The sequence below is a fragment of the Podarcis raffonei genome, chromosome Z (assembly GCF_027172205.1).
Source record: "Podarcis raffonei isolate rPodRaf1 chromosome Z, rPodRaf1.pri, whole genome shotgun sequence".
NCBI classification, from domain to species: Eukaryota; Metazoa; Chordata; class Lepidosauria; order Squamata; family Lacertidae; genus Podarcis; species Podarcis raffonei.
The window spans coordinates 47,436,644-47,497,591 of NC_070621.1; the positions used below are offsets into that span (position 1 = coordinate 47,436,644).

A 60,948-nucleotide genomic window follows, 5' to 3' on the forward strand; every position below is an offset into this window, starting at 1 on the left:
AGAACCAGAGCCAGAGATAAGCAAAGCCAGCTCATCCAAGTTTCGTCCTCACCCTCCTGCTCTCTGCTGAGTTCTGACAGGGCACCACTGAGACTAAGGAGGCGGCGGCTGGCTGAGAGCAGTCTGAAGCTGGTAGTACAGTGCCACCCTCTGCCCTAAATAGGCCAGCTTCCACTGGGTGAAGCTGAGCAGGTCTTGGTGCCTGGATAGGGGACCACCTGGGAGCATCCCCACCTAACCCGTTGTATGCTGCCTTGAGCTGCGTGGGAGAAATGTAGGATATAAATGTAACAGTTGTTTGATTTTTCCTTCCGAAAACATGACAAGTCTCTAATTTCATCTGACAATGCTGGAGGCTTTGCTACAGCAATAGCAGCAGCAGCAGCAGGAAGATGCACCACACAATCCAGGAAGATGCCCCATGTTTGTCCTCTTTTCTGGAAAGAAGTGTTGCAGAGCAGGTTCTTTGTCTCATTCTGATGAAGACAGATGCCTCACCCATACTTCTGCATGCTTTCTAGGCATGGATCCAAGTGGTTTTCCATTTGCCCCACCGTCTTCCCCAGGAAAACCCACTCTTTACTGTTGAATCAGAGTAAACACAAATCCGCAGCAAACCCAACTGATGTTTGCTGTGATTCAACAATAAGGAGCCGGTTTCTCCAGGAGGAAGTACCTGGAGAAGAGGAAGCATGGGTGAGCCCAGACACTGCTATAAGCTTTAGACTGGATCCTTAACAACACCCACCATTATTGGTTACGGCAGCAGAGAGGAAGAACAATGTAAAAGAAGCTAAATTCAGGAAGGCCACACATTAACCATTTAGAGTCTATTCTCTCTCAGTACTAATTAATTAATTAAAAACTGTTGCTTATTCAAGCAAGGTGTGAGCTTACTCTCTCCATGACTTGGACAACTGGGCTATTATTATTATTATTATTGTTATTATTTTGTGGCATGGGTGGTTGTGTAACACAGATTTGAGGCCAAGACCAACATCCCGGGTCTACTTAACCTTAAGCCAATTTCTGCAGTGCCAGATCAGAGAAAATGATTGTTATCTCAAGGTATTTGTTGTCCCTCACATTCTTGGCCATGGGTGGCACTGTGGGTTAAACCACAGAGCCTAGGGCTTGCCGATCAGAAGGTCGGCAGTTCGAATCCCTGTGACGGGGTGAGCTCCCGTTGCTCGGTCCCAGCTCCTGCCAACCTAGCAGTTGGAAAGCACGTCAAAGTGCAAGTAGATAAATAGGTACTGCTCCGGCGGGAAGGTAAACGGTGTTTCCGTGCGCTGCTCTGGTTCGCCAGAAGCGGCTTAGTCATGCCGGCCACATGACCCGGAAGCTGTACACTGGCTCCCTTGGCCAATAAAGCAAGATGAGTGCCGCAACCCCAGAGTCGTCCGCGACTGGACCTAATGGTCAGGGGTCCCTTTACCTTTACATTTTTGGCAGAGGTTAAGTTCCAACAGATATCAGGGTAGTTGAAGTCTCCCATGATGATGATGACTACTATATCTCTCATTTTGGAATGTTTGGTAATCTGTTCTAGGAAGGTATCATCCATGACTTCAGTTTGGCTTAGAGGTCTATAGTAGACCCCACTGAAGTCATTGTTGTTTCCCCCTCCTAAAAATTTTACCCCAGTACTTTCAACATGCCTTCCAAGCTGAAACCCCTCACAGGTGTACACATTCTTTACATTTAATACTATTCCTCCTCCCATCGAGTTTGGTCTTCTTCTTTTTTTGAATAAATTATACCCCTCAATTACTGCATTCCAGTCATCAGTTGCATCTCACCAGGTTTCAGTAATGCCCATTATGCCTTATTTGCCAACCTGTGTTAAGAGCTCAAGTTCATCTTTATTTCCTATGCTCTGTGCGTTAGTACAAAGAAAAGTGAAACGACGAGTCATTCCCCCTCATTACTTTATGCCCCCCCATCCTTTTGCAGGTTCTTGTGCCACAGTCTCTTGTACATCAATGAAGTGATTAACTCCAGTACTTGGTGCCTGCACCACAGCCTCAGGGTTTAGTTTAAAGCTTTCCTTATTAGTTTAAAGCTTTCCTTATCAGGTTTGCAAGTCTCCTAGCAAATATATTCTTACCAACCACTGAGAGGTACAAGAGCTCCCACACCCGCACACAATTAGAATGTGGGGAGAAACATAGTCTTCAGATGCTCCTGAGTTGAACTCTCCACTCCAAGCATCCTGGATCATCTATGCCACTAGCTCATGGGCTCTGCCCTATAACCCAGATGGTTGTTTAGCTGGATCATGACAGCAGCAATGCCCAGAGTCTGGCAGCATATGCCACTCTAGAGCCCCAGCCTGTCTATTACGGAGAGTAGCAACTGGGATAAACAGGCACCCAGAAGGGCAAGGAGACAGCTCTGACAGTGGCATGCAAGCAGACTGCTCATCCCCGCTGGCTCTGGCACAAGTAGTGTTTAGCAGCAACTTGGAGAAGATGGGAGTCAAGAGAAAAGAGGCTGGGATCTGTCAGTCCAGCTTAACATAGAAGCTGGCTGGTGCTAACGGACAGGGTACCAGCCCACCCTGACAGCTAAGCTGCCAGAGGCCTGGCCTTGGTGTGTCTGTCAGGACAGAGGGCCATGGCCCCTGCACGAGTCAGGAAAGCCTTGGCCCAACATCAGGCCCCCAAGCTGGGACAAGGGGAAATGTTTTTGTAGTTGGAGTGCAAGTGGGTATAGCAGCTCTGCAATCTCAGAAAGAAAGGACATTTGGCTACCACATATGATGTTGCAGGCGTGGTCTGCTATAAAGCAAGTAGGCTTCCAGCAAGGCTGATGGTGCATTGGCAGGGGGAAGTGGGTATCCACAGCAGGGGAGAGAGGAGGCTTGCTTGAGCAACTGGAAATAGCATAGCTTCCTTCTGCACTGAGTGTTTTGCCTTGTACTCAGATCTTGACTTGTCTTGGCATAGGTACTCATCCTTTACCCTATGTTTGCCACGTCACAACAAACTGGGATCTGGATATATAAAAAGCAATATGCAGTGGGATAGTTTAAGAATTCGGCACACATACTGAATATGCGCTCCCTAGTTGAGCACTGGGGCTGATGTCAGTCTTCATCTGCCCCTCCCCGCAAAGAGTTCCTGGTGCCCCTGTCTTTGGCCCACATCCTAAGAAGCCCCATGTCCAAACAAAGGCCTGCCTTTAACATAAGAACAACCTGCTGGATCAGGTCACAGGCCCATCCAGCTTAGTCTGTTCTCACAGTGGCCAACCAGAAGACTGTGGGAAGCTTGCAAGCAAGATCTGAAACCAACAGTCCTCTAAGCACCTCCAACACTAGAGAAGCGTAGCCATCAGCATGGTGCTGCTAACACCAAGTCTGCAGGTTCAATCCCCTTATGGGACAGCTGCCTATTCCTGCATTGCAGGGGGTTGGACTAGATGGTCCTCAGGGTCCCTTCCAACTCTACAATTCTATGATTCATTGTGGCTAGTAACCACTGATACTTTTATGCTCCATGGATTTCTCTAACCCTCCTTTAAAGCTGCCCTTGTTGGTGGCCATCAGGAATAACTTGGTGAACTGCGTAGTTTAACTACGTGCTGAGCAAATAAACATACAGTCATACCTCGGGTTACAGATGCGTTGGGTTGCGCAATTTCGGGTTGCACATCATGCCGAACCTGGAAGTACCAGAATGGTTACTTCTGGGTTTCGGCACTTGCACATGCACAGAAACGCTAAATCATGCTTTGCGCATGCGCAAAAGTGCCAAATCGCAACCTGCGCATGCACAGACACGTGGGTCACAGGTTGCGAATGCTACGGGTTGCGAACATGCCTCCCGCATGGATCACGTTCACAACCTGAGCGTCCACTGTACTTCCTTTTGTCCATCCTGAATCTTCAGCTTCATTGGATAGATTCATACAGTTCTAGTATTGTGTGGCATAGTGGTTAGTGTGTGGGCCTGAGACCTGGGACACCAGGGTTGCTCACTGGGAGATCTTGGGCCAGTCACCGTCTCTCAGCTTAACCTACCACATGAGGAAGGGAGAACCATACACCCCACCTTGAAGGAAAAGCACTATATAAATGTAGTAAATAAACATAAATAAACTTCCACCCACTTTTCTCTACACTTTGCATAATCTTATGTGCCATTTCAGCTTTGCATAGGAGACAGGTTGTAACTGAGCATGCAATTACAGTGGCAAAGAACATGTAGTCTGCAACTCAGATACCCTCTTTTATGTGGCTGGGATCACTTGATTAAAGACATCCAAACTGTTTCCCCGAATTGTATATTGGTGGAGGTCAGGAATGGGGAATCTGTGGTCCCCTATACGTTCCTGGACTATAACTCCCATCATCGCTGCCCACTGGGTCATGCTGGCTGGGGCCTATGGGATATGGAATCCAACAACACCTGGAGGGCACAGGTTCCCCATCCCTGGTGAAGACGTGTCTTAATGTAGGCAGACCTGAGCTCCTCCAGAAGCTATTTCCATGGCCCTTGGCCCTCATGAATTGCAATGAAAGGGAGTGCACTTGAACATGTGCAGTGCTTCCCCTCACCCACTTCAGTAAATGGGAAAAATTCCATCACACATGTGGAATTAAGAGGCAGGACTTCCAACGCCAAGAGCCTGACCTCTCACTGTCTTTCTGGGATGTCACTGGGGCATAGATGGCAGAAGAACCCTGAGTGAAAGACAGGGAAGTGAAGATTTCTCAGAGTAAGAGACTGGGAGAGAAGCAGAGAGCTCCCAAGTGAGAGCTGGGAAGTTCTTACATTTTCTGCAGGGGTGGAGATTAAGACCTTTGGATAGATAGAAGGTTCTATAGTTGTGCATTTTTTTGTATTTTAGATGCTCACTCTCCTTTCTAATTTTAACACTATTGCTGTTACACATATATTTCTTATCATGTATTTCTTACTATGATTGTGTTTGCATTATGATCTATAGATATTGCATTGTTGACTTTTGTGTTCTGTGCTGTAATAATAATAATAATAATAATAATAATAATAATAATAATAATAATAATAATTTATTTGTACTCCGCCCATCTGGCTTGGTTTCCCCAGCCACTCTGGGCGGCTTCCAACAAAGATTAAAAATACATTAAAATGCACACATTAAAAACTTCCCTAAACAGGGCTGCCTTCAGATGTCTTCTAAATGTCAGGTAGTTGTTTATCTCTTTGACATCTGATGGGAGTGCGTTTCACAGGGTGTGCGCCACTACTGAGAAGGCCCTCTGCCTGGTTCCCTGTAGCTTTCCTTCTCGCAGTGAGGGAACCGCCAGAAGGCCCTCTGAGCTGGACCTCAGTGTCCGGGTAGAACGATGAGGGTGGAGACACTCCTTCAGGTATACTGGGCCAAGGCCATTTAGGGCTTTAAAGGTCAGCACCAACACTTTGAATTGTGCTCAGAATGTACTGGGAGTCAATATAGGTCTTTCAGGACCGCTGTTATATGGTCTTGGTGGCTGTTCCCAGTCACCAGTCTAGCTGCCGCATTCTGGATTAGTTGTATTTTCCGGGTCACCTTCAAAGGTGCACCACATAGAGTACATGGCAGTAGTCCAAGCGGGAGATAACTAGAGCATGCACCACTCTGGCGAGACAGTCCGTGGGCAGGTAGGGTCTCAGCCTGCGTGCCAGATGGAACTGGTAGACAGCTGCCCTGGATACAGAATTGACCTGCGCCTCCATGGACAGCTGTGAGTCCAGAATGACTCCCAGGCTGCGCACCTGGCCCCTCAGGGGCATAGTTACCCCATTCAGGACCAGGGAGTCCTCCATACCTGCCCGCCTCCTGTACCCCCAAAACAGTACTTCTGTCTTGTCAGGATTCAACCTTAATCTGTTAGCCACCCTCCAACCGCCTCCAGGCACTCACACAGGACCTTCACCGCCTTCACTGGTTCCGATTTAAAAGAGAGGTAGAGCTGAGTATCATCCGCATATTGATGGGACACCCAATCCAAACCCCCTGATCTCTCCCAGCGGCTTCACATAGATGTTAAAAAGCAGTGGGGAGAGGACAGAACCCTGAGGCACCCCACAAGTGAGGGCCCAGGGGTCTGAACACTCATCCCCCAACACTACTTTCTGGACACGGCCCAGGATGAAGGAGCAGAACCACTGTATAACAGTGCCCCCAGCTACCAGCTCCTCTAGATGGTCCAGAAGGATATTATGATCAATTGTATCGAAAACCGCTGATAGATCCAGCAGAACTAAGAAACAGCTTTCACCTTTGTCCCTAGCCTACTGGAGATCATTGACCACTGCGACCAAGGCAGTTTCAGTCCCATGGTGAGGCCTGAATCCTGATTGGAAGGAATCCAAATGGTCCACATCCTCCAGGCGTGCCTGGAGTTGTTCAGCAATCACCCGCTCAATCACCTTGCCCAAGAATGGAAGATTTGAGACTAGGCGATAGTTGGCCATATTGGCCAGGTCGAAAGATTTTTTTTAAGAAGCGGTTTAATGACCGCCTCTTTCAGCAGATCTGGGAAGGCTCCATCACAGAGGGAAGCATTCACCACCCCGTAGAGCCCATTGCCCAGCCCTTCCCAGCTTGCTTTTATTAGCCAGGATGGGCAAGGATCAAGGAAAGTGGTTGGTTTCACACATCCAAGCAGCCTGTCCACATTCTCAGGAGTAACAGATTGAAATTGATTCTATGCAATAGCACTCTCCCGCCCTGGTCCTGCTCCCACGGTGGTGTCTGCCTCCTTCCGAATCTGAGTGACTTTATCTGCAAAAAAACTTTGCAAAATCGTTGCAGGAGATCTTGGGGTCTTTACAAATCCCCAATGGTTAAATTGTAAACCACCTGAAAGAGTCTCCTGCTACTATTTTCTGCAGATGCAGTAGAGACAGTGAAGAAAGTCTTCTTCGCCGTCGCTATCGTCACTTGGTAGGCTCGATGTTGAGCTCTAACCAATTCAGAATGAGTTTTCTGCTACCGGCACTCTAGCCATCTCAGCGATTGTTTCATTGCCCTCAGATCCACGGAAAACCATGGGATTGTCTGGGCTCCATGCAATTGGAGAGGGTGCTTCGGAGCCAGACAGTTGATAGCCCTGGTTAACTCCACATTCCAGCAGGCCACCAGGGAATCAGCTGAAAGGCCATCAACGTGGGATAAAGCATTCCCTACGACTCTCTGGAAACCATTTGGATCCATTAAGTGGCAGGGGCGGACCATCCAAATTGGTCCCACCTCCCTGCAGAGGGGAACGGTCACGGAGAAGTCCAGTTGCACCAGGAAGTGATCTGACCATGGCACTTCTTTTGTTTCACTTTTACTTACTGTCAGATTGCCCACGTCACTAGAGGTGAACACTAGGTCTAAGGCATGTCCGCGACTATGAGTTGGGACAAACTTATTCAAGGACAGCCCCATGGAGGCCATGCTCTCCACAAAGTCCCGAGCGGCTCCTTTGTAAGGTTGTGTCGAAATGGGTGTTAAGGTCCCCTAGGACAACCAAACTAGGTGTCTCCAGGATAACATCTGCCATGACCTGAAGCGGCTCAGGCAGGGAATCCTTGGTGCAGCAGGGAGGTTGGTACACCAAAAGGAATCCTGCACTGCCCCTATTGCCCAACTTCCAGAACATACACTCAGGGAACTGGGTCTTCCCAATAGGATGCCTGATGCAAGCTAGTGACTTTCTAATAATCACTGCAACCCCCCTCCCCGCCCACATGACCTGGGTTGCTGTGCGTAAGAGAAACCTGGTGGACAAGCAGCAGCTAGGACAGGCCCACCTGCTTCATCCAACCAAGTCTCTGTTACACATGCCAGGTCAAGTCCTCCATCCATGCTGTGGTCTTTTGATGAAGGGTACTATATCAATTTTAATAATAATAATAATAATAATAATAATAATAATAATAATATAGCATCAAGCAACAGCACCAAATTAGGCCCTGGGTTGGGAAGCTCAGCCTGGCACTGCCCTCCAGCTGTTTTGGAAAGCGACTCCCATTTGTGCTGGCTGAAGCTGATGGGATTTGTAGTCCAGAGCAGCTGGTGAAAGCTGGGAGAGGACACCCAGCTCCTGGAAACCTCAGCTCAGCAAAGCCCTTGTGAAGGATCTGCACAAACTCAAAAAAAGCCAGACGCCGATGGCAGATTTTTTGGCAGCTGTTGCTGGACCGGCCAAAGAGCTGTTAGCTGATCTAGATTAGCTGGCCTGGGATCATTAGCCTAGATTAGCTCTGGTGGGTTGTAGCTGAATCCTGATTAGTTCATCTGTGTTGCTGAAATCCAGATTAGCGTCTCTGGCTTTGTTAGCCCCGATTAAAGCTTTATAGTGGGGCGGGGGTGGGGGCGGGTTTGATACACTCCAGTTACAGATGAAAGCAGGGACCAAAGTGCTGCAAGGAAAGGCAGGCAGACCATGGGCTCTCTCTGTGTGTATCTGCCTCCAAACAGAAGTTTGCTTGGATCGGTGTGGGTCACATGGAACTCAGCCTGCCATCCAACAGGTGAAGTTGCCCTGCAGGTGCGCCAAGACTCTGGTTGTTCTGATTGATCTGTTAAGAGTCCGATAATGATGGCAGAAGAAACACAGACATTGGGGTGGGTGGGGCTTGCCTTGGCTTTTTCCATGCCCTTGCAAAGCCCACTCAACCTGAACATTAGTACATTTGCAAGACCTGTTGCCCAGCCTCAGGACCAGATTTGGAGCCTTTCCCTTTTGACTGAGGAGTGCCCCTTTCCAGGCACCTCCTGAATGCTTTGGCCCTTGGCTCTGCTCTGCTTAAAACATCTCGTGTCACAAAGGCAGGAGGTCACTAACCCCAGTGGAATAGGGTACTTGCCATCCACTGCTAGACTCCATGATCCCTGCCAGCTTCAGGGCTGTTCAGCAACAAATATACCTTGTGAATGGGAGCTCTAAACACCAAGTTTTAGATGTGGCCGGATAGCCAAAGACAGGGTGGAGGTTTCTTTGGAAGCAGGCCAGCCTGATTGTGTGCTTGCTTCTGTGTCCTTTCAAAGTCTGCTCAACCGGTATGCTTACACATAAAAGTATTACGAAGGCACTGCTACAGTCTCCAGAAGCTTTCCTCCAAAGGGAGCTTCATAAAAGGGCCTCTGGATTTCAATTACTCCAAGGTGAGCAGCACAAAACACTGTTTTCTTCCAAAAAAAATGTTGTATGGGCATACTTGCCCTGTTTTCTTGAAATTGTAGTGATTATTTATAAATTTGCTTTTCTCTCCAAATATAAGTAGTAGCATATGCAGACCCATGTCCTCTCTTGGGGCCATGCACAAGTGGCCACACTCGGCCCCATTACGAAAGGGTGCAGGGGGCTCATCTAGCCCAGAGAAGGCTCTGGGGGAAGAGGCTGGTGTGCTGCAGCCCAGCAGAGGTGACTGCTCCCAGACCTGGAAGCTGATTGAACAGGACAGGTTGGGAAGTGCACAGGAAGCAGCTCTGCCCAGAGCTGTCCCCCCTCATTAGCAGAGAAGTCTGTCTCTTTCAGCTCTGATCAGGTTTTGTGGGCCCAGCCAGCTCACACGTGGTTTGCACGGAGGGCAGCTCTGCAACCCAAAGCTGCACAATACTTGGAGTTTGGGTGGGGGGGAGAGCATTGCAAGTAGGGGGCAACTGAACCCTCCTGGAAACATTTTGACCTGGAGTTAACACAGCCTCCCCACCCCAGTGCTGCATGTAGACTGATATACCCAGGCACCAGTGATTTCAAAGCCATTAGATCAAGAAGCCCTGCAAACCTTCCTCTCACTCAAGCAATAGCTGTGGGCTGTGGCAAGTGCCAGGGAGTGAACAAGCACCTTGTTTAAAGAATTTCTACCTTGATCTTCAGTCAAAAAGTTTCCATGCACAGCGGGGGTTCCCAGTGTTTCCCCATCCGCAGGAGCCTCTAAGTTCCCCCTTCCCTTGGGCAAGAGATGGGTACCTTTTTCTCCCTTGGAAAGTACATAGAGCTAAAGAATGAAACTGCAAGAAAGGCACTCCTTCCCACCTCTTCTTCCAGCTCCTGTTCAGAGGGAACAGGGGAGAGAGAAGACGCCCAGCCCTCATTCAAAAATCCAAAAGCCCTGAGGTCTAAAAAGCATGGTGCCCCCTGACCTGTGGGTAACATTACATACTCCCTCCACTGCAAATGCACCTACAAGTCTGCTACCAGGAAGTGGGCCAGAAGCCTTACAGAAAGGAGAGATTTGAGTTTACCCCGTTCCCCTTGCTCAGTTAACTCATGTGCCCAAGCAGTCAGTGTGTCTCACAAGTCATTCTGTATTTTCAGTTACTAGCAACAGAACGTGGGCCCAGGAGCTGAAGCACAGGGCAGCCAATGCTCTGGCGTTGCCTTATAAATCAAGAGTATGGCCACAGCTCACCCATTCCCTTCCCCACTTTGGCAGATATGTGTTTTGCTGAGGGAACAGCTAGGGAGGTCTCTAATATACAATAAGAGAGAGCCAGAGGTGGTGTAGTGGTTAGAGCATCAACCTGGGACCTGGGGGGCCAGGGCTCAAATCCCCACTTGGCCACAAAGATTTCATTGAGTGACCTTGGGCCATTCTCTATCCCACCCTACCAGGTTGGGGTGGGGATTAAACAAGAGGGGTAGCACCATGCGTGCCACCTTGAGCTCCTTAGAGGAAAAGGTGGGAAAATTTGTAGAATATCTGAAAAGTATATGTGACAAACAAATAATGCTAGTGGGATTTAAAGAGGCTTTGTGAAGTGAGAGGAGTATTGTTAAACAGAAACAGGAGAGTAAGGGTAACCTAAAAATGCAATATTAAATTTAGAAAATGTGTAAAAATGGGAAAATATGGATGATTGGCAGAGAAGCTGAGGGAAGTCCAAAAAGTTGAAATTTGTGAAAATTGTTTGATATGGCAAATTTGTATAATGGAAAATTCAATAAAAGAGAAAAAGGTGGGATATACAAACAAACAAACAAACAAACTGCTTTAAACAAAACAAATGATGACATTTGCTACCCACGTCCGACTGCCTCAAAAAGAATGTCAGAAGTTCCCTTTAAGCGCAAAGTTAAATTCTCAAACCTGCATCAAGTTATGCAAATGTGTAAGCATGCCTTTCGTTTGTGTAATTAAAAGTTGCGGCAGGCTGCCTCTGCGTGTCTGGAGCAGATTGAGGACGGGGGAGGGCGTGTAACACCAAAATGCCGCTTCAGCCCCCGCTGAGGCATGGTGGCGCCAGCCGCCTTTTCGGTTTGCTGGCGGATATCCAGGCGCTGAGGAAAGGCAGGAGGGAGATGCCTCAGAGCCTTGCCCCCCCACTACGGACACACGACACGCATCGCCTTCTGGAAAGTACGCTCTCTGTATTTGTTTCAGAACATCTGTGATACAGGGTTTCATCCGGTATAAATAAAGTAGAAAATCTTACAATTCATTTTTGTCATTATTTTAACAAAAATACCAAAAAACTTATTAAACCTGAAATTAAAGGCGGGGAGACTCTAGCAATCACACGGGATTCCAAATCACTGGTAGAAAGGGGAGATCAAAAACACTCGTCCGGCATTATTAACCTTCTCTCTGCCCCGGGTAGCAGGGTGCTGCCGCTGCTGCACAGCAGGCACCCCAGAGGGCGGTGGGGTGGGGGGCAAGCCGTTGGTGGCCCCAAGCAGACAGAGCCCCCCTCAAGTCCACTGCAAGGCCTCTCTCTTTGCTGGGCCTCAGTACCGTACAAAGGGGTTGCTGTTCTGCTGGGTCTGCGTATCTGTTTGGACCAAAACACAAGAGTTAGAATCTACGGATGAGCTTGCAGGCAAGAGAGATGGGTGGGCAAGAACAGGAGAAACAGGAGGTTTGGCCCTGGTGCTGTGCTCCACATTGCTTGGCTTTCTTTGGAGCAGAAGCGTGGCTGGACTTGAGGGAAGTGGGAGCCACCTAAGCAAGTCTCAGCATCAAGGAAACTCCTGAAAGAAGCATTCCAAACACCATTGCTGGGTTACATCTGCTGGGCATCTCTGGCAAAACCAAACAGGTGAGGCTTTTAAGGAATCGCCAGTTCCTCTGAGGCATGAGTGATCACTTTGCTCCACATCCTCCTTCTCCCAGGGGGGTGTGTGTGTGTGTGTGTGTGTGAGAGTGTGTAATGCACCCTCACCCACAGCTCTCAATGCTCCAGTCAAGCTGAAGCAGCAGCACTCACCTCCCTCCCTGCAATGCATGGCTCTTCCCTGGCACATGGGCATGCGCGAAAGTGTGAAACCATTCCACAGCTCACAATACGGAGCGCTCAAGAAAGGAATCTTGGGCTGCCCTCCTCTCTGCCACCCTACCCCCCACCTCGCCCTGCAGAAACTTCTTTTTGCAAAAGTCATATGTATTCAGTAGGTCAGATCACAGCTGCTTAGCACGCTTCCCTTGCTCAACCCTCACAAGCTAGGGGAAGGTCTCTTTCACACAGGGAAACAAGGGCAGCTCCCTCCTGGGAGCCTGGACTGAAACCAGCCTTGCAAAAAGCTGCAAGCTAGATGAGGGACAGGGCAAGGGGTGAGAAAAACAACCCTCCACCAAGAGACTCTTTCCAAGCTGGGGCTTGACACTCTTGGGACTCTTAGCTCCCTGCTGCGCTCAAAGCCTATCTTGTTCTCATGCGCCAGGGCGCCATGCATGGCTGCTGCTGCTCACTTGGGGAAGAGAAGCAAAGCAGGGGTGGCTGACTAGGGACAGGGTCCTGCCTCCTATCACAAAGGGAGAAGAGGGGCCTTGCTGGAGGGTATTTGTGTAAGAGATCACATTTCCTATGATCCTTGAAGAGAGGGCTTTCTCCTGCACTTTCTTCTCTACAGAGCATCTTGAGCGCCACTTCGCTGTTGGCCAGGAGGACCCTGCTGTACTCTCATGCCTCATTCGCCTCCCTGCATTCTCCACTAGTGTGGAGGAGGGGGCTGTGCCCAGGGGACTGGGGGAGAAGGGACCTGGGCCTTACTGGAAAGCTGTTGCTGGAGCTGCCGAACCAAAGCTGCCGTCTGCTGCTGCTGCTGAGTCTGCTGGAGGCCTTGTCGCTGGAACTGCACAGAAAGGAGACAGGGAGAGGGGGAGTGAGAGAAAGAAGAGATGTTAGAGGCTGGGTGGGAAAGAGGGAGAGGCAGCTGCCCTGGGGAGCTGAAGGGGCAGGGCATACTCACCAGAGGCTGCTGAGGAGGGATCCCCAGACCGGGAGGCTGCCCTTGGGCCTGGGCCTGGGGGACGGTGGGGACCTGGGGCTGCTGCTGGGACTGCTGAGGTGGGGGCTGCGGTTGCTGCTGCTGTGGCTGCTGCTGCTGTTGCTGCAGGGGAGGAGGAAGAAAGGGAAAGAAGTACAGCCTGTTAACAAGGCTGGAAACATCATATTGGCTGTGTTCCTTCTTCCACAGGGGCAGTGGCTGCCTCTGAATACCAGCTGCCAGAAGAGGCTGGATGCTGCACCCAGGTCCTGCTTTTGGGTCTTCCCATGGTAATCTGTTTGGCCCTGTGAGAACAGGATGCTGGGCTAGGTGGGCCTCTGCCCTGATCCAGAAGAGCTTTTTTTCATGGTCCAATGTTTTGCACAGCAAGGTAGGAGATGTGTTTCGTTCTCATAATCTGGGGGAACCTATTACCTTCCAGCCCCAAACAGCAAGGCCAGTAGCCCTCGATGAGGGGAACTTTTGTTCCCATACCATCTGTGAAGGCTACAGATTCTCCACCCCTGTTCTAATGCGTGGACACAGAATGTTCTCAGCTAGGCTGGGAGCAGTGAAGGGACCAGCACAGGTGTCTACAACGAGGCTTAGCCAAAAGTCATCCATCCTTCCACTAGTGGTGATGTCCGCTAGCATAGGTGTCTTTGAAGAGAAATTTTAAAAAACCCACACGGATGTTTGGCTCATCCACAGTTGCTTGCCACAGAAGCTTAATGGAGCCTCCAGATGCAAAAGCATTGTACCAGAGGTGCAGGACAAACAGCAGAGGATGGCTCTTCCACTGCCATCTGGTTGGCTGGTCATGGATGATCTGCCAAGGCTGTTCTCAGGTTTTACTGAAGACCTATTACTTCCCAACCCGCCCATCCTCTCACCTTGTCTGCAACACAACCCTTGGGGAGCTCCGAGGAAGATGTCTGGGAGGAAGGAAGGTAAGGCGAGTTGAGTTGCCCACGCATCATATATTTACTGCACATTTAAAGCACATGCACACCAAGAATCCTTGGAACTGTAGTTTGCCCTTCACAGAGATATAATGCCCAGCACTCTTAACGAACTACAGCTCCCATGATTCTTCTTTTTCGGGGGGGGGTGCTTTAAATGTATGGTGTGTACCCAACCATTGTGAGGAGTTAATGGGGCAACCACATCCAGACCCTATTGTGCAAAACACCAGCTTGTGTTGTGAAAAAAGCCACCTCAAGGTTTCCACTCAGCTTGAAAACTTTCTTCTGACACCAACCAGGCCCCGTTACTTCACAAGGTCTTGAAGATAAGACAAGAACGAGGACAGTGAGGTGCTTGTTTTTTTAAAAGAATGTGAAGAAAGGAAAGAACACGAAGAAAGCAGTTGGGGTCACATGACACACCGAGGGATGATCCCCACTTTGGCAGTTTCTTTGTGAGCACAATCCTAAGCAGTCTTTACTCCTCCTTCAGGAATACAAAAATAAAACAAGATGAAATATCAAACACATGCAAAATAAAATGAAATCAAGATGCAATTTCTCGAGTAACAATAGGGAGAAAAGCAAGGAAAAAGATCATGGGTGGGTGTTTCTCTATACAACAACAGAGCAGTCCAGTCACGATTTAAATTCAGAATCATTCTTATAGTGAACAGGAATCAAGTTTTCGACAGATGAACATTATTAGGTATAATTTTGGTGGAAAATGCCATTTGTTTTCAATAAGGGACCCAGCTCCCCAGGATTTCAGGAGCGGGGGTATCTCTCCATCTGGAGATGTCACTGGGGAAAGAACTTGGGACCCTCCACATGCAAAACAGATCATTGTTTAAAATTCCCATTGTTCTAGGCGCATTTTGCAACAGGGAATTTCATTAGGGTGAGCTGCTTCTGAGCTCTGGGTGCAGTACTGTGCCCAGTGCTTTTTTCCTTAAAAAATGTTTAGGGGTACTCTCATTCCATCTGAGAATCAGGAAACACCATGACAGGAAATGAGGCCACCACTGGGGGTAGTAATTCACCGTGCTACAGAAAAAAACTAAAAAATTTTAAAACTTTAGTTTCTTCTCTCATTAGATTCACAAAATGTTTAGCGGTATGCATAGCCCTGTGTTCCCCCAGGAAAAAAAGCAATGACTGTGCCCATGATTTCAGATTAAAACTGCAGAGTGGAAGGAAAGGAGGACCTTTTTCTGCCTCCCCACTTCCAGCCACTCTCTGAAGACTGGAGAAGAGACCCTCTTAAGAATATTAGGGGGGTGGGCAGGGGAAGGACTAGACCATGTGAAAAATGAACATGATATTTTAGCTGCAGTTCATTAATTTTCAGCTTTGTAGTTTTGTTATAAAAAAGTGTGCCTAAATATTCCATTCAGACATCTGAAGGCAGCCCTGTTTAGGGAAGTTTTTAATGTTTTAATTTGAAGTTTTATTCTCTTTTTAATGTTCTGTTGAAAGCTGCCCAGAGTGGTTGGGGAAACCCAGCCAGATGGGCGGGGTAGAAATGATAAATTATTGTTGTTGTTGTGCCCATAACTTAGGTTTAAGGTGCCATTTAGTTCCTAGCTTTCATATCTCAGTTTCTAACACTGAGCTACAAATTTACTAATTTATAGTAAACAAATCAAAATATTAAAATGGCACGCCCAATGGCTGGTGGGGCATCTGAAAGGAAGAACTGAGCAGAAAAAAGAGAGGGAGCCAATTTGGGCAAGAGGAACATGCAACGCAGGTTGGTGGCAGCTCTGTCCTAATGCTTACCCTCAGCATCTGCTGCTGCTGCTGCTGCTGCTGCTGCTGCCGCAGGTACTGCTGCTGCTGGTCTGGCAGGAGCTGGCTGGGTCGGATCCCTGATGGGACGCCCTGAGCACTCATGTGGTTTAACCCGCTTATCATGGCAGCTTGCTGCATTGACTGATGAGAAAACCTGCAACCAGAAAAAGGGAAGGAGAACGTGGCAGTGTGCCTTGTAGCAACCAAAAGGAAAGGATGCCCCAGTTGGTTTGGAAAGAACTCCCTGTGGCTCTTGGTGGTTAGCGGCGCTATAAGTTCTTCTTCAGGAAATCTCCGTGTTATTCCATGCCAACAGAAATCTCTCCCGGAGGGCAGGCCAGATCCTCACTTCCTCCACCTCCTTCTCCTGCTAGGCCAGGTGTGGGGAACCTCAGGCTCTCTGACATTGCTCATTGACTGCTCCCACTACCTCTGGCCACTTGGCCATGCTTGCTTTTGGGAGTTGCAGCTGCAGAACATCTGGAGGGCCAAAGGTTCCCCACATCTGCCCTAGCCCATTTTGGCAGGCAGGTGGAGCCTGACCTCATCACACACACACATCATTTTATTTGTACACCACCTTTCCATGGTTGAAACTAGGGCTGGGCGATATCTGGCTTTCAACATCATGATATATCACCAGCTAAGCATTGTGATATGCTGATAGATCACCAATGTCTGAAATAAGGATGGAGCTATGTAGAGGCATGGGCTGGCTTCACGGTTTTTCTTGCATCGTGATTTCTGCATAGCACATGCGTGCGCACACACACACACACACATCATGATTTGCAATATAATGCCAGGTCAAAAATTATGAAACCGATATCATGATATGGACTTCAAACTGGTTTTGGAGGATATATCAATATATTGCCCAGCCCTAGTTGAAACCAAGCCCAAGGCGGCTCATATAATTGTGAATGTAACAAAAATAGTCAGAAACAATAAATAAAACGCATCAAAAAAGTGCTGTGACACCAGGTGGCAGCTTCAAAGGGGCTTGCTTTCAGCAAGGATCAGCTGATCTCAGCAGGGCTCACTGTCGGCAAGCCCTGCTTGGAAAGGAATAGCCCGGAGCTCACGTTAACCTCCCCACTTTTTGGCTGTTCTTCCCAAGTGTCCTTACCTACCATTGCACATGGCATCAGGTATGGCCGGAGGAAGAAACAGCCTCGTTTGCCAAGCTGGGACCCCGTGCCAGCTCTAATTAGACCAACAAGTTGGGGGTTCCCCACCCATGCTTCATTGCCTTTGGTGAATGGTTCAAAATTCAGCCAAGCAGTCCCTCACCCACCACCCCTGCTTGCAGACCTGGTGCCTGGTCCCAGGAAGTACCTCTGGGCCGCGTTCAGAGCATGTCCGTAGCCAGGTGCCTGCTGGTGGACATAGCCGCTGGGTCTCTGCATCGGCCTGACAGGGTCGACAAAGGCAGGGTTGGAGCCAGGGTGCGTGTTTTGATAGGTCTGGCTGGAGTAGGTGGGGGGCACCATGGCGCTCGACTGAGAGGGGTGAGGCTGGAGGCCAACATGGGAGACGTAGGGGGTGTAGCCCTGCAAGGAACAAAGTTGCACGCTTTGTTAAAATCAGAGGGGCTGGGCTCCTTCATGAGGAAGGACAGGACCTAAACTAAACTAATAAACAAGACGGGTGACGGAAACAAGAGACAAGAAAGATTTGCTTGCCAGCTATTATGATATAAAGTCCTCAACCCCCGTTAGAGTCAGTTTACTTGAAAGGTCACCTTCACTCACAAATGCCCACTCAACTGTTTTGATCAGCAGAACTGTCAACTCTACAAGTGCCACATAATGTTTGTTCTGCACTTGTAAAAAAACTAGTCTTTTAGTGTGGGAGCTCTTACACTCTGGAACTCCTTGCCCATTGACACCATACAGGCCCCTTCGCTGTGTTCCTTTCTGTGCCTGCTAGAAATTTGTTGCTTAGGGAAACTTACCCAGACCTGTAAAGCTGACCTGTATTTTAATCTGCAGCTTTAGCTTGCAATGTAAACTTATAACAGCAATTTTGGTTTTTTAGCAGACAATCTCAATGTACACTTTATACCCTTTGCAAAGCACTTGGACGTTTTGTTTACAGTTTAAGTGGTACACAGATTTTGTTGAATAACAACAGAGTAATATCTAAAAAGGTGTGGTGTCGTGTTTGAAATCTGCCGGATAAGGGGCTGTGGGGTTTGCCCACTATGTCAGCAGAGCGCTGCAGATGCTGACCTCCTGACAGATACCCTGGCAGAGCATACCATCAGGAGGACTGTTCTGCCATCAAAGACATGAGGGCAAAATAGGGGTGGGATGTGAGAGGCACAGAGGTGAGCATGGTGAACTTACTATTTCCATTTCCTATCCCCTTGCCTCCCCCAACCTGATCCCTCCTTTGTCTCCCTTTCCTTTCCATGAATCTGAAGTAATCCCATTCCTACTCCCCCTTTGATACAGATGATCAAAGTGCATCAAGCAAAGGTTCCGGGCGAGAGTCCCAGTGGGAACTGTGGTGCAGACCCCATGCACAGGCCCTGTACCTGCCCAGCCCCATCTTACCTGTGATGGCTGCACAGATCCATAGGCCGGGGCAGGAGCCATCTGGCGCACGGGTGGTTGCCCCAACATTCCTTGGCTCTGCTGGAAAAGCAGCAGAGAGGTGTGGCTAGCAAAGGTGGCCCCAGGGAACCTCCCGCAAGGCAGGGAAGGAAAAGCCCGTAGCCTGCTTTGGGTGGAGGCTGTGGGGTGCGGCAGGGTGCCAGAATTTGGGGGAAAGCGGGTCTGAGACTCTGTCAAAGGCCTCTGCCAGCTGCACTCAAACAACCAGGCTTGAATCAAGTTGTGTATTTGAGATAAAGACAGCCTGAGAGATGGCAGAGATGGCCACAAATTCGGCCAGCTTCGGAAATAAGTTAAGAATAATTCATGGAGGTTAAGGCTATCGGTGGCCAACTACTAACCATTTCAGCTGTGTACTTCCACCAGTATCAGAGGCTGTATACCTGCAAACGGCACTCCTTCCTGGATGCAAGGACCCACCCCACACCCAACCTGGACTGCAGGATCACCAAGGCACCAACACTTAAGCCCTGATCCTTTGGTCTAAATGGCAGAGCTAGCTGAAAGGAAGGGGACAGTGTTCTTGATCCCTCTCCCCGTCACTCTAGTTCATGGGCTGGGGTGGGGTGGGGTAGGGTGGCTGAGGGCAGGATCCTTACCAGCTTGGCTTGCAGCTGCTGCCGAAGGAGCTGCCCCTGAGGACCAGGTGGCTGCTGCTGTCTGTAGATGGACGACTTGTAGGAAGGGTCGATTCCCATCATGCCCCCCATGCTCGTGGGCAAGACCCCAGTGTAGGGAGGGCGGCTTGGAACCCGCGTTCCCATTGGCATGCGCATCGGCCGGTAAGAGGTATCTAACCGTGGTCCACCTGAAGCGAGGGAGGAAGATGGGTAACGTTACGGACATGACCACCCCCCCTCCTGGACCTGGGTTCTCATAAGGCATAGAGGAAGACGTCGATGAGGTTCAGGGTGCCACCCGCCAAGGGAGGATGCTTCCTTTTTGCCGTTTGAGCTAGAGCATGCAGCCTTAGCCCCCACACCCAGATCTTGGAAGGAAAAGCCACACGGCCTTCTCCTCAACTCTGCAGATGAAGAATGCCATGATGACCAAGATGATCAAGGGTATGGAAACCAAGCCTTATGAGGAATGGTTGAGGTAGTTGGGAAGTTTTAGCCTGGGAAAGAAGAGACTGAGAGGTCATCTGCAAATACTTAAATGACTGACCCACGTGACAGAGGGAGCAAGCTTGTTTTCTTCTGTTCTGAAGGGTAAGACCTGAACTAATGGCCCTTAGATGTTTTTAAGCAGAGGGTAAGATTGCCGGAAGAAATATCAACAACTCAGATATGCAGATGACACAACCTTGATGGCAGAAGGTGAGGAGGAATTAAATAACCTTTTAAAGAGGGTGAAAGAGGAGAGCACAAAATATGGTCTGAAGCTCAACATCAAAAAAACGAAGATCATGGCCACTGGTCCCATCACCTCCTGGCAAATAGAAGGGGAAGAAATGGAGGCAGTGAGAGATTTTACTTTCTTGGGCTCCATGATCACTGCAGATGGTGACAGCAGCCATGAAATTAAAAGACGCCTGCTTCTTGGGAGAAAAGCAATGACAGGCCTAGACAGCATCTTAAAAAGCAGAGACATCACCTTGCCAACAAAAGTCTGTATAGTTAAAGCTATGGTTTTCCCGGTAGTGATGTATGGAAGTGAGAGCTGGACCATAAAGAAGGCTGATCGCTGAAGAATGGATGCTTTTGAATTATGGTGTTGGAGGAGACTCTTGAGAGTCCCATGGACTGCAAGAAGATCAAACCTATCCATTCTGAAAGAAATCAGCCCTGAGTGCTCACTGGAAGGACAGATCCTGAAGCTGAGGCTCCAATATTTGGCCACCTCATGAGAAGAGAAGACTCCCTGGAAAAGACCCAGATGTTGGGAAAGATGGAGGGCACAAGGAGAAGGGGACGACAGAGGACGAGATGGTTGGACAGTTTTCTTGAAGCTACGAACATGAGTTTGACCAAACTGCAGGAGGTAGTGCCTGGTGTGCTCTGGTCCATGGGGTCACGAAGAGTTGGACACAACTAAACGACTAAACAACAACAACAGATGGCTATCTAGCTAGGGATGCTTTCGTTGTGATTCCTGCACTGTAGGAGGTTGGACTAGATGCTCCACGGGGTCCCTTCCAACTCTACAGTTCTAATGTGTACATCCCACAATTCCCAGAAGGTGGGGCTGACTGTGGAAGAAGACTCACTTGCCCTTATAAGCTGGCAGGTGTCTCCTACCTCTTGCTGTGGCAGCATCTCTCTGTGCTGCCTATTTAAGAAAGCCCAGACAGGCCAGACTCACTGGGAGCTCTCCAAGGTGCTGATCTGGTTTACCTGAATCTGTAGGGCTCTCTTGATGCAGCTGCACCTACTGAAACACTGTGGCAGGTGTTGCTTTCAGCCAAGGGCCGCATTCCCTTCTGGGCAACTTTCCAAGGACTGCATGGGATTGGTGGGTGGGGTCAGAGGCAAAAGTGGATGGAGCACAGTTAGGCCAGTTCCACTTTCCCTTTCTATCCTCTATCCTGGCAAGCAAGAACAAAGTTCAAGGTTGTTTGAGCCCTCTCAGGGACTGCTGTGGGCATGATTCCTGAATTGCAGGGGGTGGACTAGAGGACCCTTGGCTTTCCTTCCAACTCCACAGTTCTTTGATTCTACGATTCTGTGACTCAGCTCAGGCAGGCAAAAACACTTGTGGTGCAAAGGTGCACCAGTAATGAATGCTACTTGGGGAGATTTCAGAGGAGATGATAAAGAGACATTTAGGGCTGCATTCAACTCCTGAGCTGTGTCCCCTGAAGAAACAATCCTGGATCCTTGCAAAGGTTTATCTCTCACACACAGCTTAGCTAGATGCCAAAATGCAGAGTCTTAGAATCTGGCACAGATTTTAATCTCATTATTCCACAAAACTTTTCTGCTAACCCTCAAAGTGTGTACTCGGAAGGCAGCAGGCAAACCACCTCCACCACTTCCCCAATTCTGCCCTGACCTTGTGGTTTGGATTGTCTGAAAACTTTTTTAAGCTCTGCAGGATTCGGAATAATGCCTGCTTGGGAGGAGAGGTTGGAGCTCTGGGTTTGTAGGCAAGGACTTGGGTCCAATCTGCTGCTCAGCCACCATTAAATTTGCTGGTTGGCCCTTTGGGACAAGCCACTCTGTCTCGGCTTCATGCGGCTTCTAAAGTGATCACCCCCTCCCCCGAAAAAGACCCAAATCCAACAGCAATAGAATTACTGAAAATGCTAGTGAAATAATAAGCAGCAATTAAAAGGGTTGTGAATAGCACAGCAGGCAGCAGGAGTGAAAAAACCAGACCAGCACTCTGGGGACTAGAAGCCACAATATATACATTTATATGGGTGTGTCAGTGTATGCATGCCTGTCTGCACTTTACACATTGTGGGTGGTATTCAACAATGCTCCACTTTGAAACATACCCATTGAAATTAATGAACCAAAGTTAGACTTCAGTGTGTCTGCCCTGTGTTGGAGTAGCATTAAATGCCACCCAAGGAGCATGCACATTCCTGCAAGGCTACATCGCCCAAACTGAGTGTGAACGTATCAAGTATTCCCAAAGGAACCAGGGTTTGGAACACAAAAGTCACAACTGCAGCATGTACAATATGGGTCCAGACTTAAAACCCAACAGTTCTACGTATCCTGGGCTCCCCATCAGGCTCTGTGCCACCAAAGAACAGGTGCAGAATATCTCCCCTTCCAAGGCAGGATCTGGAATGGGCTGAAGCCCCCCACCCCACTCACAAGTCTTGGCTCACCTGCTGGCAGAGGCTGGTTCTGGGCATAGAGGCCCATTGGAGACTGCCCGTAGGCCAGCCGTGACATGGGGTTCCCCGTCTGATGGTGTAGGAGGTCGGTGGGCATGCCACTTCCATAGGAGACCCCTCGGCCTGTGCTCATCATGTAGTCCTGCAGGGGAAAAGGCTGTGAAAAAGCAACACACACAGCAGGGCAAGCCAAGATTGGCAACAACAAAGAAAAGAGCAAGAGAGAGTATAGCACGCTGCTGGGGAACGCTTCTTTTGCCCCACTGGGCGGTGGGAGTGGGGGGAACTCTGAGAAACTGGGAGCTTGCTTTCCTAAGATACCACCCCATCCAATAACAGCAATGGCAGCAGTAGCAACAACAACGTTATTAGTAGCATTCGTAATTAGTAAGAATACTAATATTAGCAATTAATAGTAGTAGCAATAGCAGTAGCAGGAGTGGTACTAATGACCCACCCTTCACCAGTAGGTCCCCGGGTAGCCTACAAAAAATTGTAATTATTATTAGCAGTAGCAGTAGCAGTAGTTATCTGCCTTTCACCAGCAAGTCCCAGAACAACACACACAAATGTACTACTCAGCATTGAAACCTGTTTAAAAACATCACAGTTGCAGGAATAGGTTGACTGCACATATCAGGTGCATGTATACTGCATAAACTATATAACAACCTGGGTGGCCACTGTCAGAACAGGATGCTGTTGGGCCCCCTGTGGCCTGATCCAGCAGCCAAGCTCATATTGAGTTCTTAAGTGGCTGGGAACTGCTTGGCACCCCAGGAAAAACTGCAACGCCCTCTTACCTCGTTCTTGTTGGCGGGTGGGGGCCTCTTCTTTGTCTTGGTCTTCTTTTTGGGCTCAGTGGCAGAGTTGGTAGGATTCGCACTGGTCTTCTCCACCTTGGTCGGCTCAACAGCCTTCTTCTCCGGCTCTAGGGCGACTGGCGTGGGGGGCTCCTCCTCTTCGGGAGGCAGTGGCAGGGGCTCCAGGTAGTAGCTCCGGGGCTTCGGCTTTAAGTGCGTGTGGTACAGCAGCAGCCTCTGCTGCTCCTCGAAGCGGGACACCTTGCGGTCCACCCGCACCGTCCCGAACCAGCCCCAGGAGAGCGGGGCAGAGTGCTTCACGCCTTCAAAGAGGTCCCAGGGGGAGATTTTCTGCTTGGTGGACACCTGCAGGCCCTGGGGAGGGAGGGAAAGGAAGAAAATGGAAAGCCAGCCAACAGCAGCAGGGACTTAGCCTCCTTGGTCCAGGTTCACAGGGCCAGAGGAGAGATGCTACCTTCTCCTTGCTCTCACAAAGTGTTGGAAAGTGACTCCATTACCTGTGCATACAATCATCAGCACAGATACCTGGGACACCCTCTTGCAGCTGCTGTCCATTTCATCTTTTTTAAATATATATATATATTTAAACTCCTTATCAGTAACAGGATCCCCAGGTGGGGTACAAAATAAAACACATTAGACCAAACACAGTACAACAATTTCAGAGAGGAATTGGATGGTGGTGGGAAACAACACAGAGGTTGCCCAAGAAAGAAATTATAATACCTGAATATGCAAGTTTGTATTGACTAGGCACCAAAACGAAAACAGCGTGCTGTGCTTGCAAGGGGAGGGCACTCCACCAATGAAGCTGTGGGTGGGGCTACGCACTCATCCACACACCCCTTTCCCACACCACCCTACATACTGAGAAGATGCAACTACACCAGGGCTGGTGGTCAGGGAAGCTACTTGCCTCCTTCTTGAAAATGGAGTCAAAGCCAGCGATCTTGTTGCCTTTGGTGTCAATGAGGGAGCCCTGAGGCTCGCAGGTGATCACGTCCCGAGTCTGCTTGGGCAGGGGCAGCAGCTGCCGCACCTTCTCCAGGCTGTCAGACTGGCGGTCACCCAGCTCCTTCTGCAGAGAAAGGAAGCCACAGAGAGGGCTGTTGAGAGGCCTGGCCTGCAGGAGCTCCTCCTGGAGCCCCTTTGCACTTCGGTCATCCCTGCTACACGTCAAAATCATCACATCCCACTACACTATGGCTTGGGCCAAAATGCTACTTACTCTGTAAGATGGGACTGTCTGCCTGCCTTTCCGAGGAAAGTGGTGGGGTGCATGGCTTAGCCGAAACTACTTAGCCGAAACTAAGCTGTGCAAAAATAAGCATGCAAGCTTGCTCTGCATCATGTCATTGAGAAAATTCCCTTGCTTTACATCATACAAACAAAGGATGAGGAACTTTTTCTCCCCTCCTGGAGAACATGCTAGTGGCAGGCAGGGTCAGAGGTGGAACAATGAGGTAAACATGAAAGTAAAGGACCCCTGGACAGTTAAGTCCAGTCAAAGGCAACTATGGGTTTGTGGCGCTCATCTCGCTTTCAGGTCAAGGGAGTCAGTGTTTGTCTACAGGCAGTTTTCCAGGTCATGTAGCCAGCAGGACTAAACTGCTTCTGGTGCAACAGGACACCATGACGGAAATCAGAGCGCACGGAAATGCTGTTTGCCTTCCTGCCGCAGCGGTACCTATTTATCTACTTGCACTGGTGTGTTAGGTTGGCAGGAGCTGGGACAGAGCAACAGCTCACCTGTTCACCTTCTGATCAGCAAGCCAAAGAGGCTCAGTGGTTTAGACCACAGTGCCACCCAATGAGTTCAGTTTCTACATTTGTACACTCGGCCAGGTCCTAGGAATAAATATCCCTCTCTCTGCAAGAGGTATTATCATAGTTCAAGCACATCTTCCAGCCAGGCAAAAGCACCCAATGGGTGTGTGAAGCAGGCCAGTAGGGGTTGTGGCAGGGTAGAGCCCCAAGAGCCGGAGGGAAGGGGCACAGAATTCCAAGGTGGGCTCCTACTTACTCGGAGTTTCTTGACCAGGTTCATGTAGGCCCGCTTATTTTCCTCCATGCTGCCCTGTGAGATGCTGGACATATCTGCCGCTAGTGTACCATTGATAAGCACACTCAGCATGTCCAGCACTGTGGTGAAGAGCTCGCTGCCGGGTTAGAGCAAGAGAAAGGGGAGAAGGTCACAGGAGGAAATGGAACGGCAGCTGCTGTTGTCCCAGTCCCAACCTGCATTTCTAAACAGCAGGGAATGCTGCTGTGGTCACCCATGCCAAAACAACCACCACCTTGAGTGCCCTCCTGACGTTAAGATCCAAGGGCAAGGATGCCTCCAAGGGCCGGGAGCCTGCATTCCTTAGGCGCATCCCTTCTTCTCAGGCCCTGCTGAAATGACGGGATGATTTGGCACACACACCTCAGCTCCTCCACTGTCATCCAGTGGCATCAGGGATGAACTCAACAAGGCTCAGGCTGAGTCTGCTGCCTTTCCTGACTCAGCACAATTGATGGAGGAAGTGTGTGTGCGTGCGCACCAAAGCACTCACTTGTTAGACTGCATGTCAACAGTGCCACTGCTGATGATATCCAAGAGGAGCACAGCCCATTCTGTGGTCTGCTGGGTGCTGCGCTGCACCGTGTCAAACATGCCCCCCACCTAAGAACGAGAAGAAGAGGCTGCGTTGGCCCGAAGGAAACACACTTGAAGGATGGCACAATGAGCACAACACCTATAGGGAACCCTGATGGAGAGGGAAGGAGAGGACAAGCACCAAGTGTCCCCACCACGCTGGCACAGTCAAGCCACATTAACTAGAACAGACCCTCCCTAGTTTGTGCAAGGCAGAGGAACAAAGGTGAGTCAGGAGAAAAAGGTTGGGTCCAATCCTCAGGCTTATGGTCCTGCCAGCTGGAGACATTCCTTCTTCTTTTTTTCTGGCAGCACTTTGGAAGCCAGAGGAACTTGTGCCCCACCTCCCCTGGCACTTACCAGATTGAGCCTCAGCTTCAGCGCCTCGTGCATCAGCTGCTTCGCTTTGCAGTCATCCTGGTACTGATCTTCTCGCCAGTTGGTCACAATCTAGGTGGGCAGAGAGGAGACTTGCATCTGGCTAAAGGCCAAGCATGGAGTGTCCAGCCCCACAGCCCCAGAAGATCAGAGCAATGCCACCCTTAACATGCTCCTGTGACTCAATGCATGAAGAACAAAACAGGTGCTCAGGCCTTCTTATGAGCAAGAAAATGACTTCAGGGATGACCGAAGTACCTTCCCTCTTTTTCTTCCTCCCTCCCACAACCACAGCCATTGAACATGCCCTGGGGATTTTGCAGGAAAGGCTTTGGGGCAGTAAGTTCCAGGTTCAATCCCTGGCATCTCTAGGTAGAGCAGGCAATGTCCCCTGCTTGAAACGTTCAAGAGTCACTGCCAATCAGTGTTGATTGACCAATGGTATAACTTGGTAGAAGGCAGCTTCCTATGTCCCTGGAAACCTGGAGAAATGCCACCAGTCAGTGCGGACAACACTAAGTTAGACATGTTCTCTGGAGCCCCTTAGCTTTAACACTCAAGCCACCACCTGTGCTCTTCCCAAGAATCATAGTGGGAGTTGCGGAAAGGGTCCCTTTGCACTTCTGATGTGGCCACAGCAAAGATCTTACCTGCTGAACCTGGCTGTACAAGGAAGTGAGGAGGCCCTCGCGCTGCTCATCCTGGCCTTTCAGGCAGGTCAAGACCAGGGACAGAAAAGGCTGCTGGCTCAGCAGGGACATGCTACAGGTGCACCATGGTGCGAAGAAAGAAAGAAAGAAAGAAAGAAAGAAAGAAAGAGAGAAGGGTTGAGTGATGGCTCCTAAGACAGCCTTCCCAAACCCAGCCTCCTTCTCCTTTGGGCCCCCTCACCTCTTCTGTTTCTGGCGGTCCCGTTCCTTGCGGGATGAGGAGCCCAAATGCTGCCCTTTCTCCAGCTCGTCTCCTGCAGCCTTCAACACGTAGCCTTGCACAGAAGTTGGGAGCTTGGCAATGAGAGGGGCCACCAGCCACACACCTGATCTCTCCAAGGAGCTGGGGAAGGCAGGCAAGAAGAGTTGTGGTAAGCCTCTCCCTATTATTTCCTGCAAGCTTCCTCATATCCTGCAGATTTCTTTTTTTCCTTACAAACTTCCTTGTTTTTTTGCAGGAATCCCTTCCCACCACTGCCCTGTTCTCCTGTGCCTTTTTGCAGACGCTCACCTGAGGATGGGCTTGGCTTTGGTGCTTGCTGGCACAAAGCTTGTGGAGCTGCAAAGGCTGACGATGCCGTTGCTGGCCGAGTTGGTCTCAGCTGACTGCTGGAACACTTCGATGGTGGCCTTGGCAATGTTCTCCAGGAGGGAGTTCATTTCCTGCTGCAGAGAGGTGAAGCGGAGCTTTTGAGCAGCCAACTTCCTCATTTGCTCCAAAGAAGTCCCCATGCCAAAAAGTCTGTTGCCAGTTGTTCACTCTCCAACTCCCTGCCCCAGGCACTTGCCCCTTCTGAGCTCCCTTTGCAATCACATCTGATGCTGGGGAAGAGCCATAGCTCCGTGGGAGAGCATCTGCTTTGCATGCAGAAAGTCCCAAGTTTGATTCCAAGCATCTTCAGACAGGACTGGGACTCCCTGCCTGAAACCCTGGAGAGTTGCTGCCAGTCAATATAGATAATTACAGCACTAGAAGGACCAAGGGTCTGGATTCAGTATAAGGCAGCTTTCTGTGTTACTATGTTGCTGCAGACAAACATGAGGAGAGTGGCCCTTGAATACCCCCATCATTCCTATGCTATCCCCAAATGTGGCACTGGATGCTTACGTTGTTTGCCGTCTGCTTGATCATGAGCTGCAGCTCAAGCAATGACTGTCGCATTGTCCACTGGTCCAGGTTCTGGAACAAAAACAGACAAGCTGCCCATCACCCACCTGCTTGCTGTGGCAGTAAAACTCACTTACACCTCTACCCCTCCTCTACTTTACCAGTGCAAGACTGAATTTTTTGGCACCCTTTGCTGTTCCAGAATGAATGAATGAATTATACCCCGTCCATCTGGCTTGGTTTTCCCAGCCACTCTGGGCGGCTTCCAATCGAATATTAAAAACACAATACAGCATTAAACATTAAAAACTTCCCTAAACAGGGCTGCCTTCAGATGTCTTTTAAAATTAGGATAGTTGCTTATTTCCTTGACATCTGATGGAAGGGCATTCCACAGGGCAGGTGCCACTACCAAGAAGGCTCCCTGCCTAGTTCCCTGTAACCTCACTTCTCACAGTGAGGGAACCACCAGAAGGCCCTTAGAGGTGGATCTCAGTGTCTGGGCTGATCAATGGGGGTGGAGACGCTCCTTCAGGTATACAGGACCAAGGCTGTGTAGGGCTTTCAAGGTCAGTACCTACACTTTGAATTGTGCTCGAAAACGTACTGGGAGTCAATGCAGGTCTCTCAGGACCGGAGTTATATGGTCCCAGCAACCACTCCCAGTCACGGGTCTAACTGCCGCATTCTGGATTAATTGCAGTTTCTGAGTCACCTTCAAATGTAGCCCCATGTTTATTTATTCTTCCAGCTGTCCCATATCCTTCTTTTACACACCCCAAAATGCATCTTCCTTACAAAGCTATGAACAGGGCCATGTTTAAAGGAAGAGGGGCTGGGAGAAATTAATTCTGTGCTGATGCAGGCTGATTGTTAAGTGGCCAACCTCAATTATAGAAGCTAAGCAAAAGTGAATCTATCTAATTATTTTGCACCTTGCTTGCACTAGATTTTTAGGAAGAAGAAGAAAAAATGAAGTCTCATTTCCCAACCACTGAATATCCTCTTGCTAGCATTTCCCATGTATGCAATTAAACATTCCTGCACCCTAAGGGTCTAGAAAGATTTAACAAAAAATAAAGTGAGAGTCTGCTGAACTTAGCAGTGAATTGTAAAGAGCAAGGCTCTCACTGGAGCTCACACTGCCACGACCTTCAATCACAATGCAGGCTTGCCCTGCAGCCCACTGGGAAGTCCATGTTTAGCAATGCCCCAAGGAAACTGTAGCTGCTTGCACCTGTAAGATGCGCTTGATCCTCTGCCGCTGGGGATTCTCGCCCTCCTCGTTGTCGAGCAGCCGGTGTGGGTAACAGATCAGTTGCATCAGCCTTTGGGCCTGGGTGCTGCTCAGGACAGGATCCTGCAGGTCATTGCTGTCTTCACACAAGGATTTCAAGCACCGCTCACCCACCCACTCCTGCAGGTGGAAGACAGCATACAGGGGTGACAGTGCCCAACTCAGCCTGGGAGGCCTTGCCTCTGGGACCCACCATCTGAAAAGGCTGGTGCCTCTTCACCAGACCACTTTTGCTGGTCTGCACTGGCTGCTGCTCCATGCACACAACCCTGGCATCTGGACACACAAGCTTCTTGGAGGAGTTTGTTTCAAGGAGGTGGCCATGCTTTGCCGGTCACACTTTACAGTTCTTGCAGCAACCTGCCCTGCCAATCATGTTACCAAAGTCACATGGCACAAGGCAACGAGCAGCCTCTGGCCAGCTGAGTCACAGCTGGACTGCTGTAGAGTGAGCCAAGGCTCCCACGCTGGGCCCTTTCTCTTGCACTGTAGAGGGAGACACTCCCTAGAAGAGGTGCTTACTAAAGTCTAAAACTACAGGGCAGGGAAGGAGAAAGGACAGTCTAAGTCTGTGGGAGCTTGAAGTTCACAATACAGTGGTACCTCTGGTTACGAACTTAATTTGTTCTGGAGGTCCGTTCTTAAGCTGAAACCATTGTTATCCTGAGGCGCACTTTTGCTAATGGGGCCTCCCGCTGCATGCACGCCTCTGGTGCATGATTTCTGTTCACATCCTGGGGCAAAGTTCGCAGCCAAGAGCAGCTACTTCTGAGTTAAGAGGAGCTCATAACCTGAAGCGTTCATAACCAGAAGCGTTCGTAATCAGAGGTACCACTGTAGCGTAATGAAAAGAACAGGACCTTGGATAGCTCCAAGGGCACCTGCTAAGAGAAGCTATTGTAAACATTGTCTCTGCAGGGGGCTGATGTCTAAGGGTCGGCTGACCAGACCTGGAGTGTCTCCCAAGAGCTGCTGACTGCTTGGTTAAAATCATCATCCTCATCGTCGTTAGAGGGCCTTCACCTTATTTTGCAGCCTCTGGCTTCTGTGGAAATCCTCTGAATTTGAGGACAGTGGTAGGCCTCTGTCCATGAGGGCCACAAAGGAAGTGCCAGGGGCAATTCCTAACCCACTGGATGTAGACTGAATATTCCCTCATCTGATTTCTCCTCCAAGGTCTCCAGGTTGTGGGTCTCAATAAGAACAGTCCCCTGGTCCATTCATATTCTGGAACTCAACCATGTCCCCAGAGTTTTCTAAGGCAGGTCAATGAACCCATGGAGACCTCACACAACAAGTCAGAACTCTGACTGAAACCTGTCCACCATCCATGTCTCCATGGAACGGGAGGCAGGAGCAATAGAAGGGCAAACGAAGCTCACTGTGCTCACCTGCTGACAGATGCTCCTCAGGACGTACTTGGCATAAACGTCCAGGCTGGCTGTCTCTATGGAGACCATCCGGCTTGCAGGCTTCTTGTCATCTTCCACAAGATCATCCACCCCGGCCGGATGGGAAAAGCCAGAGCCCTTCAGTTCGGCATCCCCTGCAACCAGGAGCAAGGGTCACCCAGGGCAGAGACCCACATGTAATGGCCACATGTTGCTGTGCCTCTCAGATGAGGCAGGACTGTGCCCATCTCCTCACGTTCCTGGAGACAGGAACCTACATTCCCCAGGCACATACCCAGTACAAAGACAGCCTTCAACACAGCAAACACGGCTCCGTCCACAATGCGGTTCTGGGAAGCAGCCAGCAGGTGTCGATCGCAGGAAGAGCGGATGCCCACTGACGGCTTGCCTGTAGCAAGGTGACAAGGGAAGGGAAAAGCTCTTGCCGTGAACAGACTATGAATACTCCAGATCAAGCTGGGAGACAAAAAAGCACCCAAAGGCAATGCAGTAGCTGGTGAACACAGAGCAGCCAGGATGGTGTCATTGTACAGAACATTTAGCCATTGCTTATTGTTAAAGCCTTGGTGCTTGGGAAAGCTACAGTGATAAAAATTCTGGTCAAGAATGGAGCCTTCAGGACATTGTGAGAAGTGTTTGCTGGCCTCCTCCCTGGGACATTGGGCAGACCTTGGTTTCTTTGTGATCTTTTTGGAAACAGTTACGATAGCCCTATAAATAAGCCTACAAAGTTACTCTCCTGCTTTTTTAATTTTTTTGTAAACTGCTTTTGGGTTTTTTCTTGACAAAGCAGTGAATGGAATGGAATGGTGGCCAGACCCAACCACAGTGCTCAAGACACCTGCTGGCTCTCAACCTAAGAGGAGCCCCAAGAGGGGTTCCTATCATGCTTAGCCAGCATGACCAATGGCTAGAGATTATGGAAGCTGGAGTCTGATAACTCTTGGGACTGTCACAGGGTCTGCATCCCAGCAATAAATGGAGACTTCCATTTAGCCATCCCAGCTAGTAGCTACTGTGTAGATATTTAGGGCCATCCAGTGCATTACTGTGGCCACAGGGAGTCACCATAAGGCACCAGAGGCCTGACTGGCCACCAGGGCAAAGGCTGGCTCAGTCAATGTGGGAAGGTGGTTTTGACCAGCCATGAGAAAGAAGGGCAGATGTCACCAGCTGGCCAAGTCAAGAGACACAGCAAGCGAGGAAGCAAGGAAGAGGTGGTAAAAGAGTGTCTGTTTAGGATCAGTTAATGGAGTTAAGGGAAGAACTTGCAGACACCACCCCATGGGGCATGCTCTGCCCCATAGGCTGAAGAGACAACTGTCAGCAGCAACAGGTTGACCATGAAACTGCACAGCAGGAAAGAGGGTTTGGGGAGAGCAGCATCCTCCATCAGGGCAAGAAGAGACACAGAAGAGGAAAAGCCCCAAAGGAGCGATCACTTACTGCTGTCCTGCTGGCAGGGGTTCAGCTGCGGGGTCTTGAAGAGGTGGAGCAAAATCCGGCAGGTCAGGCGGGCTCCGGGTTCCGAGTCCTGCTCGCTGCAAGCTGCAGAAAGGTAAAACCACCAGTGGCAATTGATCTGAGCTGATCCTCTACTTTTCAAGGAGGGTGGGCAGGCCTCCATTTGCAAGGCCCCTTCCTAGGCAGCAGGGTCCCAGCCATTGCAAGCAGGCACTCACCAGCATTGAGCAACGAAGGGATGGCAGCACAGCGGATCAGGTCCTCGAGGAGGAGGCACTGGCGAGCAATGAGGATGGCCACGAACGTGGCAAGGGAGTCATGGAAAGACAAGTCACTCACCTAAGGGGAGGAGAAGGCCACAGCTGGAATCACTCAAGAGCAATCCACACACAAGACCTCGTCACGCCATAGCCTCAGGCTGGGGAGTATTTATCTTTCTCTTTGTTTCTTTCCCTTTCTTTCTTTTAAATAAAGTTTTATTAAGACTTTTCATAATATAATTAAGAAACAAACTGAGCTAAACAAAAAAGAAACAAAAAAAGAAGGCAAGAGATAAAAGAGAAAGGATTAAAAATTACAAAAAGTCCTTTCTCACCTTAACTTTTGTCCCATAAGAAAAGGTAGCATCCTCCAAGCTCTCACTGGGGAGCATCCCTTTCTTCCCCCAGCCTCTGACCCTGGGATCTCACCTTCCCTGCCTCTCACACAGGGTCCTTTACCAACTGTCTGTCACTTTCACCTGCATGCAGTTCTTACCAAAATATAGTACGAGAGAATGTTAAAGGGAATAATAACAGAATAGAGAGAGAGTGAAAAGGTAAAGAAATGAAAAAAGAAATGTCTTGTGACAGAGATTAAAATTCCTCAGGGTAAAGCCCTTCAAGCAAATGCAGCACTCCACAGTATATATTTAGCTAGCAGCAGACATAGGAACACAGGAAGCTGCTTCGAACTGAGCCAGACCATTGGTCTATCTCGCTCAGCATTGTTTACACTGGCCAGCAGCTGCTCTCCAGGGTTTCAGGCAGATTCCCTACCAGGAGATGCCAGGATTGAGCCTGTGACCTTCTGCGTGTAAAACAGGTGCCTTTCCTCTTTCTAGCATCCTGTGTATTCCCTTGAGTTGCTCCTCAAGGATTTCACACCCTGACACTTCTCCAGGTACCCTCAGCAGCCTCCACGCACACTCTATCCAGCACAACTCCAATGTCCCCACCCCCATCACAGCCCAGGCCCTGCCCTTACGTCCACATTGCAGAGGAGGTCATTGAAGCCACAAGTCCCGTTGTTGGAGGAGCAGCACAAAGCCTTCAGCACACCCAGCCACTCGGCACTGAGTGACTTGCAGTAGCCCGTCAGTTCAGCGCACAGGATCGCGATGTCGTTGACCCTGCGCAAGGAAAGGCATTGGTAGTATGAAAAGCATCACAATTTAAATTTTTTTTAAAAAAAATGCTATATGCTTCTAGGAGGGAGGCAAAAATGTAGGCAAGGCCTATTGGCTTCATAATTTTCTTCTGAAGTGCCTGTTGGCCCCTGTAGGAGAAGGGCTGGTGGGCCGGACGGCTCTGCTCTAGTCTAGCCCATCCAGAGCTCTTACATCCTGAAAAAGTGTCACTAAGAGGAGAGGTAGCCCAGCCCAGAGGCCCAACCAGCCTAGTCCAGCTCTCACCGATCAGGGTCGTGGTGCCCCACACAAACGTGCATGAGGGCGTTGCACACAAAGCTGTAGCGGTTGGCCGGGTTGTCGGTGAGGCTCTTGCCCAGGTTGGTGTAGGTGAAGTTGTGGGCCGACGGATTCTCGATGGTGTCGATCATGAACAAGGGCTCCCACAGCATGTTTGAGTCGGATGGCTCCACGTTGCAGTAGATGGTGTTCTTCACCTTGGAGCAGAAGTCGCTGGTGGGGAGAAGGAAGGAAGGTGGATGAGGACCTTTTAGGTAGGAGAAACAAAACGCACTTCCCTGCGTCACCTCCCTAGATAGCCAGATGGCGCTCACCTGAACAGCTCTCCAAATTTACTCTTCAGGTGGCTGCAGGAAGTGTAGAGGTCATAGAGGTACGCTAGGATGCAGCGTTCCGCAGAAGATCCGTCAGAGCGGTTCATGCCATGCTTCACCACCCCACACAACCTGAAGGGGCAGAAGAAAGCAGGGTGAAGGAGTGGTGAGAGGGTTGGATTAAGTCAGGGAGGGTTCCAATCCTCCACTTGGTCACCTTGGGGCAAGCCACAGTCTCTCAGCCTAGCCTTCTGTCATCAGCGCACCCCCTCCCCATCACCAGTCTGGCGTATAGGCAGCTATTCCCAGGTCTGTGCTCTATGGAGCACTTGCAGCAACAGAGGGCCACACACCCTCCACCAGTTTATGTATCTCCCCCTGAAGGCCTGTGTGCACACAGCCGGAGACTACGCCTGTGTGGAGGCTGCTGCTGCTCTTCCCTCTTCAATCCCCTCCTGGTTCTGGGAGACAATGGTGCAAGAAAGGGCAGCGAAACTCCTAGCCCTTCACTTGCCCAACCTGCCTCTTCCTCCTCTTTTCCTGACCAATCCTGTGTCCTGCCTCCCATCTCCGAAGCTTTCCCTGCCTCTGACTCTTGCCTACTGACTAGTACAGGTCCCCACAAACCACTGCCCCCTTCTCATGACTCCAGCCCCCTTTCCCCTGAGGCACACTCATCAGCATCCTGCCAGTCCCTGACACGATTGTTGTGAGGATTAAAAGTGGAAGGGAGGGGGAGAAACATGTATGCCACCTTGAGCTCCTTGGAAAAAATGGTGGGATATAAATGTAGCAAGAGGTTTACAAATAAAGTGAGAGAAACTGTGATGGAAGGCAGGGTTGTGAGGGGAAACTCAACATGCAGGGGGCAATGCAGGGCATTTCCGGGCATTAAGGATGGGGAGCTGCAAGAAGCTCTTACGCAATGCAAGGCCCCTGACACCCTTAGAGCAGCAGCTGAGAAGCACTGGATTCCTACCCTTCGAATACTTGAGCCATCTGGTCCTGATTCAGGATAAGGCAGGAATGATAGTGCCGCAACACGGCCACGATGCACAGGCACAGGCTGGTGGTGTAGCTGCCCACCAGGTTAGAGGACTTCAGCAGCAGCTCTGCCTCCACCACACTCAGCTCATTCAGCAGCTGGATTCAACACAAGAAAATGTAATGATTAAAGGAGGCATGTGTGAGTGACACAGCACACTAGCTCACAGACCACCATTCCCAGCCCCTTACAAAAGATGTTTCTGTTTCTGTTGACAGAAATAGGTCAGGAGCTGAAGTTTTCCAAAAGAATACTGAGGGGCTTGGAGATGTAGGTCTGTGGCCCCCTCACCCATGAACTCTCTAAGTAGCCAGTGGCTAGTTCCCCATGGGGCTTTGTGCTCACACAGTCCCTCCTCTCTCCCACATGCTTAAATGAATTACTTTCCCTTTGGGGCAAAGCCACAATTTCTTGTAACACCTGACCCAGGAAGCTGTGACTTGCACAAAGCCTCCAAACAAGGATCACCAACCAGCTGCAAACAACAGCTTGGAATCTTGGGTCTGGAGAACACAATCAAACCAGAGTTTGCAGGCCAGGCATCACAGTGGCAGGTGATGGGCCTTTTAAAGTGAAAACGTATCCAAGTTTTGCTTTTTGTTTTGGTAAATGAAGCCGCGAGATTTATCTCGAGGCAGCTCAGCTTCAAGGTTTGCTGGACTACAACTAGCTAGCAGAGCCAGTGGTCAGGGATGATGTGAACTAAAATCCAAAAACAGGTGGAGACTCAGGTTTGAGAAACATTGTACTAAAGTATCTCCAGTATCAGAGACAGCATGCTCCAGAATAAGTTGCTGGGGAGCACAAGTGAAAAGAGCACTATTGTACTCCTGTCCTGCTTGCAGCATTCTCAAGCGAACCTGGTTCACCACTGTACAATAACATGGTTCTGGGCCCTTGGCCTGACCCAGCAGGGCTCTTCTGGTGTTCCTATGGAACAGAGGGAGAAGCAGACTGGAGAAAGGCAAGAAGCAGACTTCTCTTTTATGAAACACAAAAGGCAGAACATGAGAGGAAAGAACAGAGAAGATGCTCTGATCCTGGTTGGTGGGTGGAGACAGCTCACTTGGACGCCTCTCTCCAACTGGACTAACAACAGTAAGGTGCAAACAGTTTGTGTACAGTCATATCTCGGGTTAAATATGCTTCAGGTTGAGCGTTTTCAAGTTACGCTCTGCGGCAACCCAGAAGTAACGGAGCACGTTACTTCCGGGTTTCACCGCTCGTGCAGACGCTCAAAATGACATAACACGCATGCGCGGAAGCGGCGAAACACAACCCGAGCACATGCATGTTATGTTCTACTCAGGATGCGAACGGGGCTCTGGAATGGATCCTGTTCGCATCCAGAGGTACCACTGTATTACATGCACTTCCATTTGGTGCGTACAATTTTGTTCTGTCTGTTCATTCTCACTGCTATCCTTTCACTATTGTATTTGGTAACATAAGAAGAGCTCTGCTGCATCACCTGACCATTGGAGATGATGGGAACTGTGAGTCCAACCATGTTTGAAAGACGATTGCTTTCTGCATCCCTGACTTAACCAAGCACAAGGTTTCTGGAAGGGGTGGGGTCAACGCATACAGCAGTAGGACCCAACCAAGTGCCATCCACGTGCCTTGGACCACTATTCACAACAGCCCAAGCCAGCTGTGCTGATGGGTGCAGGTGGAGTTGTAGTCTGAAACATCTAAAGGGTATCAGGCTGGAAAGGCTGCTATAAGGAAGATGGGAGGGAGAGAAATGAAGAGGGGACCGAAGTGGCTTCTATCATCAGCCCCCAGCTTCGAGATGCCCACCTGGATGGCGAAGTCGATGAGCCCACTGATGTTGAGCGAGTACTCCATCAGGTCGAAGATGAACTGGACGTGCTGCACCAGGGGCAGGTGGTAGGACATCCCTAAGGCAAAGCTGGTGATCTGCTCTAAGACGTTGCGCGATACCTGGAGTTGGGGAGCAGGGGGTCAACAGCCACCAATTACGAAGCCGCTGCCTTGCATCAAGGCAGCCCATTGGTCCACATCGCCTGGGGTGGGTGGGTGTCAGCCCTGGGGGGGTCCAGATGCAGCCCTCCAGGCCTCTCTGTCTGTCCCGGGCCATGCCCCCTCCCCAGGCCACACCCCTCACTGGCCCTGTTCTGTCCCCTCCTCTAGGGACTTTACCTGGGTGGAATGTGTCCTTGCACTGTGATGGGATCTCTTGCTTGCCTGGATGAAGGATGGAGAGCGGGGTGTGTAGGTGTGTCTGGCCATGCCTACTTTGGCCACACCCACCACTGGCATCCCCCCCCAAAAAACTTGCACACAATGGAATATGGCCCATGGCCTGAAGAAGGATCTGCATGCCTGATGTAGCCCAATACTGTCTTCACTGACCGGCAGCAGTTTTCTTTCTTTTTCTCAACATCTGCTGCATGAAACTATAGACCAGAGATGCCAGGGATTGAACCTGGGACCTTCTATGTACATAGCACATGCTCTGCCCCTGAGACACATGTGCCTTTCAGTAATCAGCTGAAAGGCACATGACCAAAGGAGATCCCTGTCCTCACGCACAAGGCACACACCTGAGAGGTGACAAGGTGCTGGTCAAAATGAGAAAGGTGTTGGAACTTAGCAAAGATGTCCTCGGCTGTCGGGAAGGCCTCTGGCTTGTTCCGTTTCCTTTTCTGCCCCTCCTCTCCCCCTATACAGAAGGAAGGAGGAAAAACAAAACAAAACCACACGGCTGCTGCTTAGCTTTTGCTTAGAAATGTAAGCCCCACATTTTCCATTTGCATAAACACAGAGAGCAGCTTCAGGAAAACCATAAGCGATACAATGTCAGTAGAAAATCAATGTGAAAATGGCAATGAGTTTTGCAATTACTCGGTAAGTACAAAAAGCAGCAGTTTACAGTATGGTAGTTGGGAATTAGAAGCACTGTATATTATTGTGCCCCAAAGAACCTCAGCAAACAGAGTGGTTTTTAACCTGGTGCCCGAAACGTATCTCAGAGAGGGCCCCTGAATATCCTGGAAGATAGCATTCCATAGGCTAGGTGCCTCAAAATAAAAAGCCTCCTCTCCAGGTGTGGCTCACCTAACTTTGCAGGAGGCCTTCAGAGGATGACCTTAGCAGGCTGGCAGATCATCAGTTCATTACCAGGATCAAATGAAGGTGGTCAAATTAGTGTTCAAAGCCCTAAATAATTAGGCCCCAGATATTGGAAAGGCTGCTTCCTTCCCTGGAGACCCTCTCATATGTTAAGATCCTCTTGGTAGCTCCACCACCCTCAGAAGTTTAGGGCATGAAAGCAGCCCAGGAGAGTGTTCACTATCAGTGGCAGCACTTAAGCTATGGAATTCACTCCCCACAGAGGCACATGTAGCATCTTCACAGGACAGCTTCCGTCCCATGCTGAACACGCACCTCTTTATTCTGGCATTCTACGCCTGAGGTGTGTGTTTCTAGGAGCCGCCCTATTCTTTTGACTGTAAATTGCTTTAACTGACTTTAATATCATGTTTTTACACTGCTGTAATGTGGCCCTGGGACCTTACGTGAAGAAACATAACGCAGGTAAGAAATGTAATAATGGTAACAATAAGATGATAGTGATATTGGAGATGACCATTCAGGTAACCTGGTCACAGGCCACTTGGGTCAAAAGCAGCACTCTGAAGTAGGCCAGGAAGCCAACACAATTATTTCAATACTGACCAAATGTGATCTCACCCACAAGCACTGCCATATTTTGAACACATTGTCCTTTCCAGTGTTCAAAAGAAGCCCCATGTAAAGTGCACGATCCCATAACACAGGGTTTCCCAACTTTGGGACTCCAACTGTTTTTGGACTACAATTTCCATCATCCCTGTCCACTGGTCTTGCTAGGTAGGGATGATGGGAGTTGTAGTCCAACAACAACGGCTGGAGACCCAGGTTTGGGAAAGCCTGCTCTTTGGACACACAAGTGCCCCACAGACCTGTCTCTGCTGTGCTCTTCCTGTTTAACACCTTCAGGATATCTTTGGTTATCTTCTTGATGGCATGCCGTGCCTCATCACGCTGCTTCCCAACACCAAAAAGGACCACCAGCCGCTGGTTGCATTCGTGGCTGCTTGACTCCTCCTGAGATGTAAGAGGTTGGAAGGGATGGGTGTCAGTTGCTGATGCCAGGCGGGGAGGTTTTCCAGCTAACAGTGTTAAGAGGCCCTTGCCTACCTCACAAACCCAGTGAAGCAGGGTGTGGGGGACCTCAAAGACATTTCCCCTAAACCATGCTCACCTACCCCACACCTGATGTCAGGTGCAGTGGGCAGGTACTGGAGTGGCTGCAAAGGGACAACTAGGCAGGAGCAAGGTGCATCTCTACCAGCACTGAAACTGCTGCCAAAATAGAGGGAGAAAACCTCAGCTCTAATGGTCATTTCAATGCAAACAGCTTGGTGCTGCAGCAACAGCAAAGCCCCTTGCAAGGCAGTTCCCAAGCGCCTAACCACCAACTGGCTTCCAGGCGCTTGGGAAGTGCTGCACAATGGACTTCAACAGGGGGTTGCCCAGAGAAAGGTCTGGCCTGCTGAACCAAAAACAGTACTCTTTAGTGCAGGGTTGGTGAACCAAGGCAGAGAACATAAAGAATTTTCATAACGTAGCAGGCAGTGGGAAATGCTTTTGAGAAAAACGCAAGAGTTGCTCATAGGAAGGTGCCATGTTGTAAATCAGAACTTTTGTCCACCCAGCCCATGATGGGCCTACTTTGTCCCTCAGCACCTATCTATCTAAAGCCTTTGGCTGAAAATGCCAGCAGTCAGACCTGGGAAGTTCTGCATGCAAAGCACACACTCTGCCACTGAGCTGTGCCCTCTCTCCTAAATCTACATGCATAAAGTAGCTGGCAGAGAAAAGTTTATATGGCACATTGGCCATCTTTGCCACACTGCACTATGCACTAGATCAAGGGTGGGAAAGTTGTGGCCCAGCGGATGATGCTGGACTTCGATCATCCCTTGCCAGTGGCCATGCTGGCTGCTGGGGCTGCTGGGAGTTGGAGCCCAGCAACATCTGGAGGGCCACAGCCCCCACCCCGCTCCAGATCACAGTCTAAGAAGCTGCCTCCAAGTTTCTACTTTGCAAGTTGTTTCCAAGTCACTCTGAGTTCATGTTTCTGAAAAAAGCAGCTAATAAATATTAATCATAATAAGATGGGTGATAGGTCGCTTTGTTTTGTGTCAGTAGCCGAACCCTGCAAGTTACCATACTACCTTTTTTAAATGGGGGGACAGCCACATTAATGTTTTTATAAATCAGGCAGGGGGCGGGGAGAGGAAGCATGCACAAATTCATGTTCTAACTCAGGGCTTTCACATTTCCTAGAGTCCTCCCACCTTCTTCCAAAAGGTGGGAAAGCACTAACTAGCACACTGTAAGAGCCCTCAAACCTCCTTCCCAAAGTGCCATGCTTACTCGGCTTTGGGAAGGCAGCGCAAGCATGGGGGGGGCATGTCAAATGTTGAGGGCTGACAAAAGAGGCCTTGAAGGCTGCATGTTGGACCACCCTGTTCTAACCCAGAAAGGTAGCAAAACCCAAATGATGCAGGTCATGGGCAGAGAAGTTTGCAGAGAAGTTTGACAAGCACACAGAAGCAACTTCTGCAAATGATATCTCCCTCATGTTCTTGAGGATGTAATGAGGGGAAAGTGACAGCATCTCAACTACATGGAAGGCAGTGGTGAGGAGGGAATTAAGTGGTGTCAGGTGGAATATGCAGCTTGTCAAACCCCAGATGGATTTCTGCAGTGCTAAAAGTTGGAGAAGAACTGCTGCAGGCAGAAGCCACCTCAAACACCATACTAAGTGGCCTGTTCCCATCTAGCAATATAAATTTATACACAACAGGTGTCTTCCGCCACCTATTCTTCTTGTTTACATATGAAAAACACACACAACAAAGAATCTACTTAGAGAGCCTTAAGAGGAAAAGTGCCAAACAAGATTTCCTTCACTGTAAATACAATGGTGCACATGACATCAAAACACAACAAGACCTACAAATTCTTGGCAGGATTATCTAAAACAACCATTAAAGGACATTATGAATATGATTTTAAATATTGGCGAGCTGCCAAAATCATGGAAGAATGCTTATATAATTTTGATTCCTAAAAAAAGCATTTGATAATGTCTCCTGCGATTTTATGTTTAAAGTTTTAGAATATATGGGTTGTGGAGACACTTATATAAAAGGAGTTAAGGTAATATATACTGACCAGTCAGCTAAGCAGATGGTATATAGCGTTCTGACTGAGAAGTGTAAAATAACTAAAGGAACAATACAAGGCTGTCTGTTGTCACCTTTATTGTTTATAATAGTTTTAAAGTTTTGGCGCAAAGAATAAGATGTAATCAAGATTAAAGACGTAAGAGTGGAACAGAGACAATATAAATTAAAAGCATGTGCAGATGATGTGGTGATATCTGTAGAAGAACCAATAGAGTCAATCCTCAAAGTATTATAAGAAATTTTAAAAAATTGACGAAGTAGCAGATTAATAAAGGTAAAACCAAACTCTTGCTTAAAAATATAAAGAAGGAGAATAAGAACAAATTACAAGATGTATCCAGTTTAAAGATTGAAAGAAAGGTTAAATATTTAGGTGCATGGGTAACAGCAAATAATATAAATTTATATAGAGATGATTATTTAAAAAGGTGGTAAGATATTAAAAGAAATTTGCAAATTTAGAACAGAATGAATCTTTCATTATTAGGTAGACTGTAGACCATAAAGATAAATGTGTTGCCCAGAATGTTATTTTTGTTTCAATTGATTTCGGTGATTGGCAGGACAGATTGTTTCAATGTATGGCGAAAAGATATCTCCAAATATATTTGGCAAGGGAAAAAACTGAGAATAAAATATAAAATATTGATAGATGCAAAAGAAAGAGGAGGTTTTTCCCTGCTGGATATGAGATTTTATTATGAGGCATGCTGTCTTTGTTGGTTGAAGGAATGGATGTTAGGAAATTCACATATTTTAGACTTAGAAGGTCATGATAATATTTTTGGCTGGCACGCTTATTTATGGTACAAAAGGTGAGAGTTCATAAAAGATTTACAAATCATATAATTAGGAAAAACTTGTATAGAGTATGGGATAAATACAATAATTTATTAGAGGTAATAAATTAATTTTAAAAATTAAATCAAAAATTTTTTTTAAATGGCTCTCACCGCTGGAAGCTATAGTGGTAAAGAAAAATAATATGATAGAAGGGTGGGCAACTTATAGAAAACTATTAAAACAAGAGGGAGGAGAATATAAATTAAAAGAATTTAAGGAATTATCAGGGAAATTAACAACATGGTTACAATATCATCATTTGAATGAAGTATTTAAGAAAGATAAGATACGAGGGTTTGGGGAACAAATATCACAACTGGAGTAAGACCTGTTGGAATATAATGTATAAGGTGTCTAAAATGTATAAAATATTATTGGAATGGGAGACAAAGAATGTGTGTGTAAAATCCGCAATGATACATTGGGTAATAGGTATTGGTCATAATATAGACATGGAAGCATGGGAACAATTGTGGAATATGAATACAGTGGTACTTTGGGTTAAGAACTTAATTCGTTCTGGAGGTCCGTTCTTAACCTGAAACCGTTCTTAACCCGAGGTACCACTTTAGCTAATGGGGCCTCCTGCTGCCACTGCCAAACAATTTCTGTTCTCATCCTGAAGCAAAGTTCTTAACCCGAGGTACTATTTCTGGGTTAGCGGAGTCTGTAACCTGAAGCACCTGTAACCTGAAGTGTCTGTAACCCGCGATACCACTGTATAAAATTTACAGCATGTTATGGTTTAAGAGAAAATTATATGAAAATGATATATCGTTGGTATCTAACATCGAGTAAACTGGCAAAAATGTATAAATCTAAATCAATGAAGTGTTGGAAATGCAAAGCGAAAGAAGGTTTTTTTTTATCGTATGCGGTGGTCTTGTTGTAAGGTTAAAGCTTACTGGGAAATTATAATGAATTGAAAAGGATGTTTAAAATAACGTTTGTAAAAAAAACACCCAGAAGCTTTTCTTTTGGGAATTATAGGAACAGAACTACCCAGACTGTACAGAAATTTATTCATGTATGCGACTACAGTGGCAAGAATGTCACTCGCCCCAAAATTGAAAGAAGTCCCAGGAAAGGAAGAATGGATACAAAAACTTATGGAATATGCAGAAATGGCAAAACTTACCGGAAGAATAATAAATCAAGATAACAAACTTTTTATAAATGAATGGAAACGGTTTATTGAATATATACAGTTAAACTGTAAAAAGATTTTAAAATTGGCAGGATTATTGTAATAACCTGCAGTTTCATAAGAGTATACATTTAGAGTAGATAATTAAATGAGTTTGGATATGCAGAAGATATTAAAAAATAAATTTAAGGAACTGCAGAAAGAGGGGGAAGGAAGTCAAACCTTGAAATGTTAAAATGATCGTAAAATTAATGAAATGTATAAATGTGAAAAGTATAAATAATTTTTTTAAAAAGAAAAGACCTACAAATTCTAATGGAGATTACATTTTTCAAAGTGACACAGGAGAAATTTGAATCCATACTACCTGCATGTTGTATTAGTCACTATATCGGTCAAAGATCTTGTTTATAGAATGTAAGCTGATGTTATCATTAAGTGTATTAAACATTACCGGCTCTCTTTATTCAGACAAGGGGAAGACAAATAGAGAATTACCGTATTTTTCGCTCTATAACATGCATCTGACCATAACACGCACGTAGTTTTTAGAGGAGGAAAACAAGGAAAAAATATTCTAAACGAAACAGTGGATGTATGATTTTTATGGTTCATGCTGTGGCCACAGACATGTGATCTGACGGTGAGTTTGGGGTAGCCCAATGCAAAAATCCTGAGGATCCATGTGGATCCATGCTTTGTAACCACGTTTTTGCGCCATTGCGGCCCCATGAAACAGTGGGTGCGTGTGTGTTTTTTGGTGCAGGCTGTAGCCATGGACATGCTATGTGATCTGATGGTGAACTTGGGGTGACCCAGTGCAAAAATCCTGAGGATCCATGTGGATCCGTGCTTTGTAACCACGTTTTAAGTGGGGAGGGAAGGAAAAGAACTCAAGGGACAAGGAGCACGCGTGGGGTGTGTGTGGAGAAGGAGCTTTGTTTTTGCTTGACTGACGGCAGCCATGGCTCCGGTCCGTGCATTCGCTCCATAACACGCACAGGCATTTTCCCTTACTTTCAAGGAGCAAAAAAGTGCATGTTTTGGAGCGAAAATTACGGTACGTTTAATTTTATTTATTTATTGAACTTATATAGCGCCCTATACCCAGAGGTCATTGGGCGGTTCATAGAACAAAATCAAAATATAAAACCACAAAATATATAATCAGAATAAAAACAACCACCCAATAACCCCCCCAAAAAACCCACATTTTGAAAGGGCATAGCATGTCAATCAAATCAACCAACGGCCTGGTTAAAAAGGAACGTTTTTGCCTGGCGCCTAAAGGTGTATAATGAAGGCGCCAGGCGAATTCCCCTGGGGAAAGCATTCCAGATGGGGAGTAAATGCAGAGAAGGCCTGTCTTCATGTTGCCACCCTCCAGATCTCTCAAGGAGGAGGCACATGAAGGAGGGCCTCAGAAGACGATCTCATAGGTTCATATGTAAAAAGGCGGCCCTTGAGGTATTGCAACCCTGAGCCATTTAAGGCTTTATAGGTCAAAACTAGCCCTTTGAATTGGGCCTGGAAACTAATTGGTAGCCAGTGCAGTCACACCAGGATCAGTGTAATATGCTCAAACCATTTTGCTACGGTGAGCAACCTGGCTGCTGAATTCTGCACTAGCTGAAGTTTCAGCTAGCTGAACAGCAGTAGGCAGTTCATCACCTGCCTATTGCAGCATAACTTATCATCAAAAATAAAAAGTAAAATAGTGGAAATATAACACAGGCAGACTCAGTTTGCAACGTAAGCCGTTTAAAAGCAATTTGACAAGTAAATTTTCTGAAACCAGGGTTATTTTCTAAAAGGGAGGGTTAGTCTTATTATTTTTTTTAGTGCCAGACAAAAAACTTTCCTCTATAACCAGGTCTTCGGCCTAGAACTATCAGCAGCCTTGTAGAAGTAGGTGGAATGTTTTCAATGTAGGTGTTGTTGTTTTTCACCCCATGGTTTTAATGTATCTAGTGAGCTTTAATTGTCTGCCTGGTTGGTTGGTTGGAAGCGCTCTGAGTTGTCCTGGGCAAGATAAAGCAACTAACAAATTTAATTAATTAATTTAACTAATTGGCCTGGTTGTGTTGAATATTTGTTTGGAACTCGAGTGGCAAGTTTCTTTTGATTTATGAAAGGTTTTGATTGCAAACTGACATGATGGTATGCAAAAATGAATGTGCTTTATAGGAAATTTTCATATGGATACCAAACAAGAGGCAAGCTTTCCAGCCTAGCTACAACTTAATTGGAGTTCAGAAGAAATAGCTAACTTCTAGTTCCTTGGGAGTGTGTGTAGTGGAAACTGACCTTCACTTGTATTCCACTGTTTAGTAAACATGGTATGCATTTATCTGTAATGTGTTGTTATTCACTGCAGCGTGTGCTGTGGGTTTCCCACAACTGATAGCATAATACAGTCATTTTATTTAGAGGAGATTAGGTCTCATGCATCTGATTTCTACTCCTGTTCTCTCCATCCAGAGCAAGCCTTGAGCTGCTTCCTCTCCTACCTGTGGAATAGGGAAGTGCATGGAGTACTGGATATGCCGAGGCTGCTCATAGAGGGACGCCAGCATTCCATCTGCAACTCTGTCCTTCAGGAGAGGCTTGATGTCCTTCTCAAGATCCAGTTTCTCCGGAGAAGGGCTGGCTTTGGACTCGCAGTGCATGGGAGGGGAAAACATCTGGTGGGGGGAGAAGAGAGATGCACACGCAGAAGGCAAGGTGAGGTCACTGAACTAGTTGGAAAGGGGAAGGAAAAAGGCTACCTTCAAAAAAAGCAGTCTCGGAAGGACACCAAAGCAAGGTTGCTATAGTCACGTGGCCAACACACCAAACAGGCCTGTCACTCACTGCATTCATTGAGCACCAGGCAGTGCAGTGGGAGGCGGGAGCCTGGGGTAATCAGCTGGCTTCCAAGGATTCCAACGACTTGCTTCTGTCTCTCCCACTAAACCCACGTTTACGCTGTCAGGGCCACCTGACTCCCTGCACACAACCCCACTCTGGCTGCCACGAAAAGGTGACTTTGGCTGTGCCAAGCTCTGCCCTCATCCCTGGCTGCCTCTTTGAATACTGAAAAAAAAAGGGCATTCAGGGAGCAGAATGCTGATGGGCTGTGCCCTCTCTGCAGCATACCAGGCAGAGGAAACCAAAGGCATGCACTACTCCCCCCCAAACACTGGGGTAGGGGGCACCAAACCCCCCCATTATTTTCTGAAGTCAGAAGTATAGGACTTAGAAAGGGGCCTGGCCAGGGCCACCCTGGCAGGTCATACCGAGAAATCTGTCTTCTCCATATCATCAAAAATCACGCTGGAGTTGTGGTCAATGTCCATCTGGCACTCTGACAGGCCCGTGTCCTGGGAGAGACAGGAAACAAGGCGCAGCCATTCAGATCCTAAAAGCCCCACAAGCAAGCCCCAAAGTCCCCTTTTTCTCCTGCACTATCTCCTTCTCTTCCCTGGCCCACACCTCCAGCTTCATGCTGCTGCTCCCTTCCACCTCCTTCCTGTCGTGCTCGTCGGCTGTGTCGTCAAAGGGCGAAGGAGGGCGAGGCCCATGCTCGATGGCCAGGTCCCCGCGGGAGATCAGCGTGCACATGTACATGTTGTGGGAGAAGACGTCGTGCCTGATCAGCTCACAGAACAGCAGGACCAGGTTGAAGAACTCCACCCTCTCGTTCTCGTTGCTGGGGTCGGCTGCCAGGGAAAGGGAGAAGAGCAGGTGAGGAAGCAGCAGTGTAGCCACATTTCCCCAAAGGAAGGGTAAGCAAAGGAGGGCAATGCTTTCCCAACTGCCGCCTCGGGGCCTGCCAGGAGTTGAAGGTGAGAGCCCATACACCAGAGCCCATACTTAGCACGGGAGCCTGGGTGTCCAGGAACTGCATGAGGACGTCCTGAAAGACGGGCGTAACGACTGGCGAGAGGGAACCTGAGGAGATGGAGCCTTTCTCGTCCACCACTTCTGAGTCTCCGCACCTCTGGGCAGAAAGGGATGTGGTTAGTCCCCAGCCCCTCAACCGTCAAAACAAAGACCATCCTGCTTCTGCAGTTTGCTGCCTTTGGATGAAGCAAAACCCTGCCCCAGTAACCGAGGGCTTCACAGCATAGCAACCAGGGTATCTTAACAACATCTGTCTCCTGTATGGGCCTCTCAGCTCTCTAAGGATGTCAGCTGACACCCTGTTCTACATTGCCCGGCCTTCAGAGGTTAGACAGGTGGGCGAGTGGCTGCTTTTTGCACTGCACTCTACACTCTCCCCACTTGTGATTTCCAACAGCTGGTATTCAGAGGTACAGTGCCTCCAGTTTTTTGCGACTATGTTCTCTTCCACCAAGTTATGTTATGTTATGTTATGTTGCTATGTTATGTTATGTTTTTGCTTAATTTAAATAGAATTCTATTACCGTTTTTATTCTGGGGATTTTCTAAACAGCCTTTTTTTGTTTTTTTAACAGAAGAGTTGGTTATAATTTTGAAGCAAACAAAGCTACTACCATGGTCGTCCACACATGAATGACACCAATATCCTGGAGGTGATAACAGAAGCTGTTACTAGCATTTTGTCCAAGGACACCTAGTGAGCTTCAGAGTTACCCCCCAACTCAAACTCTGCATCAAACCTTAATAACCAGGTCTAGGTGGAAGAGTGGGATTTTAAGAGTACTTACCCCAGCTTTTCCCAACCTAGTGCCTTCCAGGACTACAACTCCCATCAGTCCCAGGGACTGATGGAGAGTTGTAGCCCAAACATCTGGAGGACACCAGGTTGTGGGAGGATGCTTTCCCCAAATCACTAGATTCCTTGCAAATTTTTCTTTTCTTCCACCCCTACAAGTTCTCCCTACAGCAAGGGTGGTGAATCTGTGGCTGTCCTGATGCTGTTGGACTGCTGTTAGCCCAAGCCAGAACAGCTAATCAATTATGCATCATGGACATTGTAGTCCAACAACTGCTGCCCGGCCCTGCAGTTGAAAGTGCTCCCGCACTCACCTCCGCTTCAATCTCAGAGTTCCGCTTCTCCAGCAGCTTGGCCACAACCATTGCCCTGTGGCGCCCGGATCGCTTGTGGCTGACAGCCCACTCACACAGAAGGGCCACAACTGCGTCATCATCTGGGGAGATCTGCCAGGAAACAGGTTGAGTAGAGCAGCAGTTCTCAAGCTCCCCTCTGCCCCAGACCAGTTGAAAACTGCTGATGGTCCTAGCGGATCACTTAATGATGTTTTTTTCTGCCTGTTGTAGCAATTGTAATGCACTGTACTAGATGCTGTGTGAGTTCTAACTGCATTTTTATCACTTCTTTTATTTCTTATGTAACAAATTCCACAAACTCCGAACAGTAATGCACGAAAACACAATGTCAGAAACAAAAGAAGCTTCTGTTTATTGCTTCTTCTTCTTTTTATTGTGTTTTGGTGCATTATAGTTAAATATCAATACAAATATTTAACGCAGACATGCCCCAGACCACCTGAATTAAGCTTGTAGACCACCCACAATTTTGGAACCCCTGGTGCAGGGTATCTAAATGTGCCGGGGGCTGGTGACAGGCTCCATTTCTGCAGACTGACCATGAAGGGGTTCTGAGGTCCTATAGTTTCAAAGAACCCCTACCCACAGACCCTGTGCTCTCCTCCCACATTGCTCAGAGAGAAAATGCTCTAGTAGAGGCCCAGAGATCAGGCCAGGTCAGGATATAAATTCAGGTCTGCAACACCAGCTGTTGCTTTCCTTCAGTCACAGTGTTAAACAAAGCAAACATTAATGCCAGAAGAGGCCTGCTAGAGTGATCCAAGGGGAGAGGATTATGACTGCTCCTTCCTCCCCCCCAGAAAAGCAAAACTGCAATTGGCTTACGTTAGAAACCATGCTAAACAACCTAAAGTTACACACACATACACACAAACAGTTCAAACTCAGTGCCACTCCACTAAAGATAAGCAGAACATTAATGACCAAATGCCTGGGGAAAACAAGAATGTTTTTGTATGGTGCCTCAGAAAAGAGAGTGATGATCACTAGCTGCTCCTAACAGACTCCTGCATAAAAGCCTTCAGTCCCTTGCGAAAGCTTCTAGAACAGTTTCATTACTCCAGTTTCTAGACTGACGGTGGTGACTTGCTGAGAAGCAACCTTCCCTTGGCCAATGGCTGGACTTTCCCTCCGTTCTTGACCCTGGACTGTACTCTGGCTTTGCTCTCTGGAACATCCTGTAAACAGACTCTGAACGCCTGGCACAACCCTATCTCCTGAAGCAGGTGGCACACACTGCTCCTAAACCCAGAGGTTATTGACAGCAGCCACTGACCGACCCCCTCCCACTATTCAGCATCACAAGGTGGTTCCGAGTTCTGGTATTATGGGAAAACGGAGGGAGGAGGCAGGAACGGACTTACTTCTACCCACATTCTCTGCACTGTGCATGGCTTTTGTCCTATGTGCTTTGACATTGTGAAGCTGAAACAAGAGGTGGTGAACGCTATGGATTGAACTGGAATCGACGCAACGGACCACGGTCTCTACATGAAACCTGCTTCCAACATTCTCTGGCTGCATACACACTATAGAACTCAACACAAATCTGGAGTGGAGTCCTTAAGACAGCTGGAAGACACCTTGTACACCTCCTTCCGGCAACTCCAGAGCCCAGCTGGTACCAAAGTTTTGCTCTGCTTTCTTTTGGACCACATCAGTGAGGCTGAGAGGGGTTGTCTTGTCATCTGGTCACCCAGGGCCTTCATTCATGCTGCCCTGGCTTAAGCAATGGGGAGGTCACTTGGGTGCTGCCAACACTGTGGTTTGACTTCACCCCCAGCACACTCCACTGTCTCCCAAGACAGATAGATGCCAACAACAACTATATGCACCCCTCAAGAAAAGGGGGGAATCATGCAAACTGTACTTTACCCCTTACAGAGCTACAATTTTCAGCACCCTTAAAACAACAGTTCAAAGGATTCCAAGGGAGTGCCTTACGTGTACGGTGCGTACGCAGCCTCAGCCACACAGACAAAGGACCAGGGCTCAGTGGCACAGCACCTGCTATACATGCAGAATGTCCCAGGTTCAATCTCTGGCATCTCCAGGTAGGGCTAGGAATGTCCCCTTCCTGAAACCCTGGAGAGGCACTGCCTATCAATGTGGATGTTACAGTGAGCTAGCTGGAACACTGGCATAAGGAATGCTCTTATTCATATCAGCCCTTTATTCAGAACCATGAGGACTGGAACCTTACTTTATTTTTAAGGGAAGGACCAAAGCTCAGTGCAGGACTCAGAGAACTGCTGGCAGCCATAGTGGATGATGCTGAACTAGAGGGTTAAAGAGGATTTGACTCTGCAAAGGGCAGCTTCCTATGGTGAGAGAAACTGCAGCTGCTTTGTGCAGTAGTCCTCACCTCGTGGCTGTCTTTGCTCGGTCCTCCCCCGAATATCCTGTTGTACAAGGAATCCAAAGAGTTGCTGAAGTCTGATCTCTCGAAGCTGTGGCTATCTAGCACTTCCAAGGTGTGCAGCACACGGCTTATTGTGAATCCTGGAATGGAAGAGGAAAGCAGAAGAGATACAGAGGCCGTCCTGTGGCAGGTGGCAAACTCTCCTTCCTTGGAAGGTTTTCAAGCAGAGGTTGGGTGTGGCCATCTGTCATGCTCTAGCTGAGATCCCCTGCACTGCAGGGGGTTTGATGACCCTCGGGGGGGTCCCTTTTAACTCTACAATTCTAGAACTCCCCAAGTAGAAGAAAAACAGCCAGGCTGCCTGGAGAGTGAGAGGAAAGGCTCATTAACAACCGGCAGAACAGATAAGAGCACACGCGCAAACACATCAGGGTGTGGGGTGGGGACATGAAGAGCAAAACACTCTTCACGTGGGCAAAGTGTGGCATGCGTTGCAGCATGGCCTACCTGCAGTGGCTTCTTGGCATTTGTCAAAGGACCAGCGCACCTCCACTGCCTGGCCCCGCTCCTTGATCTGCTGCTCAATCTCCCGGAGTCTTGCTCGGACCTGACAAGGAAGGCACGTTGGAGAGGATGTGGTGCAACCCCCAGAAGCATGAGAGGGGCTGCCACCATTTAGCCCCAAACACCCGAGAGGGGACCAAGCAGGGTGAGTCAGGGGTGACAGGGAAAGCCTGGTATGTCTCTCCTGCAGCTGGGCTACTGGCCCAGCAAGCCGTGGGAATCGAGACCGACCGAGATGAGGGGCTCCAGGCCCTGGTGCTCACCTGCTGCTCATTCCGGTCCCTGCTGCTCACCTGCTGCATGAAGCCAGCGCTGACCCCAGGCATGGGCAGGTTGGAGGGGGAGATGGGCAGGTGGTCAAGTGGGGAGCCAGTCTTTATTCGGCTGTCGGTTAGGGAGTAATGCCAGACGAGGGCACTGGGGCAACACAGGACAATGCTCTGAAGAAATACAGTAGAAAGAGGGACTGAGTTCCCTGGAAGGTGGGCAGGCTCCTCTTCCCTGTCCTCCCTCTATTCCATGCTTGCTATAAACATCCTGAAGACTTTGGACCATTTCCCCTTTTGCTCCCTTTTGCCCAGTATTAAAAACTCCCCACAAAGCATCTGGTCCCCACAAACCTGCTGTAACCAGATCCAGGTACATGTTAACTAAAATCATTGCATGTTATTTCTGTTTGCCCTTGCCTTGACCTCTCTCCTCATCTCCCCTGCCGTCTCCTTGTCTTGAACTATAGGCCCCATCCAGCACCTCACATTTAAAGCAGTATTACACCACTTTAGTCACAGCTTCTTCCAAAGAATCCCAGGACCTGTAGTTTGCTAACAGAATTCTTAGGAGACCCCTGCTCTCCCCACAGAGCTACAGTTCTCAAAGTGGTTCATACATCAATCCCTCTTCCCAGGGAAATCTAGGAATTGTAGCTCTGTGAGGGGAACAGGGGCTCCTAGCAACTCTCAGCACCCTTCACAAACTACATTTCCCAGGATTCTTTGGGTGGGAGGAAGCCATTACCTGTTTCAAGTGGTATGGCACTGATTTATACATATATAACACAGATGGAATTATATATTGTAAGCCTCCCAGAGTAAGGACTTGTCCTTGATGAAGCACCGCGCACACAAATCGGATGAGAATAAATTTGCTTTAAATGTGCCCAGCTTGGTTGTCCCCATTTTGCCTAGTACTGCATTCCATCCCACTCAGGGTGACACAGCCTGGCACTGCTTATTCCTTATTTGCCATCCTGTTAAGGTCAGGAGCCTCCGACCAAGATGGTCAAATGCTGCCTTCCAAGCCTGCATATCTGGCCATGAGAATTCTCCTTGGATTGTTTCACTGATTCAACCCTCCTCCAGTGTCCTTGCCTGGCTAGAATGCATCTTTGGACTCTGGTCATGCCTCCCGCTTGCCTGAATGTAGGATGGAGAGAGGTGTGCAAGTATGTGCAGAAACTAAGCTACTGTACAAAGGTAAAGTTTACATTTATTTCTCCACCCACTTATGCTTTGGCCCTGCTCCTCTGGAAGGTTGCCCAGAAGGGAACGGGTCCCTTTGGCTGAAAAGGGTTCTCTGACAACGTGCTAAAATGATCAAACCAGTAAAAGGGCAAATATCTGTAGGATTTCCCAAAAGTCCCTTCTATGAACAATCCTATTCCACCAGTTGCCTAAACCCTCCTGGACAGTAGATGTGCCCGCTTCCCCATCTCCTTAAACCGTCCCATCACTCCATTGACCAGGCATCTGCCTCTACCCTGACTTGCCTGGAGGATGCAGCTTAGCCCATAAACCACAGGGCGGTGCTGTGGGCAATGCAGCAGGTCACCGAACGGACTGGGAGGGGGGTTCCCCGCAGCCGGCTGAGGGGTGGGTGTGGATGGAAGAGCAGGGGTGCTCTGCGCCGTCAGGTGGTGGGCAGGATGCCCACCAATGCTGTCCAGCAGTATGGCAAGGCGGCGGGTGCAGAAGTAGGCGAGGCGCCTGGACAAGTAGGCTGACTGCACGAACTCACCGGAATACTGTTGTGGAGAAAGGAAGGAAGGAAAACTTGTTCATTGCCAGGATGGAGGACCTGCCCCTCTCCATGCAAAGCAGCTCTGGACAAGAAGAGCAACTTCAACCCTGGCCAGACTTTGAAGCCGAGGAGAAGGACCAAGGGGGAGAAGGAGCTTCCACCAGGTCACTACACTGCCAGATACCCTGAAGAAGCAATGGCCCCAGGACCAGGCGTCCCCACACCAGCTGCCTGCATCCCTGGGCAGTTCTCTGACTTCCACCTGCTACTCATCATCTTTGCCAGGGACTACTGGAGTGATTGGGCACACAGGAGTTTCAGAGTCACTGTCAAAGGGCCTGGCTGGCTACTCAGGAGCAGGGGAAAGTGCATGGAAGCCACATGCCCGGATCAGGGCCCGGTTAGAGCCTCCAGCTCCTACATAAGCTCCAAGTCATAGCTGCTTCACTGATGAAGAAACAACTATCCTCCAGGCTCCAGTCTTCCTGACCTGGTATCAGTCAGTGCAAAAATCTTCCTTCACAACAAACATGCCATGGGCAGCCATACCAGCAGCCATTCTATCAAGGTAGAGGAAGAGATGGACTCATTGCCAAGGCACAATTGAGATCCCAGCTAGCATTTGACGCCTCTCCCCCATCAGCTGTTTCCATTCAAGCTGGTTATTATAACTAATTTGTGATTTTAAGAACCGGGGCCCAATGCTATTTCCTTCCACTCTTCTCTCCTTGTCCCTTTTTCCTTTCATGCCATGTTTTTCAGACTCTTAAGTCTGCAGGCAGGGAGTGTCCTGCTTGTCGTGGTTGTTGCAGAGGAAGGGGGCAAGCTGACCTGCAACAGAAGGGGAAGAAGCAGCTTCAGGAGTTCATCTTCGCCTGGTCGAATCTTCTCAAAACACTCAAGCACCCAGGTCAGGAACTCGTGTCTATCCAGCATCCCATCCTGGAAGCAAAAAATTAGATCTGAGCAGACCTTTCCCTAGATGGGAGCCAGAGCGTTTGAACCTCTGACAAGAGAAAAGGACAAGTATAGTCAAAAGGAGCAGCCACACCCTTTCTCTCACCTGGAACATGAACATAGCTAACTTCTCATTGTAGTCCCACTGCTTCACAGAGTACTCCACTTCCTGGGGCATGAGGCTAGAGGGAGATGCACAGGCCTGTGCCAGCAGCTGCCGATGAAAGTCCGAAATCTTCTGCAGCTGCTCCCACAGGAACTTGGTGATGATCTGCGTCCACTCTGGAAGGAAAGAAAAGCTGCTGGAGAGGTAGAAGGGGCTGGGGTTGGGCCTCAAGGGCTGCAAAGAAAAGCGCACTGACGAGGGGGAATTAAGAAGGGAGTTGTGGGAAGCCAAGGCAAGCTGTGGACTCAAGAGGCTGAGCTGCAGCATCAGAAGCACAAGCTGGTCCTGCCCCAGAAACAGGAGAAATAAATGAGCAGACAACTACCAAAGGTCAAGGACAAGGGTGGGGAGCCTGTGGCACTCCAGATGTTGTTGGACCATCAGCCCCGTCTAGAAAGGCCAGCCATCAAGATGAGGGGAGCTATGGTCCAACTACATGTGGAAGCCACAGGTGCCCCACCTCTGGTCTCAAAGCAAGGGTGGGGAGCCTTTTTCAGCCTGAGGACCACAACCTTCCCAGAGTCACATGCCGGTGGTGGGCGAGGCCAGAGGCATAGTGGACGGAGCAACTAATGTCAACTTTGCCAATGTCCAGTAGGCTTGTTTCTACACACCCACTCCCATCTCTCTCTCTCTCTCACTCTCTCTCCTCCATTCAGGTAAGAAAGAAGAAGTAACTTTCTCCATCCAGGCAAAGATGCTAGGTCTGCAAAGCAGGCTCAGTGAGGGCTGTGGCCTGGGGAAGGTTTCAGGGGCCAGATAAAGAGGCCTCGGTGCCAGGAGCAGGTCAGCAATAACTCATACAAGTTCAGTGAACTCTTTATTCAAAGAAACAGGTAGCTCAGGAGGCCACGCCTAGTGGGCACAACAACCCTTCCTGGTAGAATTTGAACCTATGAGGCAGTTGTGAGGACTGAAGGTCCCTGCCTTCCTACAGTTCCCTAAGTCTCCTCCTCCCCTGGTTCTTTCTCAAGCAATCTGAGACTCTGTTGTCTTGCCTGTCCTTACTCCACCCTCTTCATACCTTTTCTGGTTCTGGGAAACAAGGGGCAGGGAAGAGCTGGTTGCAGCAGGAGTGGGAGACACCTGTGACTCTTCACCAGCCTGACTCATCTCTGCCTCCTGGCTCCAATCCATGCCAGTTTCCTCTTCTGCCTCTGATTCTGGACTTATCTCTGCCACAGCCTCTTCCTGCTCACTAAACCCTGTTATCTCTTATGCTTCCAACACCTCTTATCCCTCTGACCACTCATCATTGTACCACCACCAATCTCCTGGCTCTGAGCCTTCTTGTCTGAGGGGTTCCCTTGGGGGTTCCCTAGCTGATGCCTCCCACCGCTCCTCTGCATCCATCCCATCCATAATACCCAGGAACCACATTTGGCCCATGCATGGTCTTGAAGAATAATGACGCGCAACAGCTGGAAGAAGAAGAAATCTCCAAGAAACCCAAGCCTGTCTAGTCCCACACTGCTGTATGGGTCTAGATGGCATTTGCAATGGGGAGAAGCAGTCCTTACCACTGAATGGATCGATGACATGCCGTTTCTTCACTTTAGTTTCTGTGATGGCTGCATAATAGGCACAGGTCATTTTGATCAGCCAGGCTGCCCTCATCACAGGCACGGTGTACTTTGCTAGGTAACCAAAGACCTCCTCTTTCTTACTGAAGATGGGCACCTGACAGAGGGAGGGTGGAGGGTGAGAGCTGTAATTGGAGAGGGGCTGTCCAGCAACAACAACTGCTGGAGCTGAAGGCAGCTTGCTGGTGGATGCAAAACAAACAGTGCTCCTGTTCTGCCCCAGCTTTGAAAGAAGTTAAAAGTGCTTAAAGTCATGGCGTCCCCCAAAGAATACTAGGAAATGTAGCTTGTTAAGGAGGCTGAGAGTCGTGAGGAGACTCCTATCCCCTTCACAGAACTACAGCTCCCAGACATGCCTGGGAAGAGATTGATTGTTGAACCACTGTGAGAACTGTAGATCTAATAGTGGGGGATAGGGATCTCCTCATCTGCAGTACCCTTAACAAACTACATTCCCCATGATTCTTTGGGGGAAGCCATGACTGTTTAAAGTGATACTGCTTTCCATGTATTGTGTAGATGAGGTCTTTGTTTGTAAGGAGAAGGCCATATTTGGAAAGTCAACATATGACCTGGTGCCACAGCTTCTGCCACAGCCATGGAAATACCTCCCCAAAAGTTCACCAGCCCTTTCTCTACCAAATTCCATGCCTATCAACTCTTCTGAATCACTCTTGCATCTCCAAACTGTCCCAAATAGTTCCTCTTTATCCTCTTCCCATTCAGCCCCTGAACTCAAGTCTGCTCTTCTTTTCTTTTCTAGCCACTATTCTCGGAGACATCTCTCCTCCCGCCCCAGAAAGGGTCTATCCTAGAGTCACAGCAAGGAGGAGCTCATTTAGCTTCTGGGTCACAGTTCATCCATCCCTACACTACAACTCCCCCCTCCCCTTCTTCCTAGCAGCCTAAGCTAAAAGAAAAAAGGGGAGGGGGAAGTACCTTTTTAGCCAGGTGAGTGAGGGGCTTGGTCCCAGCCAGATCGTTGAACCAGTTGTTAATAGCACTCTGGGAGCGGGCTGTCACCAGCCAAAAGTTATCCTTCTGGTTCACCTGGGGTTTTCGGCGGCCTGTGTCAGGCAGAGTGTTGCAGCGCAGCTTCTCAGCAATGATGCTGCTAAAGTTTGAACTGATCTGGAAAATGGAAAAGAACGAGGTGGTGGAGCTCCCAAAGAGACCCTGCTGCCCGCACTCTGCAAAGACTCACTAGCCACAGCACATTCGGCGTTAATCGTCAGCCACATACTGTCTTCATCTCAGCTATGAAAGCTTCGTGCAGAGGATCCAAGACACACTCTCTCTTTCTCTCTCTCTCTCTCACACACACACATGAACACACAAGGGAAAGATAGCAGAACCATGCTCCCAGACCAAAGGTACTTTCCACCTGTATTGAGAAACTGGTAGGTTACAGGATGCAGACCAAGGTGAGTTTGCAGGGTGTTAAAGCTTGAACGTCACACCTTGTGACCCAGCACAAAGCTTTCATGCACACGCTCACAACAGCTCTCCCGTTTCCGCTGCAAATGACCCACCCCTCTGCAATCAGAACACTGGCTCCAAAATCAGGAGAAGCAGGGGATAGCAAGTACACATGTCATCTGACAGGAACACCCAGTAAATAATAATAATTTAGTAATGTTAAACTGATTTCTGTTTTTCAATGTTTTCAATTTTCTTTAGTGTAAATCGCCTTGAGACAGTTCTTTAGAAGGCAAATTAACAAATTGGGGTGATGATTATATATCCCTAGATGTCCAGGTAGCTGGTGGATAGCACTGAAGCAAAAGAGTACAATGATCGTAGCTCCAAAAAGCCAGTAGAACACCGAAGCTGAAACACTGATGCTGTTCCACAGGACCCAGCCACAATCACTTAGGAGGCTGCAGCAGGTGCACCTTCAGAACGGTCAAGCCTCTCACCTTGGAAGGATTGAAGTTGACATTTTTGGCAGTGCCATGCTCATCCCCAGAGACAGCCGGCTGGTTGTTGAAACCCTGCTTCACATTGAGAGCTGTCAGCTCATCCTGCAGAAGAAAGGGGGGGGAAGCATCTAAGACCAGGTGCTTTGGCAGAATCAATAAGGAACAGTTCTTGTAATCACATATGCAGTGGTGGTCAGTGCCCATTGGGACTGGCAGGGCAGAAGGCATGGAGACCAACAGCAGGCAGAGCCAGAGCCAAAGCCAGGCACAGCCAGAATCAAATGCAGGTAAGCTGAGGGCCAGTCTCCACTGCTCTGCTTAAGAAATTATATTAGCAGTTATTTTTGTCTGATCCAGCAATGCAGTCCCTGTGATTGCATTTGAAAACATTAGGAACTACAGTTCCAACAGGATAGTCATGATGTCATTTCTTTGGGAAGTGGTATTCTGTTTTTCAAAAGCAATGTCTTTCTAAGAAGTCTCACAAAAATAAGATCGTAAAACCAGTATCATTAATATCAAATCAATAAAATCCAGAATTAATACTTTCTTTTTAAAAAATCAGAACCTAAAAGAGCATATCTAAATTGCTGCAGCAACCAGCATAATGTCACAAAATCCCAGCACACTAAATAAATTTGAAACAAGAGTTAAGAATAAATGAGCCATCAAATTCTCCTAGTCAAAGGCTGATTGAAGCAAAAATGTCTGTACAGCCTGCCTAGAAAGCAGACATGGAAAGGGCCCAAACATATATCTCTAGGCAGGAAGGTCCATATATTCTGTGTTACAAATCATACTCCCGACAACATGGCATCTATCCAATGAAACTTCACGATACTGAAAGTGTAATAGGTCTATATGAGGCTATTAGCTATGAACATAAAAGCTCTGCTGGCTCAGGCTTCTTGCTTATCTAATCATTAGAATGTAGGGAGGTTCTTTCTATAGCACATCAAACCATGGGTCCATGCAGCTGAGGACGCTTATCTACACCAGTGTTTCTTAAACATTCTCCCAGCATGGAACACTTGAAAATTGTTGACGGCCTTGGCTGCCCACCTAATGCTTTTTCAGTCTGCTGTAGCAAGTGTAATGAACTGTGCTAGTAGCTTCTTAGCTGTATTCTTTATCACTTCTTTTATTTCTTATATTGTATTACAACCTGCATCCCACAAAATTCAAATTGCAAACATAACAAAATGGAATGAAAGAAATAAAAGAAGTAATAAAGAATACAATTAAATATCAATGTTTAATGAGGACATGCCAAGGCGTACCTGAATGAAGCTTGTGGGACACAGTGGCCCTGGTCTACACTGACTGGCAGTTTCAGAAGAACTCCTGGGTTTCAGAAGCAGGAATCTCTCCCAGCCCTTCCTGTAAATTGAACCTGGGGCCGTCTAAGCAAATGCTCTATCACAGCCCCCTGTCATCCTCCTCTCAAAGCACCACAACCAAAGGTCCATGGAAAGCCTTAAAGCTGGACCTGGCTGCAGCACTGCCCTAAACCCACTTGTGACCCCCAGCAACTGGTTCCCGGAGGCATGCCGCCCTCCAACAGGTGCTACTTTCTAAGAATGGGGAGATTCCATGTCCGAGCCTCTATGGGGGGGGGGAGCTGAAGGAAGACAGAGGCGGCACAAAGCACCCTCCTTGTGAGCTGCCAGGGGAGCGGGGGGGGGGCGGCGAGCAGCTGGGGGAAAGCAGCGCACCTGCCTGGGATGCAGTCACAGGTTGCCGATGGGCCAGAAGCTGTGTCCCACCAACACCCCAGCGCTACACACACCAAGCACAGCACACTTTCCCTCTGTCTGCTGCTGAGCTCACTCGGCACCCGGTGTGAGACTCATACTCCCAGGGCCATGGTCTCGAGCCCCACACAGGGCGGAAAAAACATCCCTGCCTTGGAGGCGACTGGGCGAGATGGCCCTAGTCGGGACCCCTTCCAGCCCTACGATTATGTGACCGGGGCGCGGGGAGGGAAACGCCGGCTTCCTTATAAATCTGGCATGGGGCGGGGGGCAGGCGATGCGAACACAAGGGCCCTTACTCGGCAGGGGGCGGTTTGGATCTCAGGTTAGGGGGGGTCTCTAATTCCCCGCAGGTGGGTGTGGGGCGAGAGGGAGCCCCCTCCCCAACTGGCCCACAGAGGACATCCTCCCTCCTACGACCCACAGGGGTTGTGCTGCTGACCCACCGCCGCCCCCTCCCCGCCGCCCCCCTCTCCCCACCTCCTTCTGCTTGGGGTCCTGCGGGTACACGTCGGGAGGTCCCAGACGCGGCCGCTTGAGGGGCCGGTGCTCGTAGCTGAGGATCCCGAAAGCCGCCATGGCGAGGGCCGCGGGGGGGCAGCCGGAGCAGCGGGCGGTGGGGGGCAGCGAAGCCCAGCCGGGCCCGCCGAGGGGGGCAGACGCTGGCCCCCGCGACAACAAGGGGCCGGCGGAACTAGCCGAGCAGGTCTCGACAGCTGCCGGAAAAGCCCGAGCCCAGCAGGGCTGCCGAGGCGCGGGGATTGTGGGGCTGGTCGGACGAAGTCTTCCGAGGGAAGGAGGCGGAAAGCGACGAGCGGGGCCGGAACGAGGGAGGGCCGGAACCAAAAGGCGGGGGCTGCGGTTGCCAGTGGGGGAGGGGAGAGCACGCCGGCTGCGCAGGCGCAGAAGCCTTCCGAGCAAAAGAGGCCGAAACCGACGGGGCGGAGCCGGAACGAAGGAGGGCCGGAACCATTGGGCAGTGGCTGAGGTTGCTGCGGGATGGCGGCCGGGAGGGATGGGGGAAGAGAAGGGAAGCGGAATACCGCGCGGCCACGCGAGGGGACGGTGACGTCAGCGGCCGGAATGAGCCGGGGGGGGTGA

At 49.0% G+C, this 60,948-nt stretch overlaps 1 protein-coding gene across 9 annotated transcripts; it reads right to left on the reverse strand.

Annotated features, from left to right (window-relative positions):
• Positions 1 to 11,578: 11,578 nt before the first annotated feature.
• Positions 11,579 to 60,673, reverse strand: MED12 (mediator complex subunit 12). Of its 9 annotated transcripts, none has more exons than XM_053374412.1 (45): positions 60,328 to 60,673; positions 58,091 to 58,195; positions 57,111 to 57,302; positions 56,109 to 56,268; positions 54,529 to 54,704; positions 54,297 to 54,407; positions 53,215 to 53,469; positions 51,713 to 51,889; positions 51,393 to 51,492; positions 50,889 to 51,025; positions 48,482 to 48,613; positions 47,342 to 47,468; positions 46,961 to 47,187; positions 46,765 to 46,848; positions 45,997 to 46,170; positions 39,199 to 39,343; positions 37,798 to 37,916; positions 37,394 to 37,438; positions 37,031 to 37,174; positions 35,162 to 35,325; positions 34,183 to 34,314; positions 33,854 to 34,081; positions 33,427 to 33,571; positions 32,400 to 32,520; positions 32,164 to 32,265; positions 30,992 to 31,105; positions 30,697 to 30,851; positions 29,246 to 29,425; positions 28,009 to 28,080; positions 27,412 to 27,563; positions 27,082 to 27,243; positions 26,841 to 26,952; positions 26,173 to 26,262; positions 25,730 to 25,839; positions 25,198 to 25,333; positions 24,091 to 24,252; positions 23,154 to 23,528; positions 22,342 to 22,492; positions 19,157 to 19,365; positions 18,498 to 18,578; positions 17,275 to 17,489; positions 15,925 to 16,090; positions 13,160 to 13,300; positions 12,961 to 13,042; positions 11,579 to 11,742 (listed from the first exon to the last, which is right to left on the reverse strand). In XM_053374412.1, the coding sequence occupies exons 1-45, from the start codon at positions 60,424 to 60,426 to the stop codon at positions 11,699 to 11,701; spliced, it is 6,510 nt and encodes a 2,169-aa protein (XP_053230387.1). In that variant the 5' UTR covers positions 60,427 to 60,673; the 3' UTR covers positions 11,579 to 11,698. The 9 variants fall into 9 exon arrangements, with proteins under 9 accessions (XP_053230387.1, XP_053230386.1, XP_053230388.1 ...); XM_053374411.1 differs by having other exon boundaries at positions 18,498 to 18,575; positions 27,412 to 27,566; XM_053374413.1 differs by having other exon boundaries at positions 27,412 to 27,566; positions 51,743 to 51,889; positions 60,328 to 60,672.
• Positions 60,674 to 60,948: the final 275 nt, after the last annotated feature.

Excerpts from the sequence above, each read along its gene's own strand:
- MED12 (XM_053374410.1), bottom strand. The coding sequence starts at position 60,426 with ATGGCGGCTTTCGGGATCCTCAGCTACGAGCACCGGCCCCTCAAGCGG. Across the intron at positions 46,849-46,960 it reads GCAGCAGCATGAAGCTGGAG|GACACGGGCCTGTCAGAGTG; the intron begins GTGTGGGCCAGG and ends TGTCTCTCCCAG. Across the intron at positions 37,439-37,797 it reads AGCACCTTGTCACCTCTCAG|GCAAGCAAGAGATCCCATCA; the intron begins GTGTGTGCCTTG and ends TCCTTCATCCAG.